Genomic DNA, 72089 nt, shown 5'->3' with positions numbered 1-72089 from the left:
TATATTTCTACTATCGTGGCAAAAAGGTGATTATGTTCGTCCTAACGTCCCTGTCAATCCTGTTGAATTTTGTTTTAAAATTCAAAACATTTTTTGGAGTGTTTTTAGTCCCACATTGCTAAGTGGAGAAGCTTGGAAGGGCTTATATAGGAAGCCCTTCCATCCTTGTTTAGCAATGATAAGAGGACTTACACGCATGCGCGGGCCAAACCCAAATCGAGTGGATTTGGGGGGTTCGAGCCGGAAATCCATAAATCGGGCGTCACGTGCGCGATTAACGCGCGCAGGGGGGGGGGGTGCAAATCCCCAGCCCGTGGGCCTTGCGCTCACGGGAGGCCCGGTCTGTTTTTGCTGGTTTGGTTCAGTCTGAACCAAACCAGTTTGGTTTCCGGTTCTGATTCGGACTTTTCGGTTTTGGTTCGCGTGAGGAAGCGAAGCAGCGCTTCGGTTCTGTCCGCGTCGCGTGAGGATGCGAAAAACAACGCATCCGCGCGGGAGAAGAGGTAGCAGAAGCAAAGTGTGCGTCCCTCCTCTGCACTGCTATAAATACACTTCCTCACTTCCTTCTCAATTCACTCCAGAAAGCATAGTATTCCTTCTCCCTTGCTTTCTACTTCTTCTTCTTCTTTCTTTCTGAGTTCTGAGGCTTGGTTCGCGATCTGAGGTTGAGTCCGAGTGCGGCGCTCGTTTTGGAGTGCACCTACGAGCGACGCGAGCGGTTGTCGGATCTTGGGAGGATTTTGCCGGAGAGCCTTTGCACCGTGGGCGACAATCAATTCTCTAAAGACAGTTGGCACGTCCGACGGTTCGACCGGAGATACACAATTTCTTAATCCTTACTGTTATTAACGTTTATTGCATGTTCGTCATTTATTGGTGCAATTATAGATTACTATATTAGCATAATTAGTTCTATTACAGTTATTACAAATCCGTCCTAAGATCAATACGGAGAAGATATCACGGATGACTATAACTTATATTTCCACTATGTTAACTACCAAGGAAGATTTTTTTTAGCTGTGCTTAAATTTACATTTCCACTATAATATATATTATACCGAAAGCATTTTTCATTTTCACTGTGTTTTACTTTAGAAATTCAATTTTATTATTTTTATTTTACTATCCACCCCTGTAGTTCCATATTCAATCACTATTTTAGTAATGACTTAGTAGGTGCCAAGTTAGAAGATTGAAAATGTTCAAGTGGTCTTGGCAGGTTGATGTAAATCCAAGGAGAGTTCGAGGTTGATTAGATGTTTGGCGGATGAAAATGTCTAAGAGGTTTTGGAAGGTTGATGGAAGTTAAAGGAGGTTGAGGTCAACTCGGTGCTTAGTAGAGGTCTTGGCAGGATACTCTAAAAGTCAAGGTTGAATAAGAGCTTAATAGCTAGGTGTCAAGAGCTAGAGGTTTGAGACTTGACATATGATTGGGTTGCGCTTGCAAAGACAAGATGGTACTTCGATGTCTTAGAGGCTTAGAAAGAGTTGGTCTCAAAGTTAAGGTGAAGGGAGGCATAAAGCAATTCCAAAATGGTTGGTATATTTGATGAATTGAAGGCCTGATGAGGTGGACTTGAGTGTTAGGACCGGTGTGAAATAGAAGGGAGGTTGAATAATTTTGATCATTTCATTTTACTTGTGTGTTCGTCGTTTGAACGCACAGCAGAAAACTTGAATTAACCTTGACATTGTAGGATCGCAAAGTGCTGGGAGGAGTTGAATAGCGTATGTCATTTCTTCATGGTTTTTGAAAACTTTGAGAGAGCAACGGAAGCAACAAATAGAAACAATACTAACACCTTTCTTTTTACTTGGTTTACTACCCGTGCTTCTAGTCTAAGGTCCGCAATCATTTATTGCTTTCATTGGACAATCTACTACATAATTGTTTAAGTACAAAGAACGAAGTATGAATATCAAGTACAAAAATTAATGATACCGATGACAAAAATGAAGTGTAGGCTTGATCGTACTTGTCGGGGTAGTATTTTGGTGTTGTAACATAATTTCATAGTAGTGCAAGAGTCGTTCAACATAGAAGAATGATTGCTTGAGCTCCCAATCGAAGGTCCTTTTTATAGATTATTTCAAGTGTCTCCACAGAGATCTATCCGATCCATGTTCATCGTTGCGTTATTCATCTCCAGATGCTTGGACCATCCCAAGGTGCTTGGATCGTTGATGTGAATGCACATAGGCAAATTTCTATCTGAGTTGCGTTTATCCCTTCTGTGGCGCTTAGACCACTCACGGGTACCTGGAAGTTGACGTGTGCCAACCAACCAGACTGTGCCAGGTCAACTGCACGTGTGGCTGAGTTTGGGTCTAACTAGGCGCTTGGATCCACTCAGGGCATTCAGACCACCGATCGCTTGGGTCCACTCTAGGTGCCTGGAAGTCTTTTTCCCAGCTAGCTTCTAGCTTTGATTTTCTACATCATAGAGTTAGCAAAATAGACATAATATAAGAGTAGAAATAACTTGACAGTCTTGGGACTATTCGATCATGATTTTGGATTTCACATGCAACCCTAGGTCCGACCGAGGCATACTGTTTCCTTCAAGGGAACACGTCCTCACCTATTCTTTTCAGGAGAGTTTACCTTACTTGCCAAATATCTGATCCTTCAGACCCGTTTGGACTTCTCATTCGACATCAAATCCTCCGATCCCCAGGACTTTCTCTTGATGTCCAATTCTCCAGACCTATCGAACTGTTAGATGTCTAGTCCTCCAGACCTGTCTAGACACTTCACCTGGTGTACTCAATCTGCCAAGTCTTCCTGCCTAGTCCCATCGACCAAGACTTCCTTACCTAGCCTCAACTAGGACTTCCGCTTGTCTAACCATAACTAGGGCTTTCTCTTTGCCTAGTATACACTAGGACTTTTATATTACTTACTATCTAGTCAACTTGATCTATTAGGACTTTCTGGTTGAACTACCTACACACTTAGTCAACCTCATTAAATATAATGAAACTTAACTTTGAACCTTTACCAACATCAAAACCTAGGTTCGATTATCTAGCGCTCCCTGTACCAACAAATGTCACATGCATAACATTAAAATTTTTCTTGGTATTCACCTCTTAAGGTAACTAATCTAAGGCCTAGTCCTAGAAATATATCACCACTAAAACTTCTTCTTCTTAGATACCTTTCAGAGATAGAGAAGTTTCTTACAACCTTTGAATACAATAACACAACAAGAATATAAGGGATGAAAGAAAATATAATGAGTATAAACTATTGGCGAATCATGCTTGATCGAGAAGTTCAATAATTGATAATTATTTAAGTTTAGGTTAATATCTCACTTGAGTTACGAGTTTGTAGGATAAGAAAAGTCCAAGAAGATCGAGGATCGAATTCTTGGTAAGAAGAAGTTCATGCAAGTCAAAAAGTCAAATCCAAGGCAAGGAAAGACCAAGAAAGTTAAGAACCGAATTCTTGGCAAAGTAGAAACTAGAGCAGATCGCGAGATTGGATGTAAAGGTAGATGAAGACCCGGAGACGAGGAAGCTCTAGGTACAAAGTTAATGTGTGTAGGTTATATATATTTTTAGACATTATTTGACGCACATCTACTTACATTTTATGAGTATAATATATATATTTATTGCACCCTATTTCATTATATAATTATACTTCTACTCCTTTTTCTTCAGAGGTTTGCTTTTTTGCTTAGTTTGATTGACAAGACACATTTTGGGGTAAAATAGAATAAAAATGGAGCGAATTGGGTCATGGAGCAAATCAGCAACCCATGCCGTGCCCCTTAGCATGGTCGTGTGCCTCCCCTAGAGCCATCCTCAGAAGACCACACAGTCGTGCCTTGCTCCAGCTAAGACCCACGACACGATTATGCCCTTAGGCACAATTGTGCCTCTCTCCTAGTAAGACACACAACTCGACTGTTCCCTGATGCACAATCGTGCCTCTCTTCTCAACGTTTCCCATAGCCCGATCTCATCTTCTAGAGAAGCCCACGTGCAGGCCATGCCCTGAGGCACTGACATCCTTGCCTTGGCCCATGGCACACATGCCATGGCCATACCTTGAGGCACGACAATGTGGTGGACAAAATGAGGGGGGTATGCCCCCTTGTATAAAAGGGAATTTTCTCCCCTTTTCACTTATATTTGGTTTGGGGCTTCACCTCTCTCATTGGGGAAGAGTTTTCCCCTCTAGGGAAAACCATAGAGGCTTCATCTTCATTCAGTAAGGAAACACTCTTAAGACATCGACAACACATCGCTTAGCATTTTCTCTCCTTTATTCTCAGATTTTGGTTGTAAGAATGCTTTATTTTATATATTGGTTTGTCCTTCCTTTGTTATGGAGTAGACCTCATGATTATAGGAGTAGGGAGTAATTATGATACAATGTTGATGTATGAACTATATATTTGCTTATTTATTTTGTTCAATGAAGTGTTTATGTCATGTTTTATATGTGTTGTGCTTTGTAAGTGTTTGATGAAATGTGTGAATGACGTAAACATGTAGATGTGAGGGATTAGTCATCATGTAGAGGAGGTATTTTGGATCATATGGCCGGGGGACTAGTGACAGAGGATATCCTTTTAACTGGACTTTCATGAGTATCACCTTGAATTTGGGGTTAATCCTCCTTAAGGGATTAACTAACTAAGAGCTTAATGAGTTTATACTAATTTGAAGTTAGAAAGTGACTTTGAGTAATATAGTGATTGTATGACTAGGGGTCCTCGAGTATCCCTTTCATTTGATGTTCTATGTTACATCTTCTACTTAATAACAATGAATGAGAATGATGTAAACACTCTATTATAGCTTTTATTCCTCGTTAGGAAGTAACTAAAATAGCTCTAGTGATTATATGACCGGGGGGCCTTAGTGACAAAATGTATCCCTTTAACCGAACTTTCTAGAGTTACTCCTTTACTAAATGATGTTGGAATTATTGTAGTTTATCGGTGATTAAGCTAGAATCCCCACATGATCATAAATATGGAGGGTAAGGAAGTGAATATGTACTAAAGACATTAACTAGTATCATAGAGAAATCAAAACCCTAGAATCATTCCTTTAGCAAACTCTTCTCCTTCTCCTTCTCTCTCTCTCCTTCTCTTGCTCACTCTCCTTCTCTTCTTTCTTTTCTCTTACATTCATGACTAAAATAACCCTCAGTGGTTTGATATCTTTGTATTACTGACGACGTGGTTGTGCATTTATAGTTTCATAACAAGTTTTTTGGAGTCATTGCAAGCAAGTCGAAAGGTCAAATACAAGGGAAGGAAAGATCAAGAAGGACAAGAACCGAATTCTTAACAAAAGGTGGAAACCCGAGCAGATCGCGAGATTGGATGTAAGGGTAGATGAAGACCTGGTGACGAAGAAACTCCAGGTATAAAGTCCAGGGAACAGTGTTAGAAATATAATCAAAGTCCTATATTGAAAATACTAGGAAAAAATCATGGATTTAAAAAGATAAAAGATATCTCCATTGGTATAAAGCTTTTTGGATATAGCCCAAAAATAAATCCATAAGAGCTTAGGCCTAAAGTGGGCAATATAATAGCATTGTCGAAATATATGAATTCTTTTGGTCCTAACTATTGAGAATACAATCAAAGTCCTGTTAGGACATGTATGAGCTAGAGGAGGGAGGCGGGAGGAGGAGGGGGTAAATAGCTCGTTCTTCTTTAAACTTGAATGATAGCTGAAAATTCAAAGCAACACTTTTAATTGCTAACACATTCAATTTTACTTAGTATCCACCTTCTTGAAGTGAGAGGGGGGGGGGGGGGGGGGTTAAATAGCTCGTTCTTCTTTAAACTTGCATGATAGCAGAAAATTCAAAGCAACACTTTTAATTGCTAACACATTCGATTTTACTTAGTATCCACCTCCTTAAGGAGACTAATCCAAAGATCCACTTCTCGCTCATAGTAGAGGTGGAAAAGTCCTGTATAAGCTCAAATACAAGAATACAAATAAAAAAACACAAACAAGATTACTCAAGAAATCAAGAATGACTTTACAATAATAAACCTTACTTTACATGTTCTTTTCTTGCTTTGGTTAGTCACTTGATACTTGGAAAGTGCAACAACACTTATCGCTAAAACCTTAAGGGCTGGTTTCTTCGAATGCCCATGAACTCCCCTTTTTTAGGGTCTTTTGGGCTAGAAAACACCTCCTAATTGATTGGTTGTACTTCCAATCGATTATCATGCAATCTCAACTGTTCAAAACCTGTAGAATATCTCTTTTTTGCTCGACTAATTTTAATTAGTAAGTCATACCAATCGATTACCAGTTTCTAATTGATTAACCCAATTGATTTCAAAGATTTCTATTTTTCATGAAAATACTACAATCGATTAGCTTAACTGATTGAAACCTGCTGAATCGATTACCACAATCGATCCCAGCACCTTCTGTTCACTCACAAAAAGACCCTAATCGATTAGCTCAATCGATTGATGAAGCCTGAATTGATTCCAAGCCTTTCTGTACCCTCGTAAAAATCATCCAATAATTTGCCCTAATCAATTGACCTATGGTGAATCAATCGACCTAATCAATTCAGCACCCTTATATGTTTCGTGAAAATATCTCTCTATCGATTGCCTTGGGCCAATCAATTACCATAATTGATTTCTCAATCCTAACAACTAGAATCCATGTTTATGGTTCATTTGCCCAACATCCAATCAACTTTGACCAGCTAGGACTTTTTCATCAAGTGTTTGGTCAACCTTTGACCTACTCAAACTTTTCATTTCGTGCCAAGTGTCCAGTTAACTTTTGACCCACTTGGACTTTTTCCTTGACAACTTTTCGTTAAACTTTTCCTTGTCTAACTTCCAGGTCGGACTAGTCATTCTATAGACTTCTCACCTACCTAACCTCAGTTAGGACTTTTCCTTGCTTAACTTTAGTTAGGACTTTCCCTTGCTTAACCTTAGTTAGGACTTTCCCTTGTCTAACCTCTAGTTATGACTTTTCATTATCTAATCTCCAGTTAAGACTTTCCGTTGCTTAGCCCCGCTAGGACTTCCATTATCTAGTTCTCAACTAGATCTTTCAATGTCTAGCTCCGCTAGGACTTCTATTGTCTAGACTAACTAAGACTTTCATTGTCTAGTTCCCAACTAGTTCTTCCATCTCCTAGTTTTGCTAGGAGTTCCATTGCCTAGTTCCCAACTAGGTATTTCATCGCCTAGCTCCGCTAGGACTTTATATTTGCGTAACTTTCGGTTATGATTTTCCCAGTCAAGTATCTGATCCTCCCTTGACCTACTTGATGTTGGAGCAATCTAGGTGCCTAGGTTTTGATGTTTGGACAAAGGTTTAAGTTAGGTTTATTGTTATATTTGATATGCATTGTGAGTGTGCAGGATACAGGTACAACAAGAAAAGTCCAAGTGTGATCTTGGCAAAGGAGGAAAGTCCAAGGATGAGTCTTGGCGGTGTAAGTCCAAGTATGTAGTCTTGGCAACATAAGTCCAAGTGTGACTTGGCAATGGATGAAGTCCCGGAGGCGCGACCTCTTGGCAAAGGAAGACCCGACAATAATGACAAGGCCGATGGAAGTTTCAGAATGCAAGACTTAAAGGATGGGGAGGCATCCGAGGGACGCAAGGCTGATGAAGGAGGCTAGAAGGCTAGGTCTAGGTTGGTCGGGCGAGAACGAGTGCTGAGTGAATGTACTCGAGGTAAAATCCTAGAATTAGGGCTTACTGTAGCAGTAATGTAGCAGTACTGTAGCATTACTATAGCAGTCGACTGATGACTGTAGCAGTTGACTAGTGCACTGTAGAGAGCCGTTGGGCTGGCACCAGTCGACTGGTGCAAGGACCAGTCGACTGGTAACGGGCAAATCAGCTTACTGACCTCCAAGCTCTATAAGAAGGAGCTTGGGATGGTCGGCCAAGGTGACGAAATTAGACTTGGTTAAAGCCTAATTAGTAGTCACCAAAGTGCTCAAGGTTCTCTTGTGTCCAAGTGTTCTTGGTGAGAGTTTGTGGCGAGGTTTCTCCACCTACAAGGAGCTACATGAGCTAGCCGGAGGTTTTTCGGGGAGTCATCCACCGACGGATCGGGATCGTCCACCTTACGGACAGCCGTGGAGTAGGAGCTTCATCTCGGAACCACATTAAACAACGTGTCATTGGGTTTGCTTCTTGTTTATTGTTTTCTAGGGTTAGCTTTACTTTTGTTTGTTAGTATTTTTGTTTCCGCTGTGCACTAACAAGTGTAGGAAGCGACGATTTGGGTGAGACGCTATTCACACCCCCTCTAGCGAACGTCAAGGTCCCAACACTTGACTCCTCTCTCACACATTGTTAAACATTGAAAGTTAAGCTCGAGCTAACCCAAGCTTAGTCAAATTGGTCAATATTGACCCAACGATGATTGCACTAACAAGTCCCACATTAAAACTAAATGAAAAAGATCATGATTTTAAAATATGAAAGATATCTTCATTGGTATGAGACCTTTTGAATAGGACCCAAAAATAAATACATGAGGACTTATGTCTAAAGTGGAAAAATATCATACCATTATGGAGATATATGAATTATTTTGGTCCCCAAGTGGGGTGGCTTTGAACCAAGTTAAGGGGAGGTCTAGAGCGGGTCAAGAGTGATCGGATGCTTGCGGGGAGACCAGTTGTAGGTCAAGAGTGATCGTATGTTTATGGAGAGGTCTGGAGCAGGTCAAGATACTTATGGGGAGGCCCAGACCATGAGAGTAATGGTGGTTCTTCGTTTTAGGGAGAATTGTTGGGAATACAATCCAAGTTCTACTTTAGAAATATATGAAAAAGATCATAGGCTTAAAAGATTAAAAATATCTTTATTAGTATAAAACTTTTTGGGTAGAGCCCAAAATAAATCTATGAAGGCTTAAGTTCAAAATGGACAATATCACACTATTGTGGAGATATATCAATTCTTTTGACCCTAACACTAATAAGTGGTATCAAAATCATGTTTCAGACCGATGTCATGTGGAGTGACCTTGAATGAAATTGAGGGGGACCAAAGAAGGTTAAGAGTGATTAGATGCTTAAGGGGAGTCCCAGACCATGAGAGTAATGGTAGTCCTTCATTTGAGGGGAGGATTATTGGGAATATAATCAAAGTCTCACATTGGAAATAAATAATAAAAATCACGGGTTAAAAAAAATATGAAAGATATTTCCATTGACATGCTGCCTTTTTGGATAGAATCTAAAAATAAATCCATAAGGATTTAGGCCCAAAGTGAATAATACTATATCATTGTGAAGGTATATAAATTCCTTTGGTTCTAACAAACAAGAGGTTATTTGACATGAGGTAATTGAGATCGATTGATACATTAAAGAAAGTTATGTACTTGAGGGTTTAGGGATGAAAAACCTTATTTTAGGATTCTCCAATCAATTGGTAAGAGGCGAGTTAAAACCCTAAACCCCAAAATCCAGATTTTGCAACACCAATGGGTTGATACAATTAATTGGGTTACACTCATGATTTGGAGTTTACACAATCATTGTATTAATTGATTGGTAAGTTCTGTTAATTGATTGAAAATCAATTTTGAGTTAACAGAAGTTGCTTGAGTCGATTGGTCTGATAGATTAGGCTTAGACAATCAATTGGTGCAATTGATTGAAAGGATATGTTAAGCAAATAAAAGCCGATCAAATCGATTGGTCTGATTGATTGGTTTATACCAATCGATTGGTAGAGCATGTCAAGTTAACAAAAGTCTGTCAAATCGATTGACGGATCGATTGAGCACTAACAGTCAATTGGTGATGCCCACCAATCGATTGGGATTCAAATTGGAATAATCTCAGTCATTGATCTAGAGTTAGTGACTGTTCAATGTATAGTCAATGGTCAGCAATCGATTACTGTGTTATGCTAATTAATTGGTGGTGACAAAAGGTGGAGAAACGATATGATTTTGAGTTGTTTAAAAGGGGGCTTAGGGCACAAAAATATGTTACAGTATTCCATTGTGATTCTCTTGTTAAACATCAGTTTCAAGCTCTCATATGCAATATCTTCAAACAATCAAGAGAAGGAGAACCGATCAAAACTTGTAATATCTTCATTTCTTCTCTTTTGTTGCTCTTTCATTTATTGAATTTTATAAGTTGTTGTAATCTTGCTATAAGAAGGTTTCTCTATGTTCAGATTTAGTTAGAGAAGGAGAAGGTTTAGTGGAAGTAAACAACTAGGAGTGGATTCTTAGATTAGTCACCTCAAAAGATAGATACCAAGTAAAATCATCCACATTAGTGTTGTGCATGTGTTGTGCTTGTTTTGCTTCAAAGTTTTTGTTGTCCAATCTCAACAACTAAACAATCAGAGCTATTCAACCCTCCTCTAGCTCACAAGTCCTAACATAAATAACTTTACATGAATCTTTCTTTGGATACTTTCTTATTACTTGGAATTTCCTCTTGTTGGAATTGAAAATCCACCAATACTTCACTCTCAAACCTCTAAGAACCGACTCTTCAAATATCCTTGAAACCACTCTTTTAAAGACTTTAGGTCAAGGTTGATTTCCACCTATCAGTCGACTGATCTCATTTATCAATCGATCGATATGGTCTCTAACATTATTCCTGCCATTAGACAACCTCTAAACTTTCTAAAATCTATTTGATTTTGTCAATCATTTGAACATCAGTCGAGTAATTCATTTGAGTAATCAACTTATAGCAATTAGTCGAATCTCGCAATTGAATTGACCTACTTCTATTCATATCTTAATCGACATTAGTTGATTGATGTCAACCATTAATTGATTGATGCAATCAGTTGAGTTGAACATCAAATTGACTTGCTTCTGTTTGGTTTTGATCAACATTAATCGACTGATACCCATAATTAGTCTACTGATATTGAGTTTTATAAACCTTAAAATATAAATAGAACCCTTTTCTCTATTTGCTACAATATCCCATCATTAGTCGATTAATCTAACTCATAAGTCTATTATTATTGTAGAACACTGTAGCAAAACAATGTTCACGATTATGGTAGTAGTATTGTAGTGACACTGTAGCAGTACTATAGTAGTACTATAGCGACCATATTTTTGAGATTTTTCATCCATTAATCTATTGATACACACTATCAATCTACTAATATTCTTGTTTCAACCTTATCAAAGCTTAATTCTTCTTGTCTGGTATCCGATTAACCTCAACCTATCAAGTCTTCATTTTGCCTAATATTTGGTCAATCATTGACCTGTCAGGACTCTACTCACCTAACATTCGGTCAACCTAGACTTGCCAGGACCTCATCATTACCTAGCATCTGGTCAACCTTGACCTACCGAAACTTTACATCTCATGTTAACTCCTTGTTGAATTTTTGACTGTTAAATGTCCAATCAACCGTGATCCACTTGAACTTTTCTCTTTTCTGATTACTAAGTGTCTAGTCAACTGTGATCCACTTGGACTTTCTATCTCGCCAACTTCATGTTGAACTTTTTACTGTTAAGTGTTCAGTCGACCATAAACTACTTGGACTTTCATATCTTGTTAAGTCTCTAGTCAACCTTGATGAACTTTTTGCTAATCAACTTAACATATTAATTGACTATCAAATATTTGATCAACCTTAACCTACTTGATGTCTCACTCGATCAACTAACATATTAATCAAATAATGAAATCCCAACTAGAGTCATTTTAAGCTTGGTCAATTTGGTGAACTTTGACCCGGGGTCAATTGCACCAACATTGAAAGTGTAAAGAATCAATTGTAGGATCAAAAGAATTTACATATCTTTACAATGATATGATATTATCTACTTTGGGCTTAAACCCTTATGGATTTATTTTTGACTTTATCTAAAAGGTCTTCTACTAATATAGATATCTTTTATCTTTTAAACTAATCATTTTTTCTATGTATTTTTAATATGAGACTTTTATTGTATTTTCAATATTCTCCCCTTAAATGAAGGACCGCCATTATTTTCATGATCCGGGTATCTTCTCAAGCATCCAACCACTCTTGATCTACTTCAGACCTCCCTGTAAGCATCCGGTCACTGTTGACCTACTCCGGGCCTCCTCGCAAACATCTGGTTACTATTGACCTACTCTGGGTCTCTCTGCAGGACATCTAGTCTAAACCATAGCTCTGATACATGCTTCTTCCGGTGGTTAGTCCAGTGAAAAGCAACTTAACTCTGGTACAATTTGTTGGACTAAAACAATTCACATATCTCTATAATAGTATAATATTGTTCATTTTGGACCTAAATCCTCATAGATTTATTTTGAGCTCTATCCAAAATATCTTATACTAATAGAGATATCTTTTATCTTTTAAATTTATGATCTTTTTTAATGTATTTTTAATATGAAATTTTAATTGTATTTCTAACATCAATTACATTGAAGACGTAAGGAAAATATGAGCTTGAGGGTTTATAAGGAAATTTAATCTCAAGTTTGTTTCTGGGTAGAATTCTACCTAGGCATGTATTTGACCATGGAATACGTCAGAGAAGGAGCTCGATCTCAAGTGAACATCCTCAACTAGATTCAATCAAAAGAAGGCATGTTTTCAACTGAATTGTTGAGTCAACTAGGTAGCCAAGTATAATATTTTGTTTTAGCCTTAGTTGTTAATCATTGTTGTATTTTACATGGTGCTAACTTTATTTAAGGCTTGTTTCATAGGCGTAGTTGATTTTTCTATTTTTACAATTCACTCCCTTTAGTCCATTAATTCTAACCAAAAAAATATAAAGATAATTCTAATTAGTTTCATTGATTATCTTTGTAGGCGATCGATCTGGTCCCATATAAATTTTTCATCGATCATTAGGATAAATCGGAAAGCACAAGTGACGGTCAGCCCAGAAGTCCAATATCTTTTGATTATGCTTATCATTTGGAGGAAAAATTTCTATAAATACATCGTAGCTGGGTTCAAACCACGAGTATCTAAATGACAATCTAGATATCCTATTACAACATTATGACCTCGACGACCCATCAATTCTAACAATAGATCATGGTTAGAAGGAATCTCTGAATATTTTTTTTATAGTTTTGTTTGTCAATTTATATATTTTTATTATATCATTTGATATGTTTTTTTATAATCTAAGTGTTCAATTTTTTACTATTTAATTAATTTTAAAATCGATCGATCTCAATTATTAGGATAAATTTAAAAAATATAGATAAATCCAATGGATGACATAATGTCATTAAATTTTCAAACTTTTTAAATATAATGTGCCAAAATTTAAATCCCAGTGTCTACATGAGTACACAATCATTTAACCATTTCATTGATTAAGAAAGTTTTAATTTGCACTATTCACCCTTTAGACATGGTCAAGCTGCTTATGCCATCCTCGATCCCAGTCATTTTGCAGGAAAGGTCAATATTTTACCTAATTTGAAAATGACTTCCCTATTTAGTTCATTCCTTTTTTATTGTCTTAAGTTATGTTTAACCGTGACGAAGGAAAGACACATGAGTAGAGGAAAACTCGATTTTATAGAGTTTAAGTCAGAAAACTTTTGTTCATGCTTTAACATCGAATGAAGATGAAAGTTAGGTTAATAAGGTAGTTTAATTTAAACATATTATTAAATATTAAAAATAGAGAAATTAATAGTACAATCATTCTCAAATATATTATTAAATATTAAAAATAGAGAAATTATTAGTGCAGTCATTCTCAGGTAAGGTTGATAAATTTGAGTTAGCTCGAGTTTAAGTTTTAATGTTTGATAATATGTGAAAGAGAAGTCAAGTATGTCAAGGGATGACCAGATACTTGTCTGAGGAAATTCTAACTAAGTTTAGGCAAAGGAAAGTCCAAGTAAATCAAGGAGGATCACATGTTGGTAAAGGAAAGTCCTAACTAAGGTTAGGCAGAATAGTAATCTACCGAATGACTGGTCCTTAGGCAAATGAAAGTGCAAGTGGATCAAGAAGAATTGCACGTTAGTAAAAACAAGCCTTAACTGTAGTTAGGCAAAAGAAAACCCTAACTGAGATTAAGCAAGGTGGAAGTCTACCGAGTGACTAATCCTAATTAGAGGTTAAGCAAGAAGAAAATCCAAGTGGGTTTAGATAGGATGCATGATCCCTTAGTTTAGGGAAAACTTATTGTATATCTCACAAAAACTATAGAGTTGACTTGTATATATATGGAGACATATTAAATACAAGTGAGATGATAGGAGGATGAACAAAACTTAAAATATTGATTTAGTGTATTTTTTTTAGTTTTAGATTCATCAAAATATATGAATTTTTTGAAGCCCAATCACGGGGAAAGTTAATGTACAAGTCATACACATTTAACCCAAATATTGTGGTTGAAAATTATTTTTTAAAATCTTTTCCAAATTATTTTGGAAAACCTTGACGAAGTCTATTTGTTGATAGAAATCACCATTGCTTGTTAGTTATAAAGTTAGACTGAACATTGGAAATTTCAATGATTTTTAATTTTGTGTCATTCTTTGAAAATGAAAGGTATTTTCATAGGAAACTATTTTTCATGATAGTATATAATATAAGTACTGTCTATATGAAATTTCATGATTTTTTAAAAATTGTATAATTATTTATGAAATTTTAAATTTTGGACTAAAATTGAAATTAGAAAATTTTAGTTATAGTAATCGATTGGATCAATCGATTACTTTGCACCAATTGATTAGGGCAATCAATTGGTGGTGAATTTTCGGGAGGACAGAAACTCCCGAGATCAATCATTTGATCGATTGGTACATGCAGAATCGATTGGAAGCTTAAACCAATCGATTAAGATATGCCATAATCGATTGGTATCTGAACTAATCGATTGACAGTTCTGATTTCAACTAAAATGAGTTTACTTCAGATGATTAAGCCACACTTAGGTCATTTAACTATTCCTAACCTTATGCAATGCTTTGATAAGTATTTAAGGATAATTTTCTTGATAAAAATAAGAAAAAGATGGCTAAAGGGGACAAATTTAGAGTTAAGGAGGAGATTTAGATTCAAGGTTGAATCTTTAACCTCATGACTTAAATTTTTAGAATTTTCTAAAGGTTTAGGAACTCCAAATAATTGTTGGTGCAATGATAGAAGTTGGAGCATATTTTGAGTGGGAGGTCTTCCTTAAAGGCATGATTTGAGATTTTTTTAAAAAAAAATGATAAGAATGAGAAGACAATGGAAGATTAGGAATCTCCATTGTGATGGATGTATGCTAAGGTTGAGCATAGAATACAATGAAAAGTATGAGATTTTTATTGGATTGCTTTGAATGAATTAACTTTTGGGAAGAGTTTGGATGTATGTTAAATGGGGAGAATATACGATTTAAGTTATAAACCCCTCATTCAAGTTTTGGCATGAGATGAAGATGGAAATTGGACTAATGTGTTAGCTTAACTTAAACATATTGTCAAATATCAAAAAGGGGAGATTGATGGTGCAATTGTCCTCAAGTCAAGGTTGACGAGTTTGGCTAAGCTCAATTAGCTCGAGTTTGAGTTTTGATGTTTGACAATATATGAGAGAGAAGTCAAATAGGTTAAGGGAGGATCGGATACTTATCTAGTGATATCCTAGTTGAGGTTAGATAAAGGAAAGTCTAAGTGGGTCAAGGAGGATCATACATTGGCAAAAAAAAAAAAATCCCCTAACTAGGGTTAGACAGGGTGGAAGTCTACTGAGTGGCTAGTCTTAACTGAAGGCAAAGAAAAGTCCAAGTGGGTCAAGAAGAATCGCACGTTGGCAAAAGAAAGCCCTAACTGCGGTTAGACAAGAGAAAACCCTAATTGAAGTTAGGTAGGTTGGAAGTTTATTGAGTAATTAGTATTAACTGGAGGTCAGGTAAGAGAAAAATCCAAGTAGGTCAAGGAGGGCTGCATTTGATGATCGAAAGTCCTACGGGAAGTTAGTAAAGAGAAAGTCCAAGTTGATCAAAGGTTAACTAGATACTTAGTGATTAGAAGTATAATGGGAGTTGGCAAGGGAAAGTCCAAGGGGGTCACGGAGAACCAGACACTCGATGAAGAAGTCCTAGCAAGTCAAAGTTGACCGAATGCTAGACAATGGAAAGTCCTAACAGGTCACAGTTGATTGAATATTAGGCAAGGGAACCCTAGACTTGGATCAAGTAAGTTAGGGTTGGACAATCAATTAAGGAATTGATTAGCCCTAAGTCAATCGATTTGGGCATTCAATTGAGAGGTTTTAATGAGATCATAGTGAGGCTGAGAATCGATTGGGCTGAAGTTCAATCGATTGAGCCAATCGATTGACCTATTTTCGTGAGAACATAAACGACTATGAATTGATTGAAGCAATCAGTTAAGCCTGCTCCAATCGATTAGGCTAATCGATTGTGACATTTTTCATGACAGAACAGAGAGTTCATGCGATTAGAGTAATCTATTATGCTACTTTCTCTCGTAAACAGAAAGCTTCTGAATCGACGCTTTCTGAATCGATTAGGGCAATCGAATAAAAGCTGTCGAATCGATTGGTATGACTCACTAATCGATTAAATATTTGAAAAGAGTCATTCTATAAGTTTGAATGGGAAAATCCTAATTGATTTATTTTGCTTTGATCACTTGTGCAATAGCTTGGGTGGAAATAGTTCAGAGTCTTTTCCACAAATAGATTTTGGGATGAGAATTTTTCTCCAAAGTGGCATTGATAGATATTTTCATTGCCTTAGAATCCTCGTCCCTCTAACAACCATTCGACCTTTCTCTTGTCTCTACGTTACTCGTGTGTGCTTGCGCGCCTTTGATCCAACTAGTCGTGAAAATGGATGATCCAACCCTAAAGATCGGTCATCAGATAAATTCGAGAAGCATAGATGGATCTGAATATGACACCTCAGCGTCACCAGTGGTTCAAACTATGCACATTGAACCTTCATTGTATGAGAATCATCCTTACCTTTTACCATTGCATCGTGCCTCATTGAACCTTTTTTTATTTTTTATCAGATATTCAACTTACGTCAACTAATCTTGGGGTAATCAGTCCGACCCTATCAAAATTTTCCACTAGCCACTAAGGTAAATAGGGAAGCACCGGTAGTGGATGATCTATCAATCCAGTATTCTTAAGTCAATCGTTCATTAAGAAAAATTTATCCGTTAATTTATCGAATTTAAAAGAAATTTATCCGTTAATTTACTCAAGCCGAGACTCGATTCTTAAATGCTTGAGAAAGTGAGAAGCGCCTTACCACTGCACCATTGCAACGAGGCATGATTGAGCTCTTTTTTAGCTAATACTAAGTATCTATGTTACACTAACTAATCCTAGGGGTAATCAATTTGATTTCACGGAAATTTTTCATCGACTACTAAGATAAATCGAGAAGTGCTCACAATGGATAACTATTAGTCTAATAATTTTAAATTAATTATCTATAAAAAATTATTATTTAATTTATTGAAATTGAGACATCATCTTGTAGAGATGACAATTTCACCCAAACTCGATGGAGGATCCGATATCTGACCCGAATGGAGGAGGGTATGGAGGGACTATCAATACCCGATACTCGACCTGAATACCCGATTAAATAATATATATACATATATGAAAGATTTTTTTTTTAAAATCAACTTACTATTTTTATTGATATTAGAAGAAGACTAAATAGATGTTTAATCTATTTCTTCAATTATTTATATATTTTTATAGGATGTTAATTTTAATATATTTTTGTTGAATGATAATAATTGGATAGAAAGAAGAAAAATTATAATTATAAAAGATATCCGATCTTTTAATGGGTATAGATATATTTATTGAAGATCTTATACTCGATAGATATGAGAACGAAGAATATAAAATTCGATCCGAATTTAATTCATTATCATCCCTATTGATTAAAAAATTAAGAACGACTTTTGTGTTGTGTACATTTCTAAGTATTTTTGTCCGTAACAACTTCTATTAGACATTGATATTTATTGCTTTACACAAAAATTATTAAAATGCAAACCACCCGCCCTTAAACTAGTTCCCACGATCCCATTTGCACTAATATTAATACCCCACTCACCAATTTCATGCTTTTTTAAGAAGTCGTCCACTTTTGATGTATATAAATAACCACTTCACCTCCAGCCCACTCCCGATCCACGGCTAAGGCCTTGATTTCCAAGAGAAGAGGAAGAAAAGATAAAATCTTTGAAGATATGTGCGGCGGAGCAATCATCTCCGACCTTATCTCGCCGGTTCCCTTCCGCCGAGTGAAGGCTGAGCATCTCTGGCCCCGCGGTAATAGGAAGAGCAAGCAACTCAGGATGGCGGTCGACGACGACTTCGAGGCTGACTTCGAGGAGTTCGATGTTGAATCGGAAGAGGAGGAGTACAAAGAAGAAGAGGAGGTTGATGTCAAGCCCTTTGATTTTGGGTCCAGAGCGTCCTTCGCTCAAGGTAACTAGAAAAATTCGCTGCTAAAGTTCCGGAATATTTTTTTAGACTTCCGATTCTTTCTCCGGTTAATTTGGGAAGATTTCTAATTCGATTTCTTCACCAAGGTAAGTTAATGATTCTCTTATGTTTTCCTTTTTCCCATAAGATTCCTTTTCACTTTTAAGATCTTTCTTTGGGAGGAAACTGTAATTGAGGATGCATCAGATTCTCTGTGTTTGTTAAACTGGGAACGTTAGATTGATCCGAGATTTATTTTCAACATTCACAAAATTGGGAATTGCCAGACGCTTAGATCTACTGGAACTATCTATATGGTTGTGAAGGTTATAGAGTTCGCTTAAATTATTTTAGTCGTACCACATCTGATACGGGAACAAAGTGAAGATAGAACAAGTAAATGAAGAACTGAGTGGAGCCTAAGCACTTGGGTAAGTATCCTTCATATGCACACACCAAGAGTCTCCAAAGAGTTCAAAAATCTTGCTAGGATTGCCCTAACTATAGCCATTGAATACCACCCTTCCTCCATTCTGTGTAGTTTGTCCTTCGCATATCGGTAATAGTTAGAATTTTTACTCTAATATGATTTGATTATGTTACAAGGGTTGAAGAAGCAAAATTGGGAAATTTCTATGATGATGAATAATCCACTTGGAAAAGGAGTGCCTCCATATATGTCTATATGGAACTAAATGTGTACCTGAACCGGACAATGAGTTGTGACTTACTGACTTGTACAAGTATAGATTTTGATCAATTGTCCCTACTTCTCTTCGATAGTATGCTGAATTTAACTGAGAGTTGTGTTTGGCGAACCAAATGATTCCTTCCAAATATCTTGGTTAACATTTTGAAAAAAAGATGTAAAAGTGTAAAAATGATAGATTTGGTGAAATTTAGTGTTGTCAACTTGGGTTAGACACTCTTTAATCTTGCAGGGGGCTTAACTACTCTCAGATCAAGAGATCTTGGAGGATATGATGCTAAGTCAGCCAAAAGGAAGAGAAAGAATCAATTTCGTGGAATTCGCCAGCGTCCATGGGGCAAATGGGCAGCTGAAATTAGAGACCCATGCAAAGGGGTTCGAATTTGGCTCGGTACATTCAATTCTGCTGAGGAGGCTGCAAGAGCCTATGATGCTGAGGCTCGCCGAATACGTGGAACAAAAGCCAAGGTGAACTTCCCCTTTGCAGCCAACCGAGATGCCAAAAAACGCAACTTAAAACCTAACACCATAAGGGGACAGAAGCTGAAGCATTCAGAAAAACATGAATTCATGGAGTTGAAGGATCTGAACAACCAAAATTGTGAATTCTATTCTACCATGGGCCTCCCGGAAGAATGTCTAACGAAGCCTGGCTTTTTAAATCCATCTTCAAAGACAAAGCCTATATTGTCCTTTGAAGGTCTAAGCTTTCATGCGAATGAGGGAAGTAACAATTTTGGTCATCCAGGATTTATGTGTGAACAAGAGGCCAAATCCCCAGAGATTATTTCAATTACCACTCCCACAGTTATCCAAAACAATGATACTGGATCATTGGCAGTCAATAGCCATCTGAACAATTCCAACGAGAACAATGGAGTTCAAATCTCTGAAGATATATCTGATTTCGATGCCTACATAAAGTTCCTGCGACTTGCTTACCTTGAGGGGAATTCTGATCTGTCGATGGACTATCTATTTGGTTGCGAGCTGACCTAGGATGATCAGAGTGCAATGAACCTCTGGAGCTTTGACGACATGCCCATAGCGGGCAGTGCCTACTAAGGGACTTCAGCTAGCTCTACCAGTGTACTATGTATTCAAGCAAACAAGTAGGAAATCTTTCAATGACCTTGTTTTACGTTTTGCCATGCTTGCTTACATGTATCTATCTCTTTGTGGAGAACAAAGTGGTTTTTTCTCTTACCTTCTGTTTGCTTTCTCAGGAACCAATATCGATAAAGGGTAGCAAGATATGGAAATGCTTGCTTGACTATTATGAATCTATGTGGAATAGAATATGGTTTTCTGAACAATCATCAAGAACAGCATTATTTTGCTGCCATGTAAAGTGTCTTATCCTGTAACTTTTGCACTTGATATGTATTTTCTGCATTTTCTTTTTCAAGAGGTGACAGGATGCTTTCATTGTCTGTCTTTTTCATTGTTTACTCCTCAAGGTGGACATTTATGTGAGGCTAAAATTGATGGTGTATGTATTAAATGAATTGTAAACGCAGGTACTGTTCCACAATAATATCTTCATCTTGTTACCCGTCAATAATATATTAGTTCAATCTTTTGTCTGGATTCATACCCCATGTTCTTGGTCATTTCTGTATTTTTTTTTTCATTTTTTTTTGCTGTAAGTACGGATGAATAAAAGATGGGTTAAATTAAATTAATTGAACAAATTCGAAAGAGTTGGATTCAATTAATTTGAAATTTTAGTGTTATATATATATATATATCTCGTAGATGAAATACGTAAAAGAGTAAATTCTAAACTTGAACTTTGGTGAGAAATGTTAGAAGTAAAAGATTTTAGTTTAGTAGGATAAAAAGAGAATATATGAAATTTAAGTTTAGTAGTATTAGATGTTTACGGCTATGTTTACTTGGGAGAGTGGAAAGCAAAATTAAGGAAAAGTTTTCACAGTGAAAAAGTTTCCGTCGTTTACTTCATTAAAATTTGCCGAAGGAAAAGTAACGCAATCCATCCGCGGATAATTTTTGAGCCAAAATCGATCACCTCAAAATCGGACGGAAAGCAGCGGATGGAAAAAAAAATGACGCATGTACCCCTTTTGCATTCACAAAATTACACCATATACAAAAAAAAATGACGCATGTAGCCTTTTTAACTCATAAAATTACACTATGTACCCAAAAAAATGACGCATGCACCCTTTTTGATTTACAAAATTACATCATAAGTATTCACCTTCCTCTATCAAGGTAAACAAGTGTGCAAAGGAAAAAATTTCTTCACCATTTCTTTTCTCTTCCTCCAAAGATAACTTTCCATAGTTGATTCCTTTCCTTTCCTCATCCACATTCTTGAGTAAACATAGCCGTAATGAGACAATTATTAAGATAAAAGATGACGAGTTATTTTTAATTGAGAGCTTAAGTTTTTAGGATTATTTTTGCTATGTTATATGAAGTTGAATTGATCAATGATTATCACATGAGTAGAAGATATAATTATTGAGATGAGAATGTTAAGATGGATATACGAGCATATAAGGATGAATAAGATAAAAAATAAAAATATTAAAGAGAAAGTTACATTTATTAAATTTTTTTTTAAAAGATACGCTTAAAATAAAATAAGCAGGAACTTAGATGATCAATAAATATTTCAATTAGATAATGTGAAATTTTGATAAATGAAAAACTTGGATTAAAAATTATAAAATAAGATAAATTTTATTTAAATATAAATAATAATATAATAAAAGATAAAATCTAATATCAATGGATGATATCATCCATCAATTGATATAAAAAGTTTCATTAATTCAATAATGGATTAAATTAGTCGATATTCGATTTTAATGGTAAAATTTGATGTTTATTAAAAAAAATTTAATTTAATCGATTGTGATTCGTTCGATTTAGATGAATAACAAAGATTTTTTTTTTTTAAAAAAAATAAAGTTATAGATATACCTTTGAAAATTTTAAATTATAAATAGATGTGTCTTAGTAAATTGCCATTTGTCAACCATGGCCGAGAACACCATGGTCCCACCGGCCACGCACCACGAGATCACGCCAATCCGAGAACACCTAACGACCACACTCCATCTTCCTCGTCATTGATTGGTCCACAACGTCGTCCCAGCTACAGTATTCCGTGCCACTTTCCAATCACAGAACACGAAAAGCTCCTCCGCTTCAGATGGGAGCCAAGCTGTCCAACCATTGCAAATCCAACATCTCGTCGCCCGCGCACGGACCCATGTGCGGGATCGAAGAAGGATGTCGACTCGGCCCCCCGCCTCAACTCGAGGGGTGGAGTGGTCTCCTCCCCTCGACGTCTCGGGGTCCGCCACAACTGGCGTGGTCCCAGCTCTGCCACTCCCACTTCGCTGGCCCCAAGTCCCGGTCACCCGGTTCACGATCATCGCAGGTGTCCACTCCCCCCTACAGCTTGTGCGTGCGAGTGAGCTCTTCACAGCCGTCAGCCGGTAGCTCTTCAGCATCCAATCATTGGCCCATAAATAATAAGCCTTCAAAGACAGCAGCAACGCGGCCATTGCCTACCTCCTCCGGCCAAGATGGCGAACCAGCTTCACCCGGCCACCTCCGGTGACCGGTCGTGGTCGGCCGACGCCCACTTGCACTCCCTCAAACCCCGGAGAAACCTCGACCCATGCTGCGGCGTCGTCGGACTGGCCATCGTAGCCGCCCTCGACAACACCGCCGGAGCCGAGAGCACTCCGCCGCCCACCACGATCGTGAGCGCAGTTACTTCTTCTCGGACCTCTAATCTGTATTCTGGCGGTACGTCTACTGCGGCAAGTGTCTGCAGTGGTGAATTTCCAGCCGAGTCTCCGGCGGCAATGATCGGAGGAGCGTTCGAGGGGTTCCAGGTGGCTGAATTCCTTAGCCGGTGCAACCTTTGCAAGAAGTGGCTGCATGGAAAAGATATCTACATGTATAGGTAATTAAACTTCAGGCTCAACTCGATCATGCATGTTCTGCAGCATCGATTTACCGAATTAATGACCGATTAGCAAAGTCGCTGTAAATTGATGATTTTCTGCTAATTAATTAGTGTTGATACTTGTGATGCAGAGGAGAGAAGGGGTTTTGCAGCACGGAGTGCAGGTACAAGCAAATGATCATTGACGAGAAACAGGAAATTTATGGGTCGCAAACCATAAAGAAGTTGACGGAGATGCCGAGATCGCCGTTCGCCGCCGGCGAGAACTTCTTTCCGGGCCTTGCCTTGTTGTGTCTGACGGCGTTTGCACTTCATTAAGGAAGACAGACTGCACTTAGTTGATATTTTCATAATTAAATATATTAAAATATTTTAAGAGTATATTAATGTATTTTGTGCTTGTCAATTATTATTCATTGATTAGTATCATAAAAATAATATATATATATAATGGAAATGCCTTAAATAGATATTAACATAAATGAAAGTAGTTGTATTTCCTTGAGTATGGCAAATATGGGCACAATTAACCTTGACAATTTCAATGTGAGTAAAGAGTTTCTCTCTTGAATTAGATCACGTTATTTTGATAGGTTGAGAATCTAAAATGTATATTTGTTGTATGAGTTGGTAAGGTTGTTCAGCTGTCTTTTAAATATTTATGGGTTACAGTGTATTTATAGATATTTTTTTTAAATAAAACTTACAACTAAGGGATGTTGGGTTTCTGGACTGTCCTCCGGGGCTATGGTGCAATGGTATGGGCATCTAGGTTGTCACCTAAGTATCCATGGTCCGATCTTCAACTATAACAAATTTGTAAGAATTTTTCCTCCAAATGAGGCGCGCAGTCAAACGATGTTGGGCTTCTGGGCCGCCCACCACGAGCGCTTCCTGAATTACCTTGGTGGCCGGTGGAAAAATTTCGTGGGACCGGGCCGGTCGCCCACAGGGCTAGCTAGGTTTATTATTTTAGGCGTGTAACCAAGGGATATTGGGCTTTTGGGTCACCCACCGCGAGTGCTTCCTAATTTACGCTGGTGGCTGGTGGAAAATTTTCGTGGGGCTGAGCTGGTCACCTCCAGGGCTAGTTGGGTTTAGAGAAGCCCCCGGGGCTATGTGCAGTGGTATGAGCGCTTAGTTGTCTCTCAAACATCCACGGTTCAATTCCCAGCTACGATGTATTTGTAAGGATTTTTCCTCCAAATGAGAATTACAACTAAGGGGTGCTAGGTTTTAGGCCATCCATCATATGTACTCGATTTATACTGGTGGCCGGTGGGAAACTTCTGTGGGGTCGGTTCGTCGGTAATACATTAGATTATCGATGAAATCACGTGATTCTATCTTTAATACATTAGATTATCGATAGAATCATGTGATTCTGTTGGTAATACAAGATTATTGACGGAATCAAGATTCCATCGGGAATCTCGAATCACAAACAAACTTAACAAAAGAGTATGCGGTGAACCAAGCTTATAGCCACAGCTTGCGATAGTGCAAGACGAAAATATTTGCCTACTGAGCTTGCGGCCAGCTACGCTGTAGGCTGGCGACTAGCCAAGTAACCGGCTTTGAGCTAATGGCTGGCCACGGTACCAGCAACCGCTGCCAGCTGCAAGTGGTTGACCACTTGCTAGCGGATGACCACTTGCTAGCGGCCAACACAATCGCTTCCTGGCAGCCGACACAATCACCAACCTCATGCTAGCAGCCGACAAAGCTGCCAACACAAGGCTAGTGGCCTGCAAAGCTAGCATAACATGCCTAGCGGCCGAAAAAGCCGCCAGCCACGTGTTGGTAAGCGGAAAAGTTGCTAACCATGTGCTGGCAGCCAGCAGAGATCGGGAAGGAGAGAAAAGAGTGGGGCTCCGGCTAGACTACTCTTATTCAGGTATAATTTAATAAACAGTAAATATATTCTATTTTACATGATTGAATTTAGATGTAGTCATTTGGTGATTTTAGTGTTGGTATATTTAAATTATGATGTTATCAGTGGGCGGACAAAAAACTCCACCCTCTATGGCTTTGACTCTCAGGCTAAAGTCGGATTTGATCGTTTGAGGACTTCTAGGGGTCGTGATGGTTCCTCTTCCTCTTCTTCTGAGGTGTAATATTTAAGACAAAAAAAAAAATCAAGAACTGTATACTCAAATTGCCTCAATGGATAAGAAGATGGAACAGTGGATAACTACTAAAATGCATAGCAGAGTTGAGGAGGATCGGAAGCGATGTGAGGATCATGATGCTCTCATGGCTCATATGCGACGATTCATAGCTAATTTCCTCCCGCCATCAATTCCATTTAATTTTGATTTACATGAGACTTAAGATCTATCAGATCCTGTTGATCAATTTTTTTTGAGGTTTGTTCAACTAAAATTCAAATTTTTTATCATATATAAATCATGTAAAATATATTTATCATACAAAATTAGCTAATTTCTAAACATTGTAATACTATATGTTTCAGGAGTCCATACTTATTAACATTGATGATTATCATTTGTTTATTTTTTTATCCATGTATTAAATTTGGTTTTATATATATATATGCAATATTTTTATTTATACATAAGTATGATATAAATCTATTATATTTGACTTTTTTAGGAGATTTTCTATTTCTATTTTATATATGGAGGTACTATTCAGATATATTATGGATAATGTACTCTCTTTTTTCTATTAGCTTTTTGTATGGATGTTCTATTACTGATTATGTTTAGATTTTGTTTGTCTTAGATGATTGTGATTGTTTCTATTATGGATTGTAAAATTTGTTTGTATTGTGAAAATATGTTTGTGTCTATTGTGAAATGTGATTGTATGGATGAATATGAAATGTGATTGTGTGGATTGTGAATGTCATCATTTGTGATGATTTTATTTGTATATGAAAATTGTAAATAGGGTAGAACATAATTCAAGTTTGTTGTTTATTTTTTTTTAAAATCCTGATGGAATACAGAAGGAATATCGATTTCTTCGGTAAATTATAATTAAAGGGATTACCGATAGAAAACATGATTCCGTTGGTAATTACTGACGAAATTGTATATTTTGTTGGTAATTCCTTTATAATATATTGACGGAGTATATTATTCCGTTGGTGATATTTGCTATGAAAATTAATTTTTCGTCGAAAAACACCGACAGAGTTTATTTTCTATCAGTAAATTATTTCCCGACGAATTATCTTCCAACAAAATATTTTTCATCGTAATTTCATCACTAAGTACCTGTACTGATGAAATTATGATGGAAATTTTCATTAGTAAATTTTTTTATTTTTGTAGTGAGAGCTCGAGAGCCAATAATCCAAATTGAGTGGACTTTTAGCTTGCGGATAGGTAGTGTAGATTGAGAAGGTGCTCAAAGAGCTTGAGGGTGGGTAGTCTAGATTGAGGAAAATTTTAGTGGATTTGGGAGAATGTAACTTGGATTGAGTGAACTTAGGACTCATGGGAAGTAACTTGTATCGAGATTCGCGAAGACACTGAAAGGTCTCAAGGTCAAGTAGTCCAGATCAAGGAGGAACTTGAAGGATTCTAGGGTAGGCATCTTATATCTAGAAGATGCTACTATGACTGAAGGGCAAGTAACTCACATTGTGGAGGTGAACTAGTAGCCTTTACTGAAAAGGAACTTAGAGCTGGACCCTATTTTGGTTGACTAAACATCTTTGTTTGTCAACCAAAAGCCTATTTTGTCAACCAAAAAATTATGTTAACAATCCAAAGGGTTTTCACTGTTTATTTAACCCTTCAACTATTAAGGGTTAATCTCAAAACTCAAGATAACCTCTTAAACATCCTCTAGGGCTTAGGATGAAGCTCCCTAGATAACAAACTCTACCTAAAGTGTAATTAATTCTACTTGAAATAAATCTAAAATTATATTATTAATATTAATAAGATACATGGGCTAGGGGATATACTATTAAAACTATTGGTAGAAATTCATAATTTAACTGCATAAGTAATTTATGATCCTATGTATTTACCATGATTATTGACATGATTTTTCATAATTTTATTGGATAATAATTATGATTTTTATGATTATATCTTGTAAATGGGAAATATGACAATAAAGGTGGAATCCACTATCCTAGTGACCTCACACGATTGACCCCACAACCTTCTATGAGGAGGTAAATTAGGAAGCTTTAGCTGGCTAGTGCGGGGAGAACTTTTTTTCCTTGGTTTTGTCGAGATTCAAACCATTGTCCTATGGTAGCAACTTTGCCCCACACTAACCAACTAAACCCTACACCAGGAGCTTGTAAATGGAAAAATAAAACTATGTCTAGTGTAATTAATAAATATGTAATGTTTAATTGCTTTATTTCTTGTTTGAACATTATGTTTAAAAGGCAACTCGGTACATGAAGTTCCCATTAATACAAGGTCCTAGAAATGAGTTAGACCATATTAAATTTATTATATGCAATATTATCTTGCACGACAAAAGGTAAGACTAACAATTGTTATCCAACACAACTTAATGCACATATTAATAACACGACAAGCCTAATTTAAACTTTTTTTCGATTACTTCAAAATATTTTCATCAAACACATTATTATTGGTACAATCATCCTTAGGTCAAGATTAACCAGTCTAACTAAACTTGATTTGATCTGAGTTTGAGTTTTGATATTTGACAATCTAGTAGAGAGAAGCCAAGTAGGTTAAGGGAGGACCAAATACTTGACTAGGAAAGTCCTAATTAGAGGTTAGATAATAGAAAGTCTAAATTGCAGGTTAGGTAACAAAAAATCCTAATCAAAGATTAAGGAAAAGTCCTAGCGGGGCTAAGAGGTGAATGACCTAGTTGGGAACTAGTCAATGGAGAGGGGTTAGGCAGTGGAAGTCCAATGGAAAGATTGGCAAGGGAAAGTCCAAGTGGATCAAGGAGAATCTAACACTTGGTGAGCTAGTCCCAATAGGCCAAAGTTGATCAGATATTGGGTAATGGAAAGTTTTGATGGCTCAAGGATGACCATATATTGAGCAAAGAGAGTCTTGGGAGGTTGAGGTTAAACAGATACTAAGAAAGACATGAATTCAGTCTTGAGAGGACTGAATTCAGTGTTACCAATCAATTGTGATGATGTGCCAATTTATTGGTAAATCCTAAACTTAGATTTCAGGTTTAGGGTTGGGTAGTCAATTGGTGTAATCGATTGTCTGATTAGTGTGTTTTTGCGAGAGCACAATAGGCCTTAGAATCAATTGAGGCAATTGACTCAGGATAAGCCAATTGATTAGGCTAATCAATTGGGAGCTTTTTCTCGATAGAAAAGGAAGTGTTGGAATCGATTAGGACAATTGATTGGAGACTTTCGTGAGAGCACAGAAAGTGCTGGAATCGACTAGGGAAACCGATTAGCATTGTTAATTGATTAAGATAATTGATTAGGCAGTATTTTCTTTGGTAAACAAAAGCTTCGGAATCAATTGCCTTAATTGATTGGAAGATGGTAATTAATTGGTATAACTCATCAATCGATTGGTCAGGCGAAAAAGGATGTTTTATAGGTTTTGAACATTCAATCTGACGTGACCATTGATTAGGTGTCAGGCCAATCAATTGGAAGATATTTTTTAGTTCGAAAAATAAGTGATGCTACATTTCTTTCCACCAAGAGGTAATCCAAAATAAGAAAAGAGCAAGTAAAACAAAGTTCATATTATAAAGTTGTTTTTCGATTTCCTTTGTAATTTTATTTGTGTTTCTTATTTGTAATCTCACATTCTAGCTTGTACGAGGCTTTTTCGCCTATAGAAAGTTTCCGAGATGGATTTAGATATGACATCTGAGCACCTCCACCTTACATATTAGGAGGCTTTGATCTTTGAAAATCAAGAATGAAAAATTTCTTGATGATGGATATAGGGTAATAGCTTGTTCTAATGGAGAGATTTGAAGCTCCAATGCATAGCAAAGGAAAACCTCTTTAGGAGAGCAAATAGTCTAAGGAGTAAGGTCAAAAGTTCATAGCAAATGAAAAGATAACTAGATTTCTAGTAAGTATTTTTCCTAATGACATTTTGCAGGTGAATATCAAGATGTTAAGGAGTTATGAAGTAAGTTAGCCAAACTCTATGAAAATTCAACCTCATTGCAATGTAAAAGTACATCCAAAGAGGGAGACTCTTGGATCAGAACAAGAGGATTTGGAAGTTGAGAGATGCTCAACTTCTAAGGATGAAATTGAAGAAGTATCCATCTCAAGGATTGAGAGGGAGAGGCCATTGACACCAGACCAATAGGAAGTCTCTACCTCAAGATCAAATAAAGAAGAATGTGCCACTCCTACAAGTAAGGAAGGTATAAAAATTTTGATTGTTAAAAATAAAAATTATATCATATACTTTGAGTGTAGGGAAAATGAACATTATAAGAGCAAATGTCTAAAATTAGTCAAGAAAAAAACTAAAGTGACTCCTAAGATGAAGGAGAGGCCAAGGGAAGGTAGCTCCTTGATACAAAAGGGTAAAGAGCACATTGTACGTTTCTTATGCAATCACAAGGGATATTATCAAAATCAATGTCCAAGGAGGAGGCCCTCAAAGAAGAATAAGGGAGGAAACTCAAATCAAGGGGGGCCTTCTAAAAAAAACTAAGATATCATTAGTTAATGATATTTCTTTATATTATGATAACAAGCATGTTAGAAATAAACGTTATCATTTTAGTACTATTTATCATGAAAGTAGAAAACATGAAAATCCTAAGGAAAATTACAAGTCGTATCATGCTAGAATAACCTTACATAAGGATAGGAAGGTAGAAAATGATTTAGGTATGAACTCTAAGCAAGTTAGATACATGCCTAAAAAAATACTCAAGACAATCTTGAAAAATCTAAGGTTGAGGATTTAAGGATTAAAAATCAAGTTTTGAGGTCAAGACTTGAATAATTAGAGAAGACCCTAGAGAAAATGACAAATAATGTCAAAGGGTCCAAGAAATAACACCTAGGTTTAGGAAGACAATAGTCATTCAATGGCAAGAAAGGTTTGAGATATAAACCTAAAGTTAAGAAGAATGTGTCATCGTATCATAGAGTTCCATATAACTATGAAACTAGCCCTAAGTCTATCGGGTTCCTAAGAGTGTGATCTCTTCACACTAAATAGGTTAGAGTGTGTCAATTCAAATTGGAAAGGTAGTTAACTCAACCATGGTAAAGTTGATACTTTAGGGTATTTTCTGTGGAATTGTTGTGCTAGGGGGGGGGGGGGGGGGGGGAGGGGGGTTGAATAGTGCTCATTTAAAAACTCATTTAAAAACTAAACTCGGAGATAGCCAGCGGAATAAAGACACAACAAAACAATTGCAAACACCAAGAGTTACTTGATTCGGAGCCTGTGCCAACTCCTACTCCAAGGCCCGCACGTGAGAGTACTTTCGATGGACAATCACTAATCAATCGAAAGAAGTACAAGTACAATGATTGATTACAAGTAATTATAGGACTTTAAAAATACCAACGACTCAGAAATAAAGATCTTCAGCACGATGGTCGTCAGGACAACATTTGAGCGTCGAGGAACCATTTTCACAGCAACGCGAAGAAGGGAAAGTTACTTGGAATGTTGTTGTTGTGCATCTGGTCGAGACAACCTTATATAACCTGCTGAAGGCACTTTCAGCCTCCATAGAAGGCGCCTCCAGCAGGGATACTTCATCCAAAGGTGCCTTCAAGTTCCATGAAAGGCGCCTTCCATCCAGCATCCAAGGTTCCTTCAAGCTCCTTAAAGGCACCTTCGCGCCTTGCTTTGCGGAGCCTTCGACTAAGGCACCCGAGGCGCCTCCAACAGCCCTGGAAGCATCTCGGACACTGCTTATCCTAGCCTTTTAAGTCCTTTTTGCTCCCTGCAAGATACGTTAGTCCAAAATATCAAACATACCCTGCAAAATAGAATTAGCACAATAAAATATAAAATGATAAATTATTTTGACAGTCTCTCGACTGTCCGGTTCTGACTTTGAGTTTCGCTGAAACTCTAGGTCGAACCAACGCCTACTGTTCTCACGTCGGAGAACACATCCTCACCTACTCCTCTCAGGAGAGTTTATCTTTTACCAGACCGGTCCTCCAGACTGACTGGACTTTTGCTCAGCGTCTGAGTGTTCAGGACTTTTCCACTGGACGTCCGATCACCGACCCGTCCAATCTTCCACTTGGTTCGTGACCACCAGGATTTTCACCTAGAGTTTCTGACTCTAGGGTTTTCCCCAAAGTGCTCGACCCGTCAAGACTTTCCACCTAGGGTTACCACTCCCTAAGATTTTCTACCTGCCTAACTATAGCTAGGACTTTTTCCTAAGAACACTTAGGACTTTCCTACAAGCTCATTCATACTTGTTAGACAACAAGTAATCTTAACTTTGAACCCTTTTCCATTATCAAAACATAGGTTTAATCATCTGATACTTCCCATACCAACAATCTCCCCTTTTTTGATTATGACAACATAATTTAAAGTTAAGTCAAATATATAACAATAAGTATGAAAGAAAATGCAATAATAAAGACATGCAGAATGCAGAACAAGTTAAGAACAAGTTAAGAACAATTTAATTTGATTTGTTAGCTCTTCCTTAAGTTTCTCCTTAATTTGCTCTTAGCTCCCCCTTAATTTTCTCTTTTTTCTTAACTTTAGCTTTTCTCCCCTTTTGACATATATCGAAAATATTTTCAAGAGGGTTGAAAATACTTTTAAACAAACTAAGATTTTGAAAATTTTGAAAAATATTGAGTTTTTGAAGAATAAAACTAGTCTATATTAAGCTTTTATAACACTTAGCTTAAAAAGGATTTTAATAAAAGATTAGTTAAATACTTAGCTTTAAAAAAATGGAGAAGCTTAGTTTGAACTTTTAAAAGAAGAGAGAAATAATTTTAAAATTAAAAAATTTTAATTTTTCAAAAAAGAGTTTAAATTAAAAAAAAACTTTAACTTTTCAGAGAACTTTTACTTGGTTCTCTCACTTATTAGTGATTGTTTTGTTTGAAAAGAGTTTAATATAAAAAAACTTTTAACTTCTTTTTTTTTTTTTAATTTTAAATTTTCACTCTCATTGTACAAGTGCACTACTCTTATCCTCATAAGAGTGTACTTGTGCTCTGAAGCTCGACATCTATGAAATTTCATCGTCACAAGAAGTCTTACTTGCAAGTCTTCCATGATTAGGGACTCCTCGCCTTTGAGACTTCATTATCACGTTCAACCTTCTTGACCAATTAGTGTTGATGCAATCAATATTGGATCAAGATTGATCAAGTTGACCAAACCTGAGTAGACTCGAGTTGAATAGTTTCAATATTTGAGCAATATGTAGTTTGTTGAGTGAGATGTAAAGTATGTCAAGGTTGATTGGATACTTAATAGTGTGGAAGTCCAATAGAAAATTGACAAGCAAAAAGTTCAAGTGGGTCATGTAGGATCAGACACTTGGTGTGAGATGGTTAAAGTCCAAGTGGGTCATAGTTGATCGGATACTTGGCGATCAGAAGTCCAACGGAGAGTTGATAAAAGGAAAGTCCAAGTGGATAGAGGTTAATTGGACACTTGGTGATTGAAGATGATGGAAGTCCATGTCGGTGCAATTGTCCTTGGGTCAAGGTTGACCAAGTTAACTAAGATTGAATTGACTCGAGTTTGAGTTTCAATACTTAACAATAATTGAGAGAGAAGTCAAGTAGGTCAAGAGAGAACTAGATACTTGACAGGAAAAACCTAACTAAAGGTTAGACAACGGAAAGTTTTAACTGAGGTTAGGCAAGGGGAAGTCCTGACTAGAGGTTAGATAAGGGTGAGAGGTCTACCGAGTAACTAGTTCTAACTGTAGATTAGCTAAGGGAAGTCCAACGGAAAGGTTAGCAAGAGAAAAATCTAAGTAGGTCAAGGAGAATCAGATATTTGGTGAGAAAGTTCAAGTAGGTCAAAAGTTGATTGGACACTTAGTAATTGAAAGTCCAAGTGAGTCAAACGTTAACCAGACATTTAGTGATTGAAAGTCCATGGGAAGTTGGTAACGGAAAGTCCTAACAGGTTACGAATGATTGGATATTGGGCAACAGAAGTCTTGGTAGGTTAATGTAGAATCGGTGCACATGTAATCACGTGATTTTCAAAACTCAATCTTTTTTGGTTTTGAAAATGGATATGCAGTGGAATTAAAACAAACAAAGTAAGAAAATAAAAGTAAGCGATCGATTACTTGGTTCAGAGCTTTCGACGACTCCTACTCCAAGACTCACGATCCCTCGGATCGTATCGATGAGCAATTCACTAAAAATTTTTCTGGAATCACCAAAAAAGAGAGTCGAATACAATAAAAATAACGGATAGTGTAACACGTTATACCTCCTTTGAGCACGTATAATAAAATAAACAACAATAAAGTTGTTACCAACATGAAAGATGGAGATCCGGGTGCGTTTGTGTGTTGGTGTAGTGACAGAGGCAAGGGGGCACAAGGGTGTGCGGAAGCACCCCCTTGCTCACCAAAAATTAGGGATCGATTAGTATGCGGCAGACTGTAGAGTGCACGGAGATGGCAGCTTAAGGATGTCGGTGTCTGTTGATGACACGGAGAGTGCATGGAGATGACAACAATCGATTGGTCTACTGTTGCCGGGGCTCTTTTCAATGTTTACTTACAGGCTATAGTCCGAGGTCGAGGGGCGAGGGGTGAGGTTGAAGATGAGCTCGAGCAACGGAGCAGACTGCAGAGTCGCTAGATACACTAGCCCACTGGCCACTGCCCACGACATGGCAAACCCCGCACGCAAGGCAGCGCGTTTGTTCGTCTTGTACGAGAGCTGAGGGCTAACAATGCGCTGACGACTTTTTGTTAGACGTCGTTCGACGACAGAAACGAAGAGTGATTAAAAAAGTTAGGGAGGGAAACGAAAGGTAGACGGGATAAGGAGCGGTGTGTCGAGACCCCTCGCTTTGTTCCTGGCATCTCAAAGGCTAAAGCAGAGCCGCCTTGTAATCTCTCCTCACTCTTGTTTTCTCCGATTTTGATGGTTGATTAGTTGTTTCCCGCTTTAATGCACTCGGATTCTACAATTTCTCCGCTAGGGCTTGTGCAGAATTCTGTCATATTGATTCTACTCTGAGTTGTTCATTTCGATCAGGTGGAATATACGGAAATATATTCGAATTGATGGAGCTTGAAGGTAAGGTTGTGGATTTATTAGAATAGTAATCGATTTTGTGTATATTTGTTGGCAAGTTGTTGTAATTTGGAAAATGCACTGAGAAGAAAGTAACGCATGATTTCCTTTCGCATTATGCCGCGGATTTCTCTTTTAAACTCGAAGATCCAAGGTCTGCTTCTCAAGGTACTCAATTATTCACATCTGAATTAGTTTACTTTTTACTAGACTTATTTCATATATTTTGATTGTAGGTATTCTTCGAACTGTTATTTCTAATTTGAGTTTAATTTTTTTTAAATTCAAAATCGGAAGACATTGTAGCTAAAAAAAACAAAAATCAATCCGAAATCAAAATTGTCCTTGTTTCCATTTTTTTTTAATGTTTTTTTTTGTGACCGAAAGCAAGGTGAGTTGATTTGTCACCCTTTCTTTGTTGCATGATTTTTATCGATAGGTTTCTATTTGAAGACCCGAGATTTTTTTTTGCGCCCCTTAAATTTTTATTTAGCACCTCTTTATATTTTTGTCTGGATCCGCCACTGTGTTGGTGTTGTTAGGACCGAAAAGTAGCTAGAGGGGGGGTGAATAGCTCGTCGCGTTCGCTCAGTGCTTGGCGTTGCTCGGCGTTGCTTGTTTCTTCAAGAATATGCAGCGGAAAATACAGAAACAAATACAACCACGCTAACACTAGGATTTTACTTGGTATCCACCTCCAAAGGAGGTGACTAATCCAAGGATCCACACCACGCACGCACCCTCCACTATGAAACACTCCTTTTCGGTAACTACCGAGGGCGGAGAGGCCCTACAAGACTCTCGGTACAAGAAGAAGGAAAGGGAAACCAAATACAAGCACAAAGCTTACAATGAATGCAGAAAACCCTAACCCTAGCTTCTCTTCTTGCCTTTGATCCGCCTCTTGACTCGGAGAGCTTCCAAGAACCTTCAAGAACTGGCGATCACGAGCTTTGAGAGTGCTGTGGAGGAGCTGGCGAAGATCTGAGATGAAACGGTGAAGAGATGCTGCAGCCAACGCACGCCTGCAGCTCAAATACGACGCAACGGTCGGATCCCGATCGATTCGAATATTCCCAATCGATCGGGGAGGCTTTGGATCGATCCACGGATCGATCCAGAGCGCCTCTGTGCTCTGGAAAAACGCCTGGATCGATCCACGGATCGATCCAGCGCTTATCGCGCAAAGCAGCCGCGTCCCAATCGATCCACTGATCGATTTGGACATCTGGATCGATCCACGAATCGATCCAGAGGCTCTCTGTTCGCTAGGAAAGGCCTGGATCGATCCACTGATCGATCCAGCACTTGGTTTTTGCCCAAAACCAAGTCCCAAGCCTCTCAAACCAACATCCGGTCAACCTTGACCTGTTGATACATCATGCCTAGCATCTGGTCACTCCTTTGACCTGCTAGGACTTCCCACCAAGTGTCTGGTCAATCCCTTTGACCCACTTGGACTTTACTCGTCGTGCCAAGTATCCGGTCACTCTCTTGTCCTACTTGGACTTCCACCAGATGTCTGATCATCCTTGATCCATCTGGATTTTCCCTTGCCTGGCTTCACTCACCAGGACTTTCACCTGGCTTCACTCACCAGGATTTCCTTCTGCCTAGCTTCACTCACTAGGACTTTCACCTGGCTTCACTCACCAGGATTTCCAATCTGCCTAGCTTCACTTACTAGGGCTTTCCTTCTGCCTGGCTTCACTCACCAGGACTTCCTTCTGCCTAGCTTCACTCACTAGGATTTCCTTCTGCCTAGCTTCACTCACTAGGACTTTCACCTGGCTTCACTCACCAGGATTTCCAATCTGCCTAGCTTCACTCACTAGGGCTTTCCTTCTGCCTGGCTTCACTCACCAGGACTTTCACTTCTGCTGCCTAACATACCAGTTAGGACTTCCTAGTCAGGTATCCGATCACTCTTGACCTACTTGACTCTCCTTCAATCACACTGATCAATCCCTGATCAGAATCTCCCCACATGAACACCTGCACCTGCATTGTCCATGTGTCTACATGTATTGTCAAACATCGAAACTATGACCAAGACCCAAGCTTGGTCAACTCAGTCAACCTTGACCTAAAGGATATTGCACCAACAGGTGTCAGTCTTTGGGTGTCATACGAGTCTTTTTGGAGCAGCGCATGAGTATGAAATTCGGATCAAATGATGTATAGAAGCTTCTGGTTGAAGTCCTTTTTATAGGCTTTTTCCAGTCGTCCAGATCACCCCCGAGCGCCTCCGATGAGGCCTATCTGATTTTGGGCCTTCGCCAACTTATCCATATCTGGGTGCCTAGACTTAGTCTAGCAACCCGGACCATTGATGTGTCGACGCCTCTTCAAAGCTCTATCTCTAAAACTTCATTCATCTTCGTGCGCCCGGACTTGTCTGGGTGCTTGGACTCTCACGTATGATAGCCAATCAACATGCACCAACTCCTCTGCTTAAGTGCCTAGGTTCGGGCCAATCCAGGCGCCCGGATTCTGTCTGAGTGCTTGGACCTCTAGGCGTCTAGAGACTCTTTTTTCAACCAACTTGCAGTTTTGATTTCCTACAAAACACATTAATCCAAGCAACAAAAATGTTCCTACAAAATAGAGTTAGCACATTAAAAAAATACAATCAATTTATGACTTAGATCCTATATTTCTAAGACCAGGATCTAGTCATAGTCTCAGCTTAGACATCCGAAATGACTCTAAGCTAGACCATGCCTATAGTTCCACCGGGACTCATGCTCACTGGATCACTCTCCTCTGGTGACACACTTCACTTAACATTTGCAGTCACTTAACCCACCAATTGTGAGGTTTTCATGAAAAGCATAGAAGGTGTTGGAATTGATTAGGTAATCAATTTAATAGGGGTCAGTCGATTGGGGTAATTGATTGGAGGCTCTTTGCGAAGAAAAAAAAGCTTCGGAATCGATTAGAAGTTGCCGAATTGATTGGTGTGATGAGTGAAAAAGAGCCATTTTGTATGTTTTAAATGGGCAAGCTGATGTGATAATCGATTATAGGTAAGCTAATCAATTATGAGGCATCGAAGAAACCCTAGAAAAAAGATTTTGGCGGAGTTTATTCAAGGCCGATTCTTGAGATTTTGGTGACAAATGTTACTGCACTTTTCAAGCATCAAGAAGCTAACCAAAGTAAGAAAAGGCAAAATAAGGTTTATTCTTATAAAGTCATTTTTGATTTTATTTGTAATCTTATTTGTGTTTCTTGTTGTATTTTGGTGCTCAAGTTTGTACATGACTTCTCCTCCTTCGGAAAAGAGGTTTTCATAGTGGAACTATGAGTGAGGAATGAACCCTTGGATTAATCACCTCAAGAAGATGTATACCAAGTAAAATTCAATCGTCAACATTGTGTAGATTCTTCATGTCAAGTTTCTGCTACAAATCATGTTTAAAGAAGCAAAACGAGCTATTCACCCACTTCTAGCTCTCAAGTGTTCTAACAGTCCAAGTGGGTCATAGATCCCAAATACTTGACATGAGTGAGGAAGTCTTGGTAGGTTGAGGTCAATTGGACACTAGGCAAAGATGAAGTCCTGCTAGGTTAAGATTGACCGGATGTTGAGCAACGGAAAGTGTTGACAGGTCAAGATTGACAAAATATTGATCAAATGAAGTCCTAATAGATTGAGGTTAACCGGATGCTATACAAGACAAGAATTCAATCTTGAAAAAGTTGAAATAGGGTTAGCAATCAATTGATAGCTGGGACAATTGATTGGTGAAATCGACTGAGCTAATCGATTGTGTAATCGATTGACAGAGTATGTCATGTGAACAGAATGTTGCAGAATTGATTGGTCAGTTTGACTGACGACTAACAATCAATTGGTGTAATCAATTGCTCAGGTAAAAATAGTCATTCTATAGGTTTAAACAGTTGGATCCAATGTGATAGTCAATTGGTAAAGTCTACCAATTGATTGGTAGGCGAAAATCAACTCGAATGCTACCCTATAAAAGAGGGTTTCATGAAGATTGGAAGATGTCGGTTCTTAAAAGGTTAGAGGCAAAGTGATACTATATTTTTAACCATCAAGAGGCATTCAAAAGTGATAAAGAAACAAGCAAAGCAAAGTGATCGTTGTAAAGTTGTTTAACTCTTCATTTGTATTTGTATTTGTATTTTGTATTTACTTGTTGTGTTCTTGTAAGAACAAAGTGTAAGAGGCGTCTCTGTCTCCGGAAGATATCTGAGAAGGAGAATATTATAGTGGTGGTAAATCTTTAGGACTAGGTATTGGATATCAAGTAAAACTAAGGTGTTATGTGTGTGAATTCAAGTTCACTTCAAATTTTCCGCTGCATGTTCTCAATAACGAAGCAATTAGAGTTATTCACCCCACCCCCACCCCCTTCTAGCTCGCAAGGTCTTAATAATTAGGACTTCAATCCATTGAGAAGGTCTCTAACCTTCTTGGTTTTCCTAGTGCCACATATTTTGTTCTCCTATCTGAATTTCAATAATTGCATATGGAATACATGTGAAGTTTTACCACAATTGACACAAATGTAAGACCTTGATATTTCCCTAATATAAACTTTGTCCAAATATCAAAACCACATGTTTAGGGGCATGAATTGCAATAACATTTATGTCCATATAGCAACTTTGGTTAGAATTTTTTTTGCAGACCTAATATGGTCAAAATTGGAAAACAAAGGCATAAGATGGATAAATCAAGAGACTAGAAAATACACTATTGAGGTTGTCTTTAAAGTTTTAGCCAAAACTGTTATATGATCCTAGCACTAAAATATTAAAAGTAACAGCATAGAATGACTCAAAAGTCTTTAAGAACAACAGAAAGGTTACTTTTAAATTTTGACAATTTGAATCCATGTAATAATTTTGGAAAAACGATTGGCATCTTAATTAGGACTCAAATTACAAAACTAATAGCATATAACAACTTCATAGGCTCCAAGAAAGATAGGATAGGGGCCAGATTTAAAACTTAAAAAGCTTATCTTCAAAATTATTATATGGACCCAATATGGTCAAAAACAGAAAATGAAAGCATATGATGACTCTAGAATCCCTAATAAACACAAAAGAATTCCATTTTGAGTTTGTTTGAATTAATATAGCAATTTTGATCAAACTTGTTACATAGCTTCTTTTAGGACTTCAACACAAGAACTAATAGTGTATAACAACTGTGGAGGCTCTAGAGGGTTCAAGTTTGAAATTCGAGCAATTTAAGTCCATATAGAAATTTTGGTTAAATTTGCTAAATTGACCTAATTTTGTTGAAATTGGAAAACAAAGGCATAAGATGACTCCGAAGACTAGTTTGTAAAATTTTACTAGTAAAGGTAGGTCCATGTAGTGGTTTTGGATAAAACTACTATAGAGATTAAAAGAACTAATAATGATGATTATAGATAGGAGGGCGCAAAATTTCTATTTTTTTTTTTTTTTTGAGATCTCTAATGACTTAGGTTCATCTAATAGTTCGATCCTAAAATAATAGCTTAAATAATCTTCTAGGGCTCTTGGAATTGAATGCCTCCATGTATTTCAAAGAACATAAACCTAAATGTAAACAAAGTAACAAAGAAATCCTAAAAGTCCTTGTGACAGAAGTAAAATCCTAATTCATAAAAATCCTCTAATCATTTCCTACTAATCTTTGACAATTTGTTTAACGGCATCAAGGAGTCTCTCTTATAACCTAAGGGCCGGAAAACTTAACAAAGTAGTAGGCTAAGTGAAGCATTGACAAGATCTGCGCGACATGTTAGGTGTATCTAACAGTAGACAAAGAGTAAACTCAGTAAAATGTTATAGCAACACATTTTATTATTAAAAAAAATAAAAAAAAAGAAAAAATATTAATATTTGTGTCCAAGTTAAATTTGATTTGAAATTCAAAAATACAAATAATTTTAACTTGAGCTCGATTCAAAATAAAATTTGAACTTGAGTTCAATTCGAATTATATTCATACTTTAATTTGAGAATAATTGAACTATAATTCAAAATCGTATTTGAGCATATTTAAATTAAAATTTATATATACATAAACAGAGTTCAATTTGACTTCAGCTCGTGAGTGATTCGTAAATAATCGAATAAAATATTATTGATTCAAATTTGATTTTAAAAAATCATCAAATATGATATCGATGAGTAAAGGAGGGGTCCGATAAAGTCAGGAAGTTAAAAATCAAGAGGACATGACAGTCAATAGTCAAGAGGATATGACAGTCAACAGTCAAGGGAAGACGGAAATCTGAGCTGCTTCGCATCACCAACCGCATAATTCTTAGTCGGTCACAAATCAGGGTAGGTCCCTAGATCTGAAACATAAGATGAAGCTTGGACTAGTTCCTGGATTGCCCCTTGCTGATCGGATTTTCCCAGGTCATTCTTTATAGATGGTCCTGATACTTTTACCAAGACAACTCCCGACCGGTTCTTCAACGGTTAAATTGTGAAAGATGGGTTCCTCACCATATCTCAGAAAAAACCCGGTCAGTTCTCCACAACTCATCCTCTTCATCAAGACTCAATCCTAATAGCACATCTGAGCGATCATCCCGAGCTGTTTATAACTGAACCTTGGCGGGACGAAAAATACTAAGTGATAACAATGTCAAAGAATCATAACCTCCTGTTAAATAATAACTGTCATACACCAGGAAATATTCCAGTGGTCTGTCACTCCCTGCGAGTGGAACCTTCTTTCTACTAATAGGAGGTCGTTGTACATCCTCTTTCACCCGACAATCCCTGACACCCGACATTCTATGACAGTGGTCAGGTTCAAAAGGTATGCAGAGTCATATTAAAAGAGAGGTCCTCTTCCTTGGCCAAATACGCACTCGTCTTCAACAATTCTTTTTTCCTTCTATCATACATTTTTTTTTTTGGAAAAAAAAGATTTAACTTGAGCGTCGGAGGATCTGTGCCAGAGACTTTTTCCCTAATATCTGGTCTCTAATGCTTCATACTTGTCTGAGTGTGTGCAGGGTCTAAGTAACACTAATTTCCCAACTATAGACCTTTGGGTTTATTTTTCTGACACGTATACACAGAGTACGTCAAAATTGTCTTTCCGTCAATATTAAAGTTATCTTTGCCAATCTCAGTCTCACTTAAATTCGATAAAAATATATTTAAATTTTTCTCAAATTTAATCATTTTAAATACGAAAATATTTTTCAAACTGAAAAACTCATGAACATGCTCGCTTACCCTAATATGGTCCGCCAAAATTAACATGGGAGAACACTATTGATGGAATCTCTCCTATAGAATAGGACACTTGCAGTGTGGGGTCCCCCTTAAGCAAGCATGGCCCACAAACCAAAAGAACCTTAAGTGGACAAGACAAGCATTGAAGCATCCTCCGGTCACTATGCATCAACTATTTTGTGCAAACCTCTCTGCCTTTTTCTTAACTAGCTTTCTCCTTAATCTCACCTTCCTTCTTCTTCCTTTATCTCACCTTCAATAATGCATATAATCATAACGATAATAATTATAGTCGAATTATATTGACACAAACAACAATCGAAGAGCAGGAAAAATCAGTTGAAGATCCAAACAAGAGTTCTGATCACAAGCAAGGAGAGAGAGAGAGAGAGAGAGAGAGAGAGAGAGAGAGAGAGGCATTGTGTGTGTTAATTTCTAGCTAGCCTTGCTGCCTGCTTCTCTTGTGGCCGGAGTCGGCCTCCATGGACTTGGAGAAGGAGACGGAGAGGTCGGCGTAGAGGTCGACGACGCGGCGGATGTTGTCGTTGAGCTCCCTGATGAGGCCGACGTTGCGGCTGAGGTTGTCCGGGACCTTCGACTCGTGGTTCTGGTTGATTTCGTTGATCAGCACACGGTTGTGGTCGAGTATGCTCTGCACCTGAACGAAGTTCTTCTGGAACGTCTGCATTACCTTGCCGTCCAACTGCCCTGCGCTGCCGCTTCCCCCCTCCATTAAAAAGCTAGCTAGCCGCCGCTCAAACTGAAGAATCGATCCCAGGAAAAAAAAAGCAAACGAACAGAGAAGAGAGAAGCAGGAGAGGAAGGAGGATGGCAGGAATCTGGCAGAGGGATTCCCTCAAGGCGGAATGGAGCAAGGAAGGGGAGGCTTCTGGCTTCTTCTTCTTCCTCCTCCTCCTCCTCCTCCTCTGGGTCTGGTAGCGGATAAGCTCAACAAATCTCGCATCCTTTTTTGAACTAGTAGAGTTGTAGCTCCATGAGAGAGGTTGTTCTCCAATTGGGGCATGCAGATGTGACGTAGTTTGGACTGACACCGAGGAAGAGGAGTAGGAGGAAGAGGCAGAGAAGCAGAAGCACATAGACAAATCACAGAGAAAGATATTTGGCTTTTGAGGAAATGTGGCAGCCCCTTGACCATAATCTGTGGTCTGGATCCAATTGGATACTGATGCAGTACATCCAAAAGGATAAACATAGAAGCTTTGAACATAGCCTGGTGTATGCAAGGATATAATTCTCACTCAAATATTGTTTTTTTTTTTTGTAAATTATATTTATGCAAAACTTCATAAATTATAATTTAGTAATTGACAGTAAATTTAGAATTGTGGAATTGAGCACCTATCCATTTTGATTTACTTTAAAAATATAATATTACAATGGTGTTATTTTAGGATTTTTATGCAACATTAAAGTGATATTGATTTTTAAAATATAATATCATAATGAAAATAAATATGTCCTTATTTGAAAAATGTAAAAGTTACATGTGCTTTTTAAAAATTCCATAATTTTAAATATGTTCTTAATTTGGTCAATTGCTCATTATAATTTTATTAGTTTATTTTTCAAATATTATCTTTTTGACGTCGATGATAAAATAGTTGTGAAGCGGAGATGTTCGAATCTGATAATTATTGAATTTTTTTAATCATGGTCTTTTTTATATCAATAGATTCCTATTTGCATTACGAGATTAGAGAAATCCTCTCCGCGTGCGGAGCACGAGCACTAGACTCCAACACCGGTGCTCGACCGGAACCTAAGTCGCCCCTGACCCTCTAAGTATGTTGTAATAGTATGTTATTGCTATTCAAGTTGACTCAACTGATTATATTATAGAGTATAAAGTATCTGAGTACTGCCCATCATAAATAAGTAATTATGATAATTCTGTTATTCTAGTGATACTTAATGCTCTAAATATCTTTAAGTCAATTAATTAAGCACACATGACGTTCAACATGGAGGGAGGATCTTCTGACCACTTTTTATTATCTAGAGGATATGTCACTCGTATTTGTGGACGGATCGTAATCGTAATCTGGCCGTAAATAATTGCGATCTCTTCCTGGATTCACCGTCCCCATCAGATTATAGTTTTTGTTCGGAACGGATGGCCGGAGGCCGCCCGAAGGACACCCTCGCTCGGCGTCTAGTAACCTGGCCACTTATCCACCACCGGAGGCCTCCGGGCGGCGCCCGCTCTGAACAAAAACTATAACCTGATGGGGACGGTGAACCCAAGAAAGGATCGCAACAATTTGTGACCGGATCGCGGTCATGATCCGACCGCAAATACGAGTGGCACATCCCCTGGACCACAAAAAAGTGGTACAGGAGATCTGTGCTCTTCAACATGACATATCAACTTTAAACAATCTTTGTTGTCCTGGGGCGTAACATCTGACGGCGGACATATGGGCATATGAGATCTCTGCCATAATATAATGATCAGAAGTCAATTCTTAAAGAAAATATAGATCCGCTACATTAACAATTTTCGAGTATCAGTCTCACGGATATGGAGGGAAGTATTAAATACAAGTACACATGTGTTAGGCGCATGGTAGGATAAACCGCAAGTCGTCAGTTCTTGAGAATCGACCCCTGACCATTACGCTAGAGATGTCATGCGTTCATTGTTTGCGCTATGCCTGGGGGCCCAGAGGTTAATTCTCAAGAACTGACGATATGAGATTTGTCTCACCATGTTAGGGATGACAATTTTCTCCACGGGTTCGAGGCCTGTAGGGAAAACCCAAAATAGGGACAATGATCCCTAATTTATTCGAGGATGGGGACGGGTTCGAGAATTTTTTTCAGGAATGGGGTGGGTTCGAGACGGGTATCGAGGTATTGTCCTCATCCCCGAACCCGCTTCGAAAATAATAATAATAATAATAATAATAATAATAATAATAATAATAATATTATTATTATTATTATTATTATTATTATTAAAAATAATAATAATAATATTGATAATAATAATAATATTAATATTAAAAAATTTAAAATATTAATATTAATATTAATATTAATAAATTAATTTAGGGATCAAAGCAAAGATGGAGCTGAGATGACCATTTGATCCTCGATAGTTCGAGTTCAGGGATTTTTGGAATCTGAAAAGATGGGGATGAGGATGGAGATGAAATTCGAGGGCGGGGATGAGGATGACAAATCTGTCTTTGCACTATCTCATTGTCATTCTTATATCATATGTCTAATATCTATGTATCTATATTTATTTTTCTTTATATTTATAACATGGAGATCGTTAAGGTAGTAGATTTTTTTTTTTAAAAAATAATCTTTACAAGTTGCCATATGAATTTCTGATTTTTTTTTTTTTAACTCGTTCAATTATTAACTTGAAGTATGTCACTTGGCATAAATAAGAACATGATGTGTCAACCTAGTAGAGTGACAAACTATTCTCCCTAATTTTAATAAGATAGATGAAATCGTATTCTCTTAAATCCAAAACCTATTAGCTATGTTGAGATATCGCCGTAATAATAGGGAAGAATCGTAGAGGAGAAATTGAAGAAGACGAAGAATCATGAGAAGAGAGAAAATGAAGAATTACCATGGGTAATGTGGCTACACTCAAAACAATAAAAAATTTTCTATTAAAATTAGGCTTAGAGTTAAAATGATCTTATATAAAGCTCAAGCAATACATGGTATTTAATACCTAAAATACAAAGTAATACCATAATCTCTATCAACTCGGCGCCTCTAGCATAGGGTACGCCCATGGCTCAACTTGATTCTTCCAGCACAAGGCACGCTCATGCCATGAGCATGCCTATTCCCTCAGACTCGGACACAACTAAGACGTGCCCGACAACACTGTCATGTAACGACGCCTTTACTCTCATAAGTTGACACACCCTAGTTGTGCCATCGAGCACTGTCGTCTTAGATTCTGAGCATAGGAGTCATTCTTTAACAATCTCCACCTTGACACCCCTTTGGAGAAACATGAGCATCTGAGAAGAACTCCACCAGAAATACCAAGTTTAGGCTATCTCCCTCTAGCAACTAGAGAAATGGATCAAGTTCAAGAAATGCTTGAACTTCTTTGCAGTACTTTGTCAATATATCTACAATACTTTCATAAGTATGGGCCTTCTCAAGTAGTATCACCCAGAATATATCAGCTCTCTGATCTTATGAAACCTCACATCAATATGCTTGCTCCTCACATGATACACCTAATTATTTGCTAGATAGATATCACTCTGGCTATCACAATACACCTTGATTCCATCTTGTTGAACATCAAGTTCTATGACTAACTCTATAAGCCATAACACTTCATTGACTGCTTCGGCTACTACCATATACTCTGTGACTCAGTAGTTAACAATGCAACTATAGTTTAATTTGATTCATGGATTTCCAACAAATAGGTCCTCCTGTCACAATAAACACATACTCTGTAGTAGACTTTCTGTCATCCATATCCTCTGTATAGTCTGCATCCATATATCCTTTAACTGAAGGATTACCCTATTGTCTACTGAACATGATGCTACAATTTATAGTATTCTTTAAGTATCTAAAATTCACTTGACCGCATCCCAATGTTGTCGACCAAGATTTGAAAGAAATTTTCTTGATGTACTTACAACATGCCCTAAATCAAGTCTTGTGCAAATCATGACATACATCAGACAATCAATTGCACTGACATAGGGAGCATAACCTTTGACATATCTTGGATCTCTTCATCCATTCTTGGGCACCGTGTAAGAGATAATTTGAAATGATGTGTCAGAGGTGTACTATCAGACTTCACATTTTCTATGTGGAATATGTCCAACGCCTTTTCAATATTACTCCGTAATCTCTCAGAGACTCTGTCTCTATATATCTTCATCTCAAGACTCTTTCAGGCCATACTCAAATCTTTCATATCAAATTCCTTATTCAGTAGATTCTTTAACTTATTGACCTCCTTCATACTCTTCGCAGCAATCAACATGTCATCCATACTTGTATCTTGTGTACTCACATCTTGTGTATCTATTTTGAACCATGTAGGAGTTAAAATGCTTGTACCACTGTCTTAGAGATTGTTTTATCCCATAAAGCGACTTCTTCAACTTCTAGACTAAGTGCTCTTTCTGTTGGATCGTGAATTTCGATAGAGGGGGGGAGGTGAATATCGATTTAAAAACTTTCATCGAAAAGAGTTAAGCGCGGCGGAAAATATAAGCGAAAAGAAACAAGGCTAACACAAGTTCTTTTTACTTGGTTCGGAGCCTGTGTCGACTCCTACTCCAAGGCCCGCACTCGTCGAATGCTTTTGTTGGGAAATTAACTAGCAATTTGAATAATTATTTTACAATTGAAAGTACAGTTGCTAATGAAAAATAAGACAGTACCGACAAGGAAGAAATCAAAAGAAAATAGCGCGTTGTCGGAGTTTCGCAGCGTCACAGGAGCACAAGTGAGCAGATCGTTTGTTCTGAGTTATTATCTTGAAGCTCTACCCTTGACCCTTCTTCTATAGGATGCTCAGGGCACCCGGATCCCTTCCGGGCGCCCTGGTGTGACATATCAAGCCCAACCAGAGAGCTCCACGTGTCGACGGCGCGATGGGGATAAAACTTGCCTCTGGGTGCCCGGATCCCCTCCGGCCGCCCGGACCCCCTTTCTCCAGAAACTCCTTCTCCTGCAAGACAAGATTAGTCTGAGGCAAATATATAATGTATATCCTGCAAAACAAAGTATTAGCACAGTTTATAATTTTAACATAAAGAGTATAACATAGATTCCGTCTTTCCGAGACCGGAATCTAGTCACGATCTCAACTTATATTTCTGAAATGGATCTAAGTTGGATCGACGCTTAAGTTCCCTTCCTGAGAACGCATCCTCACAGCCACTCCCCTCCAGTGACTTACCTTTACTTACCTGCCAGATGTCCGGTCAGCCCTTCGACCTGTCTGGACTTCGTGCCAGCTATCCGGTCAGTCCGTCAACCTAGCTGGACTTCATGCCAAACGTCCGGTCAGCCCGTCGACCCGTTTGGACTTTGTGCCAACTATCTGGTCGGCCCGTCGACCTAGCTGGGCTTCGTGCCAGACATCTGGTCAGCCCGTCGACCTGTCTGGGCTTCTCCTACACACTCGATCAGAGTGTTAGATCAACAACAAAACTAACTTGACCTATTTTGTCATTTATCAAAACCTGAGTTAGACCGTTAGTGCTAACCACACCAACAATCACCCCCTTTTTGATGGAATGACAACTTGGTTAAGTTAGTATTAAATGCAAGTGAAACAAGCATTAATAGGTTTTTAAGTTAGTTTTTATTTTCAATTTGTTTTAGCTAACTTAACCACCTAACCCTCCCCCTTTGACATTCATCAAATACAAGCACGGATCAAGTAATCATAAATACAAAAAAAAAAATACAAGCATAAGTCAGATTAACTAGGGGGAGTTTAAATAATTAAAGATTTTGCTTTAAAATATCTCTGAACCTTTTCAAAATAGCTAAGTTATGAACAACATAGCTAATTTTGTAAATTAGCTAAGTTTTGAAACATACTTTTCAAACATAAGTGTTACAAAGATAATTTTATAAAAGTAAGATTTACAAAAATCAGGTAAAATTCAATGTTCAAAATCTAATTTTTCAAAGTTAAGTTTGTGAAATCTAATTTGCAAAACTAAGTTTCTATTTTCTTAAATTAATTTTCAACATTAAGTTTGAAAAATCAAATTTCAAAACTAAGTTTGTAACATTCGATTTTCAAAATCAGTTTTCAAACCAAGTTTATAACATACAATTTTCAAAACCAAGTTTAAAACAAATTTAACATAAAACTTGGTTTTACAAAGGTTAGGTTTCATAAACATATTTCTAAAAAAATTTTAGAAGAATATTTTCCAAAACCTAATTTCAAAAATATTTTAGAAAAATAGATGTGAAAATAATTATTGCTCCCCCTGAACCTGACATTATTAAAATAAAGCTTTTGAAAATATTTGCTAAGAATATTTAATATAAGATTTTCAAAGTAATTTTTTTTAAAATAAATTGAGGTAGAATTTTCTAAAGAGATTTTAAAAAGGTAATTAAAACAATAACACTTAAGGAGATAATTAAAAAAATAAACCTCCCCCTGAATTTGATACTCCTTTAATTTATTAATATTCCTTATTTTATTACTCCCCTTAATATAATGCTAAGGTTTGGATGTGTTAAATTTCAAAATCGTAACACATTTTTCAACCTAAGTGTTTTAGGGGATTTAGTAACACTTATATTATTTACATAATTATCTCTGTATCCTTGGTATAATTGTTTATTTGAGTTTGATTAATCAATAATTAATTTTAGATTCAGGTGCTTAACTTCAGTTTAAGGTTAAATAAGATAAGATTTTATTAATTCAATAACAGATAACCATTATCAATAATTTATTGATTAATTTTTACTTGATTTAATAATTAATACTTAGTAATATAATTATTAAACACAGTTAAGTAAGGTTTAATTCAAGTCAATTTTAGTTCTCAAATAAAGTTAGAATTAAACAATTAAGTTCTACTTATTAATTACATAATTAATTTTAAAGTTTAAGTTAATGGAATTTAAGTTTTTAAGTTTGGTGTCTAAGTTTTAAATGAATTTAAAAGAATTTTTTATTATTATTATTATTATTATTATTATTAGTATTATTATTTTATAGGTTTTGAAAGAATTTTTTAAAAGGATTTTTAAAATGATTTTTAAAAGAGTTTTTTAAAAAAAATTAAAAAGAATTTTTTAAAAAAATTTTAAAATGATTTTGAAAAGTTTTTGAAAGAATTTTTAAAATGATTTTTTAAAAGAATTTTAAAAAGAATTTTTTTAAAATGATTTTGAAAAGTTTTCGAAAGAATTTTTAAAAGAAATTTTAAAATGATTTTTTTAAAAAGTTTTATTTTTAAAAAGAATTTTAAAAAGAATTTTTTTAAATGATTTTGAAAAGTTTTTGAAAGAATTTTAAAAATAATTTTAAAAGAATTTTTAAATAATTTTTTAAAAGAATTTTTGAATAATTTTTAAATAATTTAAAAGAATTTTTAAATAATTTTAAAAAGACTTTTTAAATAATTTTTAAAAGAATTTTTTAAAAAATTTTAAAATAATTTTTAAAATAATTTTTAAATAATTTTTAAAATAATTTTTAAATAATTTTAAAAAATTATTTTAAAATAATATTAAAAATTATTTTTAAAAGGGTTTTTAAATAATTTTTAAATATTTTTTTAAAATAATTTTTAAAAGAGTTTTTAAATAATTTTTAAAAGAATATTTAAAATGATTTTTAAAAGAGTTTTAAAATAATTTTTAAAATAATTTAAAAGAATTTTTAAAGTGATTTTTAAAAGAGTTTTTAAATAATTTTTAAAATAAATTTTAAATAATTTTTAAAAGAATTTTAAAAATGATTTTTAAAGTTTTTAAAAGAATTTTTAAAAGAATTTTTAAAATGATTTTTAATAGTTTTTTTTAAAATAATTTTTAAAAGAATTTTGAAAATGATTTTTAAGTTAAAAGAATTTTTAAAATGGTTTTTAACGTTTTTAAAATAATTTTTAAAATAATTTTTATAATGATTTTTAAAAATTTTTAAAAAATATTTTTTAAGTTAAAATAATTTTTCAAATATTTTTTAAGTTAAAATAATTTTTAAGATATTTTTTAAGTTTAAAGTTAGTTTCAATTATAATTAATTTTAAGTTTAAAGTTAAAAATAATTTTTAAGTTTAAAGTTAATGTAAAAAATAATTCTTAAGTTTAAAGTTAATTTTAAAAATAATTTTTAAGTTTAAAGTTTAATTTTTAAAATAATTTTTAAGTTAAAATAGTTTTTAAAGTTAATTTTAAAATAAATTTTTAAGTTTAAAATAAATTTTTTAAGTTAATTTTAAACTAAACTTTTAAGATTAAAATAAAATTTTAAATTTCAAGATTTAATTTTAATTTTAATTTTAATTTTAATCTTAAATTTTAATTCAAAATTTAATTTTGATCCTTAGTCATCTCACCCGTTCTAAGTTTTCTATCAGGGAGTCCTATAATTTTGTGGGATGAATTAGGTTCAATTTTAGGGTTTAGTTTAACTTTGTGTTGGATTCAAGTTTAGTTTTGGGTGCAACAAACATGCATTATCTGGATAAACTTTTAGGCTATGGTGAGTCACTTGGGCATCATTAGAGTAACCATGCCTTCGAGGTTTTCCAAATAGTCCTATCCACTGAACTTAATACAAAACCTTGGTATAACTGGTTAGGATCCGTAAGAGGTATTTTCGACTAGTTCCACTTAGCCAAATGCACCAGGTCGAAGCCATATCTTCCTAGATATGCATAGACTAAGCTTCCCTAACGTACTGTCATCCAAAACTTCATCAGTACCATAGGTCAAGTTAAACTTTGTCCCTTTTTAACTAGTCCTAATTACCATGTTGGGTAGATTTGTTTGGGTTACCTTTTCGGGTAGGTTAGTTTCGGAGGTGCCAACTATTTTGGAGCCTCCCCTGAATTATTGGCTTCTTATTTTAAGATTTTTGTATAATTAGAGTTGGTTTTAGTTAAGTTTTAATGTTTAATTTGTAATTTAAATTTAAGTTTTTAATTTTGAATTAATTAAATTGGTTAAATTATCTTTCTTTAAAAGAGTATATTTAATATTTAAATTTTCTTTCAATTCCAATTTTATTAGGTTAATTGAACTATCTTTCTTTAATAGCTTATTTTTAAAGTTTAAGTTTTTATTAATTTTTAAATTTGAATTAATTAAATTATTTGAATTATATTTCTTTAAAGTTTTATCTTTTAGCCTTTTATTAATTGTTAATTTTAAATTTTCTAGATTATCTTTGTTTAATATGTTATCTTTAACATTTGTTAAAGTGTTTAATTTTATCCTTATATTTTCTTTACCTTTTAAATTGAAATGATTAATTGAATTTATTAGATTAGTTTTATCTTTAAAAGTTAATTTTTTGTTAATTATATTATCTTGGTTTTGGATAGCATTTTCTAGACTGATTTTATCTTGATTATTAAATACTTTATTAAGGTAATTATTGGTTTTATTCATTTTCTCATTTTTAACTTCTAAATTCGAATTTATTTTAATGTTTGACTTATTTATGTCTAAATGCTCACTTAATTTTAAATTTTCTGAATTAATTAAATTATTTGAATTGATTTGGTCATTGTTTATTTGACCAAGTCAAGGTTGATGCCAAATTGATCAGAGTCTTGATTGACTTGATCAGAGTCTAGATTGTTTTGTGATTTTGAATTTAAATCATTTATATCTAGATTATCATGCACCATACTTGGAATAATTTCATACTTATTTGAATTATCATGCTGATTATTTAAACTACTATTAGCAGGGGTATTTTGATAAATATTACTAACCTTAACGCAACCTCTAATTCAGTAGGCTTTTCTGTTGGATCTGACTCAAGTTTGGATTCGATTTCAACTTGATCCTCTAACTCCAACGGCTCCTCGTGAATTTTGATTAATTGGGTCTAAAGCTCATATGCATTCTTGTACTTTCCTAGTCTGCATAAAATATTGTTAGGTAAAACACTACAAATAAGTTTACTTACATTTTCGTTCAATTCTGATTCATGAGAAGGTTTTCTTAAAATTAGCACATTGTCGAAATCTAAGCTTCCTAAGAAACATTCCATTCTTCTCCTCTAGTAATTAAAATCTTCTTGATCGTATGGTAGTGGTTCGTGAGGGTTCCATCCTTCTTGAAGAGACATTATTCTTGCACACAGAGAAACAGACAAAAAATCCTAAGACTTGCTCTTGGATTAGCAGTGCTGGAAAAAATAGTATTTCACTATTTTCGAAAAAATAATAAAATATTATTAAAATATTAATAAAAAATATTATTTCAAAATTTTGAAAATGTAATATTTTGTCAATACAAACAATTGTGAAAGGATGATGATGTATTTTTCAAAAATAATTTTGGAGAGAAAAAAAATGAAAGACGTAAGGTTTTATTTTAAAGACGAACAATATCTAATTTTTCTTTAAAAAACACCCCCTTTGCCTGATTGGTGGTTGCACCAAATCAGAGCGGTACCTGCTCTGATACCACTTGCTTGATCGTGAATTTCGATAAAGGGGGGGTGAATATCGATTTAAAAATTTTCGTTGAAAAGAGTTAAGCGCAGCGGAAAATATAAGCGAAAAGAAACAAGGCTAACACAAGTTTTTTTTACTTGGTTCGGAGCCTGTGTCGACTCCTACTCCAAGGCCCGCACTCGTCGAGTGCTTTTATTGGGCAATTCAATAGCAATTCGAATAATTGTTTTACAATTGAAAGTACAGTTGCTAATGAAAAATAAGGCAATACCGACAAGGAAGAAATCAAAAGAAAAGAGCTCGTTGTCGGAGTTTTGCAGCGTCGCAGGAGCACAAGTGAGCAGATCGTTTGTTCTGAGTTATTATCTTGAAGCTCCACCCTTGACCCTTCTTTTACAGGATGCTCGGGGCGCCCGGATCCCTTCTGGGCGTCCTGGTGTGACGTAGTAGACCCAACCAGAGGGCTCTATGTGTCAACGGCGCGATGGGGATAAAACTTGCCTCTGGGCGCCCGGATCCCTTCCAGGCGCCCGGATCCCCTTCGGGCGCCCGGACCACCTTTCTCCAGAAACTCCTTCTCCAGCAAAACAAAGTTAGTCCGAGGCAAATATATAATGTATATCCTGCAAAACAAAGTATTAACACAGTTTATAATTTTAACATAAAGAGTATGACTTAGATTCCGTCTTTCTGAGACCGGAATCTAATCACGATCTCAACTTAGATTTTCAAAATGGATCTAAGTTGGATCGACGCCTAAGTTCCCTTCCGGGGAACGCGTCCTCACAGCCACTCCCCTCCAGTGACTTACCTTTACTTACCTACCTGACGTCCGATCAGCCCTTCGACCCGTCTGGACTTCGTACCAGCTATCCGGTCAGCCCGTCGACCTAGCTGGATTTCATGCCAAACGTCCAGTCAGCCCGTCGACCCGTTTGGACTTTGTTCCAGCTATCCGGTCGGCCCGTCGACCTAGCTGAGCTTCGTGCCAGACATCCGGTCAGCCCGTCGACTTGTCTGGGCTTCTCCTGCACACTTGATCAGAGTGTTAGATCAACAACAAAACTAACTTGACCTATTTTGTCATTCATCAAAACCTGAGTTAGACCGTTAGTGCTAGCGACACCAACACTTTCCTGTGCTAACTAAAATCTTCCGGTTGTGACATATAAACTTGCTCCTCTAAATTACCATGAAGAAATATTGTCTTCACATTTATTTTCTCCAACTGCAAATCATGATGTGCTACCCAAGCTAACACTGCCCTAATAGATGTATGTCTAAGTACCGGAGAAAATATCTAATACTAGTCAATCCCCTTCCTCTGTAAGTAACCCTTTGTAGAATCCCAATTTTCTTGTAGTGAAGTTTCACCAGATCTCATATTTAATTCTTATGCAATGACTCTATCTCATCCATCATAGCACTTATCCACTTATCCTTCTCTGAGCTATGTATTGTCATCTGAAAAGAAGTAGGATCTCCGCTACTAATGATAAGTACATAAAAAAACAAAGTCTTCAAAGATATACCGAGTAGGTGGTTTGATTGTGTGTCTGGTGCTTTCTCGGGCTATAGTACGATGCTCTATGTGCTTTGAGCTAGATTCATCAAGATCATAAGTTTCTAGCTACACCTGCATAACATCCTTCTCTTTTTTTGCAGTTTTCTAGTATTTATTGTTTTCACCCTGAGGACACTATAACATGACTCTTTCATCAAATACCACATTTCTACCAATCACCCTCTTATTTGCCTTTGGATCCTAAAGGTTGAAGTCTTTGACACCTTTTTGATAACACAGAAAAACACACTATCTAGACTTCACATCCGGCTTTGATATGTCTTCACTAGAAATGTGCATATAGGTTGGACATCTAAACACTCTCAAACTAGGATAATCAACCAAATTTCTTATCCATACCTCCTCTGATAGTTTGTCATCTAGTGCTACTTTTGATGATCGATTAATCAAAAAACATGACATGTTTACCGCTTCTATCTAGAAGATCTTCGCAAGCTATGCATTCAACCTAGGAAGTCAAGCTCTCTCAATTACCATTTTATTGTGATATCAAACGAACTGTGAAGTGTCTTTTGATACCATGTTGCTTACAAAATTCCTAAAACTTCAAATCTGTGTACATAGTCCATTGTCTGATCTCATGACATTTGAGTTTCCTTCTAGTTTGCTTCTCTATTTCAATTTTCCACATCTTTAACTTTGAGAAAGTTTATGACTTGTGAAGCATGAAGTACACTCTGATTTTCCATGTGTAACTGTTTATGAAATTCATAAAATATAAATGTCCTCCATGTAATGCTACATTGGACGGTCCCTAGAGATCCGTATGAACATAGTCTAGAATTTTCTTAGTCTTATGTGTGGTTGTCTTGAACTGTACTCTGCTTTGTTTTCTAAGAACACAATACTTGTATAAGTCAAGTTTGACGCCCTTCAATAAACCTTTTTTATGAAGCTCAGCATCCCATGCTCACTTATATGATCCAGTCACATATGCCACAAGATTGTATTATCTGATTCAGATACTATAGCGGCAGCTCCACCTACAACTATAGTACCTAGCAAGTTATAGATGTTCCATGCTAGTTTCTATCCTTTTATTTACAACATCTTTACTAACTTTCATTACTCCGATAGTATATTTATAACAACAACCACTACCATCCAACATGTCCAATAAAATTAGGTTTTCCTCAGATTCAGTATATGTCTAACATCACTCATCGTTTTGATGACACCATCAAAAATATTGATTTTGACATTCCCTATTCTAATGACTATGCAAGATGCATCGTTACCCATCAAAATAGAACTAGAATTCACCAACTTGTAAGTGTCGAAATAGTCCTTGTTAGGCATCATGTAATAAGAACATGTTGAATCCATGATCTAAGAATTTGTCAATTGTTCTAAACTAGATGAAATAGAAAACATATCACCATCTCCACTCTCTAAATTTTTTTCTTTTACTATGTTAGCAAACTTTGATGAACCATCTTTACTCTCTACATTTGTTTCCTTTCTCTTTGGACAATTTCTATTAATGTGACCCTTTACTCCACACTTGTAGCATGTAATCTCTTTCTTCTTTCTTGATTTAGATAGGGCCTTATTATCATTGCCCGACTATCCTATCACGCTCCTAGTTACCTCTTACCATGAGCCTTCATGTTGAGATGTCTCATCACTAACTTTCTTCCGTCGATGAAATCCCAACGGAGCACTTGTGACTTCCTCTAGCATGAGAGTTCTCCTCTCCTACATTAGAGTCATAATCAAATTCTCATACGTAGGAGATGATGATAGAGAATTTAACAACATCAGTGTCTTGTCTTCATCTTCGATCTTTATATCAATCTATTTCAAATCGCTTACAATTTGATTGAAAACATTAATATGTTGACTCAGATCTGTGTCCTCTAACATCTTAAGCCCAAACAACTTCTATTTAAGATAGAATTTATTCATCAACAACTTGGACATGTAACGGTTTTCTAGTTTTTGCTAAATCGTCATCGGTGATTTCTCATCCATAATGTAATATATTGTCATACATTAGACAAAGTCTGATGGTTGCCACCCCCTTCTCTTGTAGTTCCTTCCTATCTGACATTTCCATCACTTCTAATTTCTTTGCACCTAGTACTTTCACCATGCCTTATTGCACCAATAGATCTTTAACCCTCTGCCATAAATCAAAATTTTTAGTTCTATCAAACTTCACCCTATCAAATTTCACAGAAGAGCTCCCAAACATAATGCCTTAACTCTAATACCAGTTGTTAAGATTGTGCCGCAACAACAATGAAGAATCATAGAGGAGAAACCAAAGAAGAAGAATCATGAAGAGAAGACAAAGAATTATCGTGATTCAGAGATATGCCTACTCCACAAAACGACTAAGAACTTTATATTAAAATTAAGTTTAGAGTTACAATGATCCTATATATACAGCTCAACCAATACAAGTATTTTAGACCTAAAATATCAAGTAATACCATAAATCCCGAACAACTCGGCACCTCTAGCATGGGGCACAACCAAGCTATGCTCGTTCCCTCGTACCCAAACACGCACTACAAAAAAATATAGATTTAGGACCGAATTTTAATGACAAAAATAATTTGTTACAAATCGACAACAAAAATAGTAACAAAAATAAATTCATCATAAAACAATAACAAAATTAGCAATAAAATAATTTTCATCATAAAATTAACAACAAAATTTTTTTGTCATAAAATCCATTGGTAAAATATTATTGTCGTAAAATTTATTGTAAATTAGGGACGAATTTTGGTAAAATATTATTGCCCTCCAAACCCTGCCTCTCCCGTCGTCGCCTCCCACTGCAACCTCTTGTCCTACCTGCTTTTTGTCCATCTCGTCCTCACCCTCGTTGCTGCCGGCTCCGAGGGTCGTACGCTCGACGAGATCCTCTTCTTATACGGCCTCATCTATGGAAAACTAGCCAATCTCAGCTCACTCTCCTCGAAGATCGTCTCCCTAGTCCTTGCTGACGGGTCAGAAGCGGTGGGCCCGCCAATGGAGTCTTCGTTGACTCGGTGACGCTGAATCTAGGGATGTAAACGAGCCGAACTGAGCCGAACAATATTAGGCTTGAGCTCGGCTCGTTTAAGTTAGATTCGGGCTCGAGCTCGGCTCAAGCTCGGCTCAAGCTCGAATCGAGCTTTTATCACAAGGCTCGAGCTCGGCTCGTTTTAGAATTATCAAGCTCGCGAACAATTCGAGCTCGGCTCGTTATTAGCTTGATTATCAAAGTTAACGAGCCTAACTCGTTAAGCGGGCTCGGGCTCATTTTCGGACTCGTTTAGAGCTCATTTTTTGGCTCGTTTTAGAGCTCATTTTTTGACTTATTTTAAAGCTCATTTTAAGACTCGTTTTAGAACTCATTTTTTTAGCTCGTTTTAGAGCTCGTTTTTTGGCTCGGTTTAAAGCTTGTTTTAAGGCTCATTTTTTTGACTCGCGATCCTATAAATGAACATGTTCGCGGGCTCACGAGCCGAATATATATCCTTAAGCTCGAGCTCGGCTCGATAAGATAAACGAACGAACTTGAACGAGTTTTTTACCGAATCGAGCTCCGAATAACTCGTGAATCGTTTGATTCATTTACATCCCTAGCTGAATCCATCCTGTAATGATATCGTCACCAATACGTTTAAGGCGGAGGTCAAAGCAGTAGATTTGCGAACCAAGGTGACGCTTTCTATTCCTATTTACATCGTTTTAGCACACGAAAGTTTTTTGAGAACGGCATATATCATCAGTTCACGATATATATTTCTGCTCCAAAATATCGGTCATTAGGTGGTTCTTAGAAATGGAATAGTGCTAATTGGCAATTAATGTTTATTTATTTTCATGCATCATTTATTCACCGAACTCAGTTCAGTACTTGTGTCCATGACTCGAGGCCGGTCCCATGCCCATATATTTGCCATATTTCAAGGCCTAACTTGTACTATATATGTTGAATTCTAAAAAAAAAAAATGGTGCTAATTTAATGTATTTCAATATTTGCATATATTGCCCTCTAAAAAGAATTGTTAATTTGTTTATGAAAAAAAATTGATGTTTCTGATATGTAGAAGCATAAATTTTGATGTTAATAGTATATCACTGTGAATGGTCTTTCATGATCTTATCTAGCTTCCTATGTGTCATAGCAAGTTAACTCAAAAAATTAAAAGAAGAAGGTGTTTGATCTTGTTCTATTCACATGTTTCACTGTTTTCCTTTTTGAGAAGGTTTAAATAATCCTTGTTCAGAGAAAAATGTTATGACATAGCTAGTATTGGTGAAGAATAAAGATTTGGTTCTGCTGCCTTGATTAACCTTTTTTCTACATGGATGTTCACGCTAATCTTTATTAATCACTTTTTAATCAAGCAGAATCGTAGCTTCGTTTTCTTCATCTTAATGGAGAGATTGCCATCGAGAACTTGCAGGTGATGCCAAATTTCTTCATCATGTTCCTATAGCTTGCAAAGACTCTGTGGTGATTCTCATAATGTTTGACCTCACAAATCGCTCCACTCCAAACAAGTTAGTTTCCTGTCCCCTCAATTTTTCCTGTCATCAATCATCTGTTTCAATATGAATCATTGTAATATTTTCTCCTTTTTTCGCATGTAGTGTCATTGTCCGGTATCAGAGAGCAAGAAAATGGAACAAGGTGATAATCTTCCTCCTGTTTTTCTTTTATCGATGCACTAAAACTATATTATATGGTTTTCTTTGGGATTTTAGTGATGGGACTGATGATCTTTTCGGTTCAATTTAGGAAGCAATTCCTAATTTAATAGGAACCGAGTTTGATGATTTTGCTCAACTTCCTCTTGAAATGCAATGGGCTATAGTGAATCAGGTAATTTAGCTTCACAGCCTTTGCTATAAGAAATGACTTTTTTTTTTTTTTTGTACCTTATGAGTTTTTAAGGAGTACCATGATTGCTAAGTTTTTTTTTTATAATACAAAAAATAAAGGAGTACACCTTTATTAGAATACGTATATCTAGCAATAAATAATATAAAAAAAATTATATTAACATATTTTTTTGGAGAATTTTACTTTATTGAAATAGATAAATCTTGGATACACATAGATAGAAGGTTTAAACAGTATGAAAAAAGTGTGGAACAATTCATTAAAGGTTATTTATAGAATCCCAATTGACGGTATATGTTGGTGTAATCATGTCCTGATGATTGATAATTATTTAAGTTTAGATTAATAAGTTCGATCTAACTTGAGTTATAAGTTTGCAAGATAAGAGAAGGCCAAAAAAGTCGATGACCAGATTCTCAATAAGAAGTCCTTGTAAGTCGGAAGACCGAATGCAAGGCAAGAGAAGTGCAAGAAAGTTGAGGGCTAGATTCTTGGCAAGAAAAAGTTTTTGCAAGTCGGAAGACTAGATCAAAAGCAAGAGGAGTCTAAGAATGTCGAGGACCGGATTTTTGGCAAAAGGTGGGAACCTGAGTAGATAATGAGATCAGATGCTAGGGTAGACGAAGACTCGAAGATGAGGAAGCTCCAAGCATAAAGTCCAGGGAATAAGAGGTTCATCTGACATGAGGTAATTGATTTCAATTGGTACATTAAATGAAATATGTGCTTGAGGATTTAGAGACTGAAAAAAAAATCCTATTTTAGGGTTTACCAATCGATTGGTGAAAATCACCAATCCATTGGTGAACTAAAACTTAAAACCCTAAACCTCAAGCTTTGGGTTTGCATCACCAATCGATTAGCACAATCGATTGGTATAAACCTATAATTGAGTTTAGCAAAATGGTGCATCAGTCGATTTGCACGAATTATCAATCGATTGGTAATCAATTTTGAGCACACAGTAACTTTCCAAATCAATTAGGCATTAACCAATCAATTGGTTGGCAAGCTTTCAACAACTTTCTTCAAAAAACATAGAAAGTTGCCAAATTGATTGGGTAATCAATTAGGCACGGGCCAATCAATTGGTGCAATTGATTGACAGGCTTTCTTCGAGCAAACAAAAAGTTGCCCAATCGATTAGGCATGACCAATCGATTGGTGGCAAACTTTCTTCGCAAGGAAAGATGACTGTCGAATCGATTGATCAATCAATTAAGCTTGACAATTGATTAGGATTCAATATGGGATAATCTCATTTGTTGATATGGAGTTAGTGATTATTCAATGGATAGTTAAACGATCAGTCATTGATTGGAGGGTTTTCACCAAAATTAGTTACGACCAAAAAGTAGAGAAATGTCCAATTCTAAAGTGCTTAAAAAGAGAATTAGGGTATGAGAAGACACTACTGTTCTATTACTTTATTGAGCATCCAAGATCAAGCTCTCATCTGCAACACCCCCTCAAGCAACTCAAAGAGGAGAATCGTGCTTCATCTTTAATCTCTTCTACTTCTTCTTTGTGTTGTGTTTTTCCTTGGGTGAGAGCCATAAACCATAATATTGCTATAAGATGTTTCTCCACTTACGGTGTTGTTATGAGAAGGAGAGTTTATAGTAAAAGTTATGATTGCTGGTGTGGACCCTTGGATTAGTCATCTCAAGGAGGTGGATACCAAGTAAAATCCAAGAGTTAGCATTATGAAGATTCTTCGCTTCGAGTTTCAGCTGCAAATAAAGTTGAAAGAAGCGAAGCAAGCTATTCACCCCCTTAGCTCATACGCGTCTTAACAGTATGTATTGTGACTATGTATTTATGCATTGTTCTCATTATTTGGATTGTGACTAATTGTATTACTTTTTCAATTTCATTAGGGTAATCTAAAACAAAGTGATGATGTTGAATATGAATATTGTGTAATGGGGTACATGAAAAAGATAGTCTTAGATGAAGATCCTTAGAGAAGAAGTTGAATTTTTTTCTTTATAAAATATTGAGTCATTTTGGATTGAGTTTGAAATTGTTGTGTATGAATGTTGCAGATTTATTGTTTTTAAATATTTGTTATTTGATTTAGTTTGTGCTTCTTTCCTTCAAATTTATATTTTTTATTTATTGATATTAACTTGTTTCAAATAGGGTCGCCAAGGAAGGCGGTGAAAAATGCAAATCCATGTTGGAAAAGGTAAATGTTTACTTCAATTTTATGTTAGTTTATTACTCTCTGTATTTTCATCTTAACTATTTTACCTTTTTTATTGTTTGTTTTCTAATGTAGGAAAAGAATGAAGATTAAGATCAAGAGGAGGAGGAGGAAGTATGTGAAATTTTAGAAGAGAGAGTTTGTTACATTTTTAGTTTTACTTGAACAATGTTATGGGATCTTTTGTTGATGATTTCTTAGATTAATTTTGTTTTGGAATTTATCTGTGTACGATGTATCAGATTTGTATGAGATCTATGGTGTGCCATGTATAATCTTTGATTTGTCATTTTGTTATGGGATCTTTGATTTTGTTATGGGATTTTTGTTGTGTATGAATATATGGTATATGATGTTGATTTGCAGATTTGCTGTTGTGAATTTACTAATTTACGACGAAAAAATTTTAGTTACAAATCAGCGATGAAAAAGATTTTAGTCACAAATCAGTAACTAAAACCTTTTTTTGTCGCTGCTCAACGGAGAAATTCTAAAGTCGTTGTTTTGTGATGGAAATTATTATAGTCACAAATTTATGATGAATTTTACAATAAAAAAATTTTTGTCACAAATTTTGCCATGAATTTCTATTTTTTCACAAAATTTTATGGTGACCTATTTCTAATGAAAAAAATATTGCAAAATTTGTCACAAATTTTTCCTTAGATTTTCATTGCAAAATTCATCGAAAAAAATGTTGCAATTCTCTCATACTCGGAACACAACCAGACTGTGTCCTGTGTTATGACCGTGTGACAACGTCTTGACTCTCAGATGCTCACATGCCTTGGTCGTACTGTCGGGCATGACTGTATTAAATTCTGAACATATGAGTTATTCTTCAACAAGCTTCATTAGGATTAACTAAGTGCTCATTCAAGATAACTTTCTTGAATATTTTCCTATATCCAATGTTCTTGAAAGAGATTGTTAGAATAAAAAAAAAATTAAATATCTCCATAATAGTATGATATTGTCCACTTTAGACCTAAGTTCTCATGATTTTATTTTTGAGTCTCGTACTAATAAAGGCATCTTTCCCTGCCGCCTCTTCAAACCAAATACCACAAGGTCCTCCTCAAACGGAAAGTTTATCCGTTTGACGTCCGATACTCTACCTACCAAATCTTCCTGTTTCTCGGTCCAACTAACCTATTATGGGTCTTCCTACCACTTGGTCCACCCAACCTAATAGGACTTCCTTGCTCTCCTTGCCCTTCAGTTCAACTGATTTACTAGATCTTTCTTGCCTAGCCGAAACTAGGGTTTCTCTGTCTGGCTGCCCACCATAATTTTCTACCTAGTCTCTAGTCCACTTGATTCGGACATGGTAGCCCCACATCCTTTGTTCAAGGTCAATATTCTAATCACATGACTCAATTAGACCATAGCTCTTGTGTACAATCGGTTATTATACTTTTCTGGCAGTCCGGACTCTAATACTAATTGTTAGGACCGAAGGAATTTAGATATATCCATAATGTGATGATATTATCCACTTTGAGCTTAAGCCCTCATAGTTTTATTTTTAGATTTTCCCTAAAAGACCATATACCAATGAAGATATTCTTTATGATCTTTCACATGTATTTTCAATATAGGACTTTAATTTATTTATAACCTTACAACCCCAACATAAGCCTCTTTTGATCTAATATTGCAATTAAAGGCAAGTTGATTATCATCAAAATAATGTCATCAAGCTTTGATCTAAAAGTTTAATTTTCTAACTCAACATCCATAATCTTAGAGTTATCATGCCTACCTAGTATGTGTGATGAATTAGTTGCAGTCTTAACTTTTCTATGTTCTCGCTCTAAGAACTTAGTTACTTCTTCTCTTACATTTGTCTAATTGCAAAGTAATATCGTACATTAAATTGGGTAACTTAGAACTAGGAGAAGTAACCGTCACCCAGTAATTGTTAACCTTACAAGCTCTCTCTCTTGACTCTGAGTTCCCCTTCTTTCCTTTAGCCGTATGAACTTGACGAGGAATTGGCCTTGGGATTTCCTTCCTATTCTTGATATGTGGGCAATTCACCTTCACCTTCACCTACACCTAGACGAGGAATTGGCCTTGAACCTAAGGTGATTCTTCATCTTCACCTTAAGCTTGATGGTTTTTCTTCGAGATTGAAGCTATCCACGAGTTCCCAATATGCCTACCGGCACATGCCATTTAGCTTACTCAAATTGACTTATCAAATACAAATCACTCGGTATCTTTGTCAAACATGATTAAATCCAATTGCAAGGAAGGATACAACGACCTGTCATTTTTTGATATTTGGCAAATGATATGGGTGTTAGAAATGTGCATTGAAATAAAGAGGTGGATGGAAATGATTTCGCAAGTCTATGGGAGTTTATTTCCATATTGAAGAGTTTGTGGTTTTGTGGTTGATTTATAATATTTCACAAGTATTGGTATTGTGAACGTATGCATGGACACATGAGTTTGTAGGGATGTAAATTTAGGACCTGGATTGTACTGAATCAAATTGACTGGTGTGCCAGAACGATTTGCGTGCGTCGAATGTCAAATCAATTGAGGTAAAATTTTTCCAAATGAATGAATCACAATAAAGGCAATAACTCGGCTATTTAACGCCCCTTAAGGGGAGACACTCCTATAAAAGGAGGTCATGATCTTGAGCCCACTTTGTTCCCCTATCTATTATTTGTCTGTCATGCATTTCTGGTCGACAAAATCATCGTAAGAGAGTTCGGAGTATGATCTTAGTTCACAGCTACAACCAGAGTTTGGTGGTGATCGTGGGCTGCCATTGTATAGTAGGAAATAGATGATCCACGTAACCTCGAAACTGTTGGACACTAAACAATCTGTAGCCGGAGATTTACAGAAAATTAGCTGAATCTAAATACTCGAATTAAATTCAACTCACGGTTAAGATGACCTAAGCAGATAATCTCAGGCTGCCAGCAGGGGCTGGTTTTTCTGACCTCAGAGTCTGAGCAATTAGATCGTCCGAGCAGACTAAAGGATAGACAGGCAGAGCGGGAGACCAGTCGGGCAGATCAGAAGGGTGAGTGGCCGACCCAGCAAATGAAGAGTCCAACCGAGCGGACAAACAGAGCACCGGACCGAGGCCTGCGATCGACGCAGTTTCCTTGAAACAGATTCGTCCCACCTCCGGCTGTGCTTCGAGGTTTTCTCGGATCGTCTGTTTCCCAGGATACAACGGCAAGACCACGAACGCAACCAAGCACTGGTTGTTTGTGGCGAACTGAGAATGCACCTAAGTGCTATCACAAATAGTTTAGCCGAGCGGATGCACGACTGAGAGAAAAGAATCAGGGAACGAAGGTGGAGGAATTCTCTTGCTTTCGCTTTTTTCTTCTTCACTTTGCTCAAGATCCAGCCTCCTTATATAGGAGCTCTCATCTTGCCTGCAATAAATGATCAAATTATGATCATTTAATGCTGAGTTTAATTTCGTCATTAATGGCTTTAATGTCTTCATTAATGTCGAGACGTTACAGAATCATTATTAATGAGATTAATGTCGTCATTAATACTGAGACGTTACGAAATCACCATTAATGAGTTTAATGCCGCCATTAATGTCGAGACGTTACGGAATCAACATTAATTTCACATTAATGCTTCCATTACATCCTTAGCAAGATTCAAGTGGCTATATGTTGGTTCATTCTTTTGGGTAAATTTTACCTCAACCGGTCCGGCATTCGACATGCACAAGTCGTGCTCGCGCACGAGTCAACCTTGGTTCGGTACAATCCGGGCCCTGGATTTGCACCCACCCCTGCGCACTCACGCGTGAGAGAGTCTCTCCCCATGCATATGTTTACAACGTCAATGCATGTGTCATAATTTAAACCAACAATAAAGCCAAGAGACTTCTAATGTGGGACTAAACTCATGCACAATAGAGTCTTTTCGTCTCCATCTCTTTATTCCATTCACATTTCCAACAATCCCCCACATGAATGGAAAACAGGGTATGTGATAGCATTCAACAGTTGAGTCAAGTATAGGATAGGTGGGTTTTACCCTTTGAACCCTCCCTTGTGAAGATCTGGTTGCTTACTGGCTGATAGTAGACATGATGTCTTTGAACTATACTACCGTTTGTGTAAGCAGTGACAAATCTCACCCAAGACTCTCCCTGATACAACTCAGTTCTCATGAGTGTGTTCGTTCTTGGCCATGAACACGCCTGGTTCTGTGAGAAGCTCTAAGAATTATGCCTCCAATTCTCTTCGAAGCGGCCCCACTTCTTTCTCACATAGGTGATCCCTCAAGAGTTCCAACTACTCTTTTTTGATCATTAAAAACCCATCGGCTTACCCTCGTCTAGTCACTGTTTCATTGGGCTACCCCCACAGTGTGTCTTGTCAGCACAGATTAGTTGTCCCTTTGAACCTAGTTTTTGGGATCTCCAGTCAGCATAGGTTGGGTGTCCTCTGCACTGATCGCTGACAACGGCATCAAGCCCATTCCCTGTGATGAGCTTGCAACTAACTCTCGATTTAACCCTTTGGTTAGCGGATCCGCTAGGTTATCCTTTGACTTCACATAGTCAACAATGATAACTCCAGTTGAGAGTAGTTGTCTAATGGTATTGTGTCTATGACGTATATGTCTAGACTTACCATTATACAGATGGCTCTGTGCCCGACCGATTGCTGATTGACTATCACAATGTATGCATATCGCCGGCACCGGTTTCGCCCATCGTGGAATATCTTCTATGAATTGCCGTAGCCACTCAGCCTCTTCACCGCACTTGTCAAGAGCTACAAACTCAGATTCCATCGTGGATCTGGTTATTACGGTTTGCTTAGAAGATTTCCAGGAAATGGCTGCACCTGCTAGAGTGAAGACATACCCACTCGTAGACTTAGAGTCTTTTATATCGGATATCCAACTTGCATCGCTGTATCATTCGATTACAGCAGGATATCTCGTATAGTGCAGTCCATATTCACGAGTATACCTCAAGTACCTCAGTACTCTTGTTATCCCTTTCAAGTGCTCAACACCGGGATTACTAATGTATCTACTCAGTTTGCTTACTGCGTAGGCCAAGTCTGGTCGAGTACAACTCATCAAGTACATCAGACTTCCAATCACTTGAGAGTATTCTATCTGCGAGATACTTTCACCTCGATTTTTTGATAGATGTTGACTCGTATCTATCGGCGTTCGTGCCAAAGCAGTATCACCCTTGGTGATTTTTTCAAGAATTTTGTCCACGTAATGGGACTGACTAAGAACAAGTCCTTCTGTCGTTCTAAGAATTTTGATTCCCAGAATCACATCAGCTAGGCTCATCTCTTTCATGTCAAATCTTGAGTTCAACATATCTTTTGTGGATTTGATTATCTTATCATTACTCCCAATGATAAGTATGTCATCTACATAGAAGCACAAGATGACATAGTTACTCTCTGTGACTCTCATGTAGACACATTTATCACATTCATTGATCTTGAATCCACATTTCTTCATGGCATTATCGAATTTCTCATGCTACTGCTTTGGCGCTTGTTTCAAGCCATATAATGACTTCACCAATCTACATACCTTGTTTTTTTGTCCTGGCACAGAAAACCCCTCGGGTTGGTCCATGTAGATTTTCTCTTCTAAATCTCCGTTTAGAAAAGCTGTCTTTACATCCATTTGATGTATTTTGAGATTCCATAGAGCGGCAATAGCCAACAATACTCTAATGGAAGTTATTCTCGATACCGGAGAGTATGTATCGAAGTAATCAAGGCCTTCTCGTTGTCGGTATCCTTTGATTACCAATCTGGCCTTGTATTTATCGATCGTGCCATCTGACTTCATTTTCTTCTTGAAAATCCACTTGCAACCTAGTGGTTTACTTCCCGGAGGAAGATCCACAAGTTCCCAAGTGTGATTTTGCAAGATAGATTCTATCTCAGATGCAATTGCCTCTTTCCAGTGAGGTCCATCAGAAGAGCCTACAGCTTCTGAGTAACTACGGGGCTCACTCTCTAACATGAAAGTGATAAAATCCGATCCATAGGATTTTTCCACCCTAGCTCTTTTGCTCCGTCTAGGCTCAACCTCCACTGGTTCCTCATTGTCATCATTTTCTTCTTCACCTTGTGTTTCATTCGCCCGTTTTGAGGAGCTAGCATCCTCACGGGTCTTATATGGAAACACATGCTCGAAGAAAGAGGCATTTCTCGATTCGATTATCGAGTTCTTATGTATCTCCGGTATGTGTGACTCATACACACAAAATCGATAAACACTGCTGTTATGTGCATATCCAATAAATATGCAATCAACAGTTTTTGGTCCTATCTTAATCCTTTTAGGATCAGGCACCAACACTTTAGCAAGACACCCCCACATTCGTAAATATTTGTAGGACGGTTGTCTTCCATTCCACAACTCATAAGGGCTCTTATCTATTTTCTTCCGAGGCACCTTATTTAAAAGGTAATTAGCTGTTAACACAGCTTTCCCCCACATGAACGGTGACACATATTCACCGCCTCGGTCACTTCGAACCACCTTAATCTTTCTATTAAGCTGGTTTTCAACCTCGTTCTTATAGAGAGCAAATTTCTCTATAGCTTCATCCTTACTTTTGAGAAGATACACATAACAGTATTTTGTGTTATCATCTACAAAAGTGATGAAGTATTTATTTTCATCACGAGTTGGCGTACTTTTTAGATCGCACACGTCAGTGTGGATTAGGTCAAGTGGTTCGTTACTTCTTTCAATATGTTGAAAGGATGACCTTGTCATTTTCGCTTCAACACAAATCTCACACTTGTATTTTGGGTCAAGGTGGAATGTAGGTATGCTTTGCATGTTTATAAATCTACGCAATACATCGTAGTTAACATGTCCTAGTCTACCATGCCACAAACACGAAGACTCAAGCATATAAGTGGAAGAGCTTTCAGTTTTATTTATCTTGGGCCTAATGGCCATTATATTGAGCTTAAACAACCCATCAGATACATAGCCTCTTCCTACAAACATCCCATTTTTGGACAATACAACTCTGTCCGACTCAAAAACAATGCGAAAGCCATGCTTGCTCAGAAGTGATCCGGACACTAAATTCTTCCGAATCTCCGGAACATACAGCACATTGTTCAGAGTGAGGTCCTTGCCCGAGGTCATCTTCAGCACCACCTTTCCTTGGCCCGTGATGTCCGAGGTTGCTGAGTTCCCCATGAACAGTTTGTCTCCAGTGACTTCTTCGAAGTTGTGGAGCAGCTCCTTGTTGCAGCAGACATGTCGAGTGGCTCCAGTATCGATCCACCATTGTCGCGGGTTTGAACCGATCAGGTTCAGCTCAGAGACCACAGCGCAGAGGTCATCCATTTCTGGTCCCTCGTTCAGGTTGGCCTCCTGCTTCTTCTTCGGCTTTCTGCACTCCGAAGATTTGTGACCCACTTTGTCATAGTTGAAGCACTTCCCAGAGAATTTCTTCTTGCTGATGCCTCCTTTGGGTCCTATCTTGGAAGACTTGGGGTTCTTCCGTTTCGAGCTTTGTCCGTGCTCGACCACGTTGTCTTTGACAGTAGCCGGAGAGAACAACTTTCTCTCTGAACTCTTGTTGTCTTTTTCGATGCGAAGTCGAACGATGAGTTCCTCCACATTCATCTCCTTCCGCTTATGCTTCAGGTAGTTCTTGAAATCCTTCCAGTCGGGAGGCAGCTTCTCGATGATAGCAGCCACTTGGAAGGTTTCACTCAGAACCATTCCTTCTGAGTGGATCTCGTGCAAGATCACCTGAAGCTCCTGGACTTGACTGATCACCGTCTTGGAGTCAATCATCTTGTAGTCCAGGAATTTGCCCACGATGAACTTCTTTGCCCCTGCATCCTCCGTCTTGTATTTCTTGTCTAGGGACTCCCACAGTTCCTTAGCCGTACTCTTCATGCTATACACAGCATACAGCGAGTCGGCAAGGCAGTTAAGGATGTAGTTTCTGCAAAGGAACTCGGAATGAGTCCATGCCTCCACTGTACTGATGGTTTGCGCATCAGAATCCTCAGTGCGTTTGGGAGGGTCCTCGGTCAAGAACCGAGCCAGATTGAGTGTGGTCAGGTAGAAGAGCATCTTCTGCTGCCACCTCTTGAAGTTCAGTCCACTGAACTTCTCTGGCCTTTCCCCATGACTGATTGGCACAGTTCCAATCGGGGTGGAGGGGGCCTGAACATGTTGAGTCTGTTGCACCTCAACATTTCGTTCCGTGGCCATCTCAACAGAATCGAATCTGTTTCAAAATTGTTGGACACTAAACAATCTGTAGCCGGAGATTTACAGAAAATTAGCTGAATCTAAATACTCGAATTAAATTCAACTCACAGTTAAGATGACCTGAGCAGATAATCTCAGGCTGCCAGCAGGGGCTGGTTTTTCTGACCTCAGAGTTTGAGCAATCAGATTGTCCGAGCAGACTGAAGGATAGACAGGCAGAGCGGGAGACCAGTCGGGCAGATCAGAAGGGAGAGTGGCCGACCCAGCAAATGAAGAGTCCAACCGAGCGGACAAACAGAGCACCGGACCGAGGCCTGCGATCGACGCAGCTTCCTTGAAACAAATTCGTCCCACCTCCGGCTGTGCTTCGAGGTTTTCTCGGATCGTCTGTTTCCCAGGATACAACGGCAAGACCACGAACGCAACCAAGCACTGGTTGTTTGTGGCGAACTGAGAATGCACCTGAGTGCTATCACAAATAGTTTAGCCGAGCGGATGCACGACTGAGAGAAAAGAATCAGGGAACGAAGGTGGAGGAATTCTCTTGCTTTCGCTTTTTTCTTCTTCGCTTTGCTCAAGATTCAGCCTCCTTATATAGGAGCTCTCATCTTGCCTGCAATAAATGATCAAATTATGATCATTTAATGCTGAGTTTAATTTCGTCATTAATGGCTTTAATGTCTTCATTAATGTCGAGACGTTACAGAATCATTATTAATGAGATTAATGTCATCATTAATATTGAGACGTTACAAATCACCATTAATGAGTTTAATGCTGCCATTAATGTCGAGACGTTACGGAATCAACATTAATTTCACATTAATGCTTCCATTACATCCTTAGCAAGATTCAAGTGGCTATATGTTGGTTCATTCTTTTGGGTAAATTTTACCTCAACCGGTCCGGCATTCGACATGCACAAGTCGTGCTCGCGCACGAGTCAACCTTGGTTCGGTACAATCCGGACCCTGGATTTGCACCCACCCCTGCGCACTCACGCGTGAGAGAGTCTCTCCCCATGCATATGTTTACAACGTCAATGCATGTGTCATAATTTAAACCAACAACAAAGCCAAGAGACTTCTAATGTGGGACTAAACTCATGCACAATAGAGTCTCTTCGTCTCCATCTCTTTATTCCATTCACATTTCCAACAGAAACACTATCAAAAGTGAGGCGAATCTGTTTTAAGGGAATTGTGTCAAACAAAGACCTCGACTTCTAGTTTTTCGATTTGGTGCTTAGGCAGCGACCAACTCGGACTCGGGGAATACTTCATGAGCATTCAATATTTCCGTTCCCAACTTAGCTTTGTTTTCCCACTCAGGCTTAGTCCAGTTAGTGCATTCGACCAACTCAACTCTCGCCACCTACTTGTGACTCAACAGATTGGGCACTATGTTGTCAGCGACTCAGATCTCAACTGACTCAGGCGATGACACTTTGCGTTCCTCTTGGGAAGCATTTGGCGCTTGAGTAACTCGACACCCTAGCCTCACAAACCTTGTGGTACTCGTCCTAGCTTGGTACCCGACGGCTTGAGCACTCGACTCTCGGGTAGGATGAGACTCGAGTGCCGGACAAACAATATGCCGGAGATTTTGAAAATTAGTGAAATTTAAATACACCGAATTAAATTCACTTATTTGCCAAGATGACCTAAGCAAATAATCTCAGACAGCTAGCAGGGGTTGATTTTTGCCAAGGGCTGTCCGCAGAGTGGCTGAGCGAGAAGAACATCCGAGTAGCAAAGTCTGAGCGACCGAGTCCAAATGGATGAGAAGTCATGTGAACGAGGCCGAGTGGACGAGTGTCGAGCAGGCAAGTGGACGAATTAGCTGAGCGACCTAATGTCCTGCGTGGCTGACAGGTCGAGCAGAGGAGATTGTCGAACATCGAGTTTCTGAACGAGTGGAGCAGAGAGGCCGGACGAACTAAAGGGTCGGGCAGGCAAGCAGTAGAGTGGTCGACCGAGAAGAGTGGCTGACCAGGTAGATCGGCCTAGCGGCATGGGTTCTTGTGGCCACATCTGGAGCACCCCTTACAATATACACAGTCAATTATACAGGTCGAAAAACACAAATAAGCTCGCTATAAACAAGATTATAAGGTTGGTTCAGCCAATAAATCTCGGCCATCTTGGCCATGCCAAGGGCAGCAAGGGTCAGCCGCAACCGGACAAGGTCAGCCGCGGTCGTCCAAGGTCTACCGTAAGTAAACGCGGACGGCCAAGGCCAACTGTGGCCTCCCGCGACCGACCAGGGCCAGGCTCTACCTCACGCCGCTAGCCAGGGCCAAGCTCTATCTCCTACGGCCGACTAAGGCCAGGCTCTGCTTCCTGCGGCCGGCCAGGACCAGGCTCTTCCTCACACGGTCGTCCAAGGCCAGGCACTGCCTCGCAAGGCCAACCATGACCAAGCTTTGCCTCACGTGGCCGGCCAGGGCCAGGCTCTGCCTCGCAC

At 37.3% G+C, this 72089-nt stretch overlaps 3 protein-coding genes across 4 annotated transcripts; 2 read left to right on the top strand and 1 right to left on the bottom strand.

The window, feature by feature from the left end:
• Positions 1 to 18121: 18121 nt before the first annotated feature.
• On the top strand, positions 18122 to 20603 carry LOC122042315 (ethylene-responsive transcription factor 1-like). Of its 2 annotated transcripts, XR_006129199.1 has the most exons (3): positions 18127 to 18464; positions 19403 to 20282; positions 20397 to 20603. XR_006129199.1 is itself a non-coding variant. In XM_042602354.1 (2 exons), the coding sequence occupies exons 1-2, from the start codon at positions 18224 to 18226 to the stop codon at positions 20167 to 20169; spliced, it is 1008 nt and encodes a 335-aa protein (XP_042458288.1). In that variant the 5' UTR covers positions 18122 to 18223; the 3' UTR covers positions 20170 to 20283. The 2 variants fall into 2 exon arrangements, 1 of the variants encoding a protein (XP_042458288.1); XM_042602354.1 differs by lacking the exon at positions 20397 to 20603 and having other exon boundaries at positions 18122 to 18464; positions 19403 to 20283.
• Positions 20604 to 22710: 2107 nt separating this feature from the next.
• On the top strand, positions 22711 to 23506 carry LOC122040018 (protein MARD1-like). Its single transcript, XM_042599405.1, has 2 exons — positions 22711 to 23122; positions 23257 to 23506. The coding sequence occupies exons 1-2, from the start codon at positions 22737 to 22739 to the stop codon at positions 23441 to 23443; spliced, it is 573 nt and encodes a 190-aa protein (XP_042455339.1). The 5' UTR covers positions 22711 to 22736; the 3' UTR covers positions 23444 to 23506.
• An 18332-nt stretch (positions 23507 to 41838) lies between these two features.
• LOC122040017 (protein ELF4-LIKE 3-like) lies at positions 41839 to 42707 on the bottom strand. The gene has a single exon (XM_042599404.1). The coding sequence runs from the start codon at positions 42301 to 42303 to the stop codon at positions 42010 to 42012; it is 294 nt and encodes a 97-aa protein (XP_042455338.1). The 5' UTR covers positions 42304 to 42707; the 3' UTR covers positions 41839 to 42009.
• Between the last annotated feature and the right edge of the window lie 29382 nt (positions 42708 to 72089).

The sequence above is a fragment of the Zingiber officinale genome, chromosome 2A (assembly GCF_018446385.1).
Source record: "Zingiber officinale cultivar Zhangliang chromosome 2A, Zo_v1.1, whole genome shotgun sequence".
Classification (NCBI taxonomy): Eukaryota; Viridiplantae; Streptophyta; class Magnoliopsida; order Zingiberales; family Zingiberaceae; genus Zingiber; species Zingiber officinale.
This window is presented reverse-complemented; position numbering and strand designations above follow the sequence as displayed.

Bases quoted from the DNA above. Each gene is read 5' to 3' on its own strand.
- LOC122042315 (XM_042602354.1), top strand. From the start codon at position 18,224: ATGTGCGGCGGAGCAATCATCTCCGACCTTATCTCGCCGGTTCCCTTC. The intron at 18,465-19,402 runs GTAACTAGAAAA...TTAATCTTGCAG, and splicing joins CAGAGCGTCCTTCGCTCAAG to GGGGCTTAACTACTCTCAGA.
- LOC122040018 (XM_042599405.1), top strand. From the start codon at position 22,737: ATGGCGAACCAGCTTCACCCGGCCACCTCCGGTGACCGGTCGTGGTCG. The intron at 23,123-23,256 runs GTAATTAAACTT...CTTGTGATGCAG, and splicing joins AAAGATATCTACATGTATAG to AGGAGAGAAGGGGTTTTGCA.
- LOC122040017 (XM_042599404.1), bottom strand. From the start codon at position 42,303: ATGGAGGGGGGAAGCGGCAGCGCAGGGCAGTTGGACGGCAAGGTAATG.